Source organism: Camponotus vicinus, unplaced genomic scaffold (genome assembly GCF_025532165.1).
Source record: "Camponotus vicinus isolate PSW18456_S1 unplaced genomic scaffold, iyCamVici1.0 SCAF_8, whole genome shotgun sequence".
Lineage (NCBI taxonomy): Eukaryota > Metazoa > Arthropoda > Insecta > Hymenoptera > Formicidae > Camponotus > Camponotus vicinus.
Window position 1 is genome coordinate 3,620,113 of NW_028141980.1, and position 72,089 is coordinate 3,692,201.

Sequence of the window (72,089 nt, forward strand, 5' to 3'; positions counted from 1 at the left end):
ATATATATATATATATATATATATATATATATACAGGGTGAGCCATTTTAATTAACGCACGCAATTATTTCGGAAACAAAGCATTTTAGAGAAAAATGTTTCAGACAAAAGTTTTATGGTTTCGAGGGGGCCATAAGATGGTATCATTGGTTTGACCTTGAAGAGTTATTTGAAGGTCACATGAAGGTCACCTTTAATTTCTTAAATGGAACCTACTATTTGTCATTGCACATTCTTGTAGCTTATCTCGAGAGCTTTCCAAAACACTATAATTAAGTACTTTTTTGTTAAGTACTTTTTGAGTTATGAGGCTTGAAATAATTTCTTAATTTTACATAAACCGTAAAATATCTTGTAAAATATTCATTTTTCGATTATCTTACCTTAATACTTTTACGTACAAAATAATGAGAGGAATCAATTGGTGTAAAGAAAACACATAGTTGTTTTGAAGAAAAAATATGTAATTTGCAATTAACAATTCCATATTTTTTCTTAAAAACAACTATGTGTTTTTTTTACACCATTTGATTCCTCTCATTATTTTGTACATAAAAGTATTAAGGTAAGATAATCGAAAAGTGAATATTTTACAAGATATTTTACGGTTTATGTAAAATTAAGAAATTATTTCAACCCTCATAACTCAAAAAGTAGTTAACGAAAAGGTACTTAATTATAGTGTTTTGGAAAGCACTCGAGATAAACTACAAGAGTGTGCAAAAATATATAGGGTATTCCATTTAAAAAAATTGAAGTGATCTTCACGTGACCTTCAAATGACTCTTCAAGGTCAAACCAATGATACCATCTTATGGCCCCCTCGAAACCAAACAACTTTTGTCTGAAATATTTTTCTCTCCCGGGCTTGGTTTTCGAGATATTCGACTGGTCGGATTAAAATGAAACACCCTGTATATATATATATATATATATATATATATATATATAAAATATATATTATATATACTTATTCTATATATATTTTTATATAATTTGCTAATATATTTAAAAAATATACATACATATATATACATATATATATATATATATATATATATATATATATATATATATATATATATATACACACATATGTATGTATTAAAAAAAATATATATATATATATTTTTTTTTAATATAATATCTCTTAGCAAATTAGACTAAAAAAAGAAGTGATATAATCCCCAAAAACTTACCTTTTTAAAAAAAGGTAAAAAAAGGGCGCCAAGTTCATGCACTAATTGTATCCAACTGTCATATTGTCTACAAAAGTAGTGATATAAAAAAATTGCGCCAACTAAGAATAAAAATTTGTACAAGATAAATAGAAGTACAAGGAAGAAAACTTGTACAAGTTAAATAGAAATATTTTAATTGAAAACATTGTTATACAAAATAGTTGTTTTAATTTTTAAAAATAATAATATTAAAAAATTAAAAATTTATTTAAAAATTGAAAACTGAAAATTAATATAAAACAAAAAAGTAAAAAAAATTTTAATTAAAAAAACTTGACGCTGCCAATAAAATTGGCATATATTCCAATTAAATATATATTTAACAGCAAATATAATTGCTGGACATTTATTATTAACTCTCTTAAGATCTTCTGGATCTTCAATTAATAATTTAATTATTATAATTCTTATATTATTTTCACAAATTATACTTTTTACTTTAGAAATTTCTATGAGAATTATTCAAGCTTATGTTTTTTCTATTTTATCAACTTTATATAGTATGGAAATCTAAAAGATTGGAACATATTCCAATTATTAGTCTAACATTTAAATTTAATGACCTAATTTCTTTAATTAATTTATATTGATTTACATTTGAAAATTTAGACTTTTAAGCTGAACAATATATTAGTAAAATTGGCAGCGCCAAGTTTTTTTAATTAAATTTTTTTTTACTTTTTTGTTTTATATTAATTTTCAGTTTTCAATTTTTAAATAAATTTTTAATTTTTTAATATTATTATTTTTAAAAATTAAAACAACTATTTTGTATAACAATGTTTTCAATTAAAATATTTCTATTTAACTTGTACAAGTTTTCTTCCTTGTACTTCTATTTATCTTGTACAAATTTTTATTCTTAGCGCAATTTTTTTATATCACTACTTTTGTAGACAATATGACAGTTGGATACAATTAGTGCATGAACTTGGCGCCCTTTTTTTACCTTTTTTTAAAAAGGTAAGTTTTTGGGGATTTTAGACATTACAATATATTATTTTAAATAAAATCATTGGAAGAATAGTTTTTGATAGATGAATCTTGAAAGTTTATAAAAACATATAAAATAAAAAATCTTGATATAAATAAAAATTTGTAATGATTGTATTCAAGATAAGTTATTGTAAAGTCATATCTAAATATATATATTTAGATATAAAATCTAAATATACATATTTAGATATGACTTTACAATATATTATCTTGAATACAATCATTACAAACTTTTATTTATATCAAGATTTTTTTTATTTTATATGTTTTTTATAAACTTCCAAGATTCATGTATCAAGAATTATTTCGAAAAAATGTTTTATATGCAATATTGCTACATGATTACAGCAACATTGCATTTTTTCAAATATATTACATTGCAATATTGCTGCGACATTTCGTTGTAATATTACAAAAAGCGGACATCTTAACGTTGCCGCAACTTTACAGCAATGTTGCAACAAAGTTTCGCAACCGATTTGCAATATTGCAATGTTTCAATGAAATTATTCTGCAATATATTTGCAACCTTTCTGTGCTGTATGGGATAAGGATATCCATGAATATATGAAAAACAGTCATTAGAGATGCTGTAGATATCCAAATGTCCGCAATTCGAAGTTTCATAGATATCTACAGGATATGTAAACCAATATTCTGTAGATATCCGTACAACGTTCAATGGATATTTATATAGATATATTTATTAATATAGGTACATTTACTATTATGTTCCAGCAAACACAGAATATTGCAGCAATATTGCGGCAATATTACAACATTGCAGCAATGTTGCTGCAATATTTTGAGTTGGGTGGGGTATTAATATTTATTTTTGCATGGATATTTATTCTATCTTCTATGATACATCCCAGATAGCACAGGACGTCCTATGGACGCCCATTTTATGTCCATTTACATCCGCACGTCCATAGCCGGGAAAAAATGATAAGGTCTGTTTTGATCAAATTAGATTCGAGTTTGTCAGATATGATTAGATTTGGATTTTGTCTATATCTGATCAGAATCAATTGGATCTAGTTAGATATATACACTGTAGATCTGATAATTCGGATCTAATTTGATTTCAGTGGATTTAATTTTTTTATTCATTTAATTTGATTTGGATTTTATATTAATATTATTTTTAATAAATTTTTTAATATACTTGTAACAAAAATAATTTTATTTTTATTTGTATCAATATATTAGAATACACAAAAATAGTTTACAAACTAAAAACAATTGTACAATAAAGTCGTTGCAGTTCACTTAAAAATTAGAATACATAAAAATAGTTTATAAACTATAAAAACTAAATCAAGTACAAAAAAATAAAGTCACTGCAGTGTTCACAAAAGAATTAAACAGAAATGGTTTATAAACTAAAAACTAAAAACAAGTATAAAAAAATAAAGTCGTTGTTCATTAGTTTACTTAAGAAAAATTAAAAAAAAAACAAAAAATAAAATAAAAAATAATATAACATTAATGTAATTTTATTTTGTAACACATTGATATTACTAGTTATATATAACCCTTATTTATCCAACTTATTAATATCACTTTGAATATCACATTTTTATTAAGTAATGTTTGATATAAGCATTTTAAAATCTTTAAAAATCAACACAAATCTTTTCTTAAGTTGTCAAAAAAATATATGACTCATTGTCAGAGTAATCAATATAAATTTCTCTCCTTATAATTCATCTTTTTTTTTAATGATTTTATTTCTGATTTCGTTGTTCAAGTAATTGATTCTTCATTTCACCAATTTTTTGCGTCATGGTACGTTTGATTCTAGATTCCGATGGAATTGACTAATTTTTTGATTTTCCATATTCCACAGAAAATTCTAGAAAAGAAAATTAAATAAGACCATGTTATATATTACAGTAAATGAGAAATAATAACTACATCATATATTGATAATGGCTTTTTTATTATTTTTTATAAGTTACCTTGTATAGCCATCTTCGCTGTAAAATCTAAGCTGTCGAATTGCTTGTTTATTTTTTCCTTCCCTTGAGTCCGAGGAGATTGACCCGTCAAAGTACAGTCTAAAAGTTTTTCAATTTTAAAAACTCCCTCGATTAGGCGACGAATTAAATGCGTCACTTGACTTGCAACACTTAAAGCACTATCAAAAATTCTTTTGCGGCAATAAACATTGTATTTAAGATGTATCATCTGAAAACATTTCCGTTCTTTACAATTAGAAAATAAACTCAAAACTATTTGAAAAAAGCTCAAAATTAATATCACAATTACCTCATCATTAGGATAATGTTTTCCATATAATTGCTCACATTTTTGTATTGAAATTCTAAATTCTTCTTCTTTCAATTTCTTTAATTTTTTCTTGTGCTTTTCGTTATGATAAGAATCCTTCAAGTTGTCAGATTCATCGTTTGAACTGATGAAGTCACTATTACTATCACTAATGTTTCTTGATTTCATTGTATCTTGAAAGAGTCTCTTCTGTTTGTCCGCTTTTGATATAAGTGATTGAGAAGATGATTGACTCATCAATTGAACTTTCCCATCATATAAATTTGTCGATCTATTGTAATTTTCTTTACCCAAATTTCGATTTATATCTTTAAGATATATAATATCTTGACGCCGATAACGTACATTGTCCTTAAATAAATGCTTTTATTTAAAAAATATCATATTTTGTATTAATTATAATTATATATATTAATTATAATTTATTATAATTTATTGTATAAATATATTAATTATAATATAATTTTATATTGTAAATACCTTTTTCTTGGTAGGAGATGGTGAACTGCTTTGTTCATCACTCGAGTCGGAAATAGAAATGTCATAATTAGTACTTTTACTTTTTGCCATTAACTGTTATAATTTAAAGGTTTAACTCAGAGACGCATTACGTACTTGTTAAAAAGAAACTTTTATTTTCAGTAAAGTACATCTGCAAAAACTACTATCTTATGTCTCTCTCTATCCTCACTTACATCGATCAAAATTCGCTCGACTTCGATTTATTTATCGATTATCATTACAGAGAAAAATAAAAGCGCGAGATTCAATAAAAAAACTTAACACTCCCACTAATTGAGTGCTTTTTCTTTAATATAAAAACAAAATTTGCATATAATCATTCACATACATATTGCATGTTAATTACATTTAAATGCTTGTTATGCCGATCTCTGTACATAGGAATCGAAATTGATCACGAGGAATTGCCTTTGTTAGGATATCCGCAAGTTGATTTTTACTACAAACATAGTGAACGTCTATGTCGCCACAGTTTAATTTTTCGCGTATATAATGGTGACGGATGTCCATATATTTGGTACGCTTATGAAACTCAGCATTACGTATCAACTTGATGGCACTTTGATTGTCAATAAAGAGTCGTGTCGGTTCATTCAATGATTCCTTTACATCTCGTAGTAGTTGACGTATCCATACAGCTTCTCTTGCTGCACAGGAAGCAGCAATGTACTCTGCTTCTGTTGTCGACAGGGATACTATCGATTGACGTTGACTATTCCAAGTTACCGGTCCATTACTCAGTTTAAAGATGTAGCCTGTTGTTGATCTTGTATCCGTATCGCTAGCAAAATCAGAGTCCGAGTATCCTTTTAATATGTTATGTGCATTATTCTTTGTGTACATTATTCCATAATGTTCCGTTTCTTTAAGATATTTAAATATCCTTTTTATTGCATTCCAGTGAGTTTCATCATATTTATCAAGGTATCTGCTTGCAACTCCCACTGAAAATGCAATGTCTGGTCTGGATACAATTGCAGCGAACATCAAACTACCAACAGCTCCTCTATGGAACTTTCTGCTTTTCTCGGATTTTTGTTCCATTGTTGCTGTCCAAAGATAAATGCACATGAATATCAGCTGGTGTAGAAACCGTTTTTGCGTCTTCCATATTGAATTTCTTAATTATTCGTCTAATATAGTTTTTCTGATTGACAAATATAGAATCTTTGTTTTTGTCATGTATTATCTTCATACCAACAAAACAGCCTACGGTGCTTGCTGTGATTTCAAAGCTTGTCCTCAGTTTTGATATAATATTTTGAAGAATTTTCTTGTCACTTCCCATTATTAATCCATCATCGACGTACAGGGCGAGTAATATTATGGACTTATTGAAGGTTCCTTGGTAGACACATTTATCTGCATTACTCTGAATAAATCCAATGTCCTTTAGAAAAGCATCAAAACACTGATTCCAGCAGCGGGAAGCCTGTTTAAAACCATATAATGCCTTGTTAAGTTTGCATACCATGCCAGATTTAACTGCTATTCCTTCTGGCGATAGCATATATACATCTTCTTTTAGTTCGCTGTTAAGAATGCAGTTTTTACATCAAATTGCATGATTTCATATTCTCGTTGTACCGCAATTGCTAGCAGAATCCTAATCGAATCATATCTCACTGTCGGTGAAAAAGTGTCAGTGAAATCAATACCCTCTTTCTGAGCAAATCCTTTCGCACAGAGTCTTGCTTTAAAGCGAGTGATCTCCCCGTTAGGTTTTTGTTTTATATTGAAAACCCAACGAGAACTTATTGCTTCTTTTCCCTGTGGAAGATGAGTCTCTTCCCACGTCTTGTTTCTTGTAAGCGCATTAATTTCTTCTTGGATGGCTTCGCGCCATTCTTTATTTTTGCAACTAGTTATCGCTTCTTTATAACTCTCTGGAATCTGAATATCTGCATAATATGCCTCATAGCGCTATGGTCGCCTAATTTTATCCCTGGAACGCAGGTTATATTCCATGGTAGAATTCTCTTCATCGAGGACGTCTTGTTGCTGTGAATCTTCCAGTTGATTCTCTTCTTGAAAATGTACATTCCTGTCATGATTTCTTCCAGGTGGTTCACATTGAGCTTCGTCTGTACCATTCTCAAAAATTATCTTTGCAGTGTTCTTCCTTTCTTTTGATACTGTTGCATTTTCATTAAATATGACATTACGTGACATCTTTATTTTTTTGGTCTCAATGTCATATAGACGATAGTTTGTTGAATTCTTATTATAGCCGACCAGCACCAGCTTTTTGTTTTTAGCTGCAAGTTTGTTACGTTGTTCTTTGGGAATGTGTAAAAATGCTTCACATCCGAACGTCCTAATATGATCTAGAGCAGGTTTCTTCCCAGTCCAAAGCTCGTAGGGCGTAGAATTTGGCGCTTGTGATGTTGCAGTCCTGTTCAATATGTAGACAGCTGTGTTTACAGCTTCAGCCCATAAATATAACGGAACATCTTTTTGCATACAACATCGAACGGGCACTCTCTACAATCGTTCGCATTTCACGCTCTGCTCTTCCATTTTGTTCAGGAGTTGAGGGAGCAGTGGTCTCTAATATTATTCCACATTGTGAAAGATAAGCCCTAAAATCTTCGTTACAATATTCGCCGCCATTATCAACATGCAAAATTTTTACAGAATTACCGAACTTATTTTTTGCTAGTCTATTAAATTCCTTAAAACATTCTAGAGTATCATTTTTATATTTGATGAAGAAAACTACTTTGTATCCTGACAAATCATCTTTGAACAATACAAAATATTTTGCACCTTGCACAGATGGTACAGACATTGGCCCGCAGAGATCACTATAAATTAATTCTCCAGGTTTTGCTTTAATATGCTTAGATGGAGTAAAAGATAACTTATGCTGTTTTCCATACATACAGGATTCACAGAAAAATTTTTCTACATCTGTTAATTCTATGCCACTAATTAAACTCTTTGAAACCATATCTTTAATAGATTTTATATTCAAGTGACCCAATCTCTCATGCCATCTGCGCAGGTTTTCCTTTGTCACTACATTTGCTTTTTGCACAACAACTGTCTAAAACTGCATATGATATAAATTATTTTCTTTACGTATTGCAGAAGCAGTAAGCATATTATTTTCAAAGATGTTCGCATAAATACCTTTTTTAACAATTTTCATACCTCTCTTCGTAATTACTCCCTCTGAGAATAAATTCTTATTTAAATTTGGAACGTACAAAACATCAACAATGACCGCATCAATCCATTTATTGTTAACAAGCTTCTTTATTTTGACGATGCCTTTTCCTTTTATAGCTAATTCTTGGCCATTGCCTAGAACAACGAAAATATTATCATTTATTTCTTGAAAATCAAAGAGTAATTCACGCCGATATGTCATATGTGAGGTAGCACCGCTATCAAAAATCCATATCTCATTTTCTAAGATAGACGATGTCTTGTTTACATTAGTTTCTTGTACATTAAATGCAGAATAATTTCTCTGCTGAGAATTTTGATGCGGTTTATGCTGTGTGTTTTGTTGCTCCTGATTTCTAAACCTTCTTTCTCCACGACATTCTTTAGCAAAATGTCCTTTCTTTTGGCATTTATAACAAATTATTTTCGACTTATCTAATTTTGATCGCTGTTTATTCCCTTTTTGAGTAACGGATTTATCTACGTTTGATGAGATAGCAAGAGCGACTTCAGTACTATCAGATGTACTTAAACTTGTATCTTCATCTAATAAACGCGATGTTAAATTTTGAATTGTTTGTTTTGTCTCATCTAATGACAACCACGCTTGACGAAAACTTCTAAATTTTAGAGGCAAGCTACCTAATATTTTAGTCATTATCGCTATATCGCTTATACCTTCACCCGTATCTCTAATTTGTTGCGCGAGATTCTCAATCTTTACAATATGCTGTGCTATCGAATTTGAACTCATTTTATACTGAGAAAATTTTTCGTGCGCTATCATTTTATTCATTTCGGTCTTTTGTTCGTAAATCGCATCTAACTTATCCATAATTTGCTTAGACGATTGACAATTTTCGATAAGCGTAATCTGGGAGTAATCCATCGCCGAAGTCAACAGAAACATGGCATACGCATCGTCCTTTATCCATTTCTTCCGCACATCCCCTTCCTGGGGCGGTCTTGCTTCGATTCCTTTGACAATCTCGAAGAGGCCTTTTGCTCGTAAGGCACAGCACATCTGGAACTTCCACTGATGATAGTTCTTGCCATCGAACTTTCCAACCGATGCTATGTCGATCCTGGTATCCGTCATTGTGAATCCACACAATCTAACTGTCCACGCTTGACTTGATGCTCTCGTACGTACGTTAATTTTTTTTTAGGTTATGATAACCCTGTTTTCACCGCGTCAATTGTCTGTCTTTTTATGACTTCACGTTAACAATATTCACCTTTTTAATATGAGCAGACTGGGCCCATAACTTATTATAATTTAAAGATTTAACTCAGAGACGCATTACGTACTTAGACTTGATAAAAAGAAACTTTTATTTTCAATAAAGTACATCTGCAAAAACTACTATCTTATGTCTCCCTCTACCCTCACTTACATCGATCAAAATTCGCTCGACTTCGATTTATTTATCGATTATCATTACAGAGAAAAATAAAAGCGCGAGATTCAATAAAAAAACTTAACATTAACTTGTCACTTTTATCAATTAACTTAAAAATTATATTTTGTGAGATAGTACTTTCTGTTGATTTGTTTTTATTCTTTATACCTTTACTTTTATTTTTATTCTATAAATAAATGAAACACGAAGAATTATATGTAAAATAATCTTTCAATTTTTTTATTCTTTTTGTGATAAAGTTATTTTTACATCTAAACAGTTAAAAAGTACTTACATTGTAATTTATTTTACTTTTTTTTTATGAATGAGGATATCTTTCGTCTGGCGAATAGCTTCATTTTTCTTTTCTCTGTCTTTTCTCCTTTATCTCATCATCTTCTGGAGTTTTATTTGCTTTGTCGATCATTTGCAATTCTCTCAATTTCTTTTTCAAATCAGTCTAACTTTCTGAAAATTTTTATATGACTCATAAAACAAGAAGTATCTGTATTTAGGTTATGTACACGTACACAGATTACAGTAATGGCTTAACACACTAATTTATGCACATATCGAAACACATATGCATTTTTCATATACATACATGAAAAATGTATATGTTCGAAATACATATATGTTTCAATATGTATATAAATTCATATGTTAAGGCATTTTTGTGATCTATAGTGCACTTCTGTCTGAAGCACGAATGCTAATATCTATAGATTTCAATAAATATTACGAGAAATCGATGACACATATGTTATTCAACATTAAAAATGATAATACATGTGTGCACATATAAAAATTATATTTTTGCTTACCTGACTTCATTTTTACGACTCCTTCATGTGATCTACCATTCCAATCAAAGTGCACTACACTATGTTCTTCAATTTTTCCATCACCATAAACATATTCATCTTCTACAATGCAATAAGAATTATCGTCGATGCACTCAATGAGATACATTGATCACAGTTTACTTTATTAGACTTGAAAATAAATTTTATAAAGCTTAACATTAACACGTGCTCACGCAGCAAACACTGCCGGGTTTTTTCTATGTATATGCGGCGCGACGAACAAACAAACGTAAATCGAGCCTAAATCGACGTCACATCCATGTGCCACACGGACATGAAACGTCATTGGCCATCATTTGTACGCATTGATGCTATTGGCTGCTAAAGACCGAGAAATGGCATCATCGAGTGAAGTATTTTAGTCTTTATCCTTGTTATTTATCAAATATTAAACAAAGACAAATAATGCTTACAAGCGCTGTGAGCGCCAAAATGCACACAGCTAATAAATATGGCCAAATATTGCCAAACTTTTTGTTTGACAATAATAAAGAATTATATTTTATAAACTTAAATTATAAAATTTCAATTTGTTATACTTTTTGGTAAGTATATAAATTGAAACATTTTTACAATTTAAGGTTCACTATTTATATTTTTATTTATGGAAATCACATAGATCGAATAACCTCTCCAAAAATACTTTGTACTCATGTAATTATAATTTTATTTACTCTACTTATATTATTTCTAATGTCATAATTAATATTGTAATCGTTAAAGAAATCCTAAAAAGTATAATAATGTAAAGAATAATTAATAAATTAATGAAGATAGTAAAACTAATTAAGCAACTATAATATATTATATATACTAAAAAATCATGCACTTTTTTAATTATAGAGATCTAATAGCAGATACAAAAAAATTGAATTAAATATGTCATCAGAAGAAGACGAACAATACAATCATCACTCATCTATCATAAAAAACGGATATAAACTTTGGAAAAATGATTTAAATGTGCCAGTAAGTAAATTTTACTCATATAAAGTTTAAAGTTTGACTTGATATTTCATGACAACTATATATTATTAAATATATATTTATAATTTTTCTAAAAATTTTAGTCAGCCAGATTTAAAGTTTTAAATACATAATATTCATATCAATCTCTTACTGTAGTGAATTTCTTTTCAACAATTTATGATATCTGTATGTGTTTAAAAATTATAATATTTTTTAATTTATTCAATACAACATAATTATTTAAAAATGAGATATATTAAAATTGGAATTGTTTTTAGAGATTGGAATTTAAGATGGAAACTTTTGGATATAATTTCACTTTGCAAGATCTATTGAATGTATAATATAAATATAAAAAAATATTGAAGCTATACATTTTCGCATGTCTGAAAGTATACAAAAAGCCCTGAATTCATAGTTTTTTAAATGATTTCATGTTAGTTTTTTCTTTATTTAGATTCCGAAAAAAACATTACAACGATGGTCAAGAAATGTAAAAACTCCCGGAGGATTAAGTTCTAGCTGTAATCTATTACGAGAGGAATCAGACAATAATAATTGTGAGAACAGTTCTTGCGATGACAATGAATTTAATGATTCTATGACTAATAATGATAACAGTGATGGTCCTTTTGTTTGTGATTTAAATGATGAAGAGAGTAACTCTACTCCTGAAAGTGAAAATGAAACATATGAAGGAAGTGATTCCAGTGTTTATCACGAAAGGAATATTTACGAAGATGGTAATGATAAAAAAAATTTTGAAGTTGAAGATGAATTTGTAACGTCAGCAGTCAATCAACTCAGCAATGATTTGTTGTATGACAACAGTGAAATAACTGTAATTAAAAGCGTTTTAACACTTATGAATTTATACCTACAACACAAACTTACGAAAGCAGCTTTGAATGCCATATTAAAAATGCAGTTATTTCTTCCCAAGCCTAATAAATTGCCAACAACACAATTTCGCTTATTTCAATATATTGAAAATGCAGCTCCCTCTTGTAATATTATTAAACATTATTACTGTAAGGAATGTTTATTTTACAATGGTACTAATAGTATAATGAAAGTTTGCAAATCATGCACGAGCGCTAACGGTACTTCTTATTTTTATGAATTAGATATTCAGGATCAAATAAAGCACATGTTTGAAAACAGGGATCTTGGAAACAAGCTATGTATTGCTGCTCATAAAGATAATTTAATATCTGATATTACCGATGGATCAGAATATATCAGAGTTAACTCACGAAATGGAAGAAATGAGTACGATTTAACTTTAATCCTCAATACTGATGGTATATCTTTAGTAAAAAGTTCGAAAAGCCATTGTTGGCTTATGTTTATGATTGCGGAACTACCAGAACATCTTCGAGAATCGTACATTATTGTTATTGGTCTTTGGTATGATATTACTCGAAAACCATTGATGAATACATTTCTTCAGCCTTTTTGTAAAAAACTTTGCAAATATTTTCACAAAGGTATTAGTTGGATAAATCCAATGACAAATCAAGTTTGTACGTCAAAGATAGTTGCTCCTCTTATAATAGCAGATGCGCCAGCTCGTGCTCAAATACAGAATATTATTAACTACAATGGCAAGTACGGCTGCAATATTTGCGAAATAAAAACTCGGCAAAGTAGAAAAATTGAAAGCAAAAGAAGAATTCGAGTATATGCTTTTCAAAATCAAACAAGTAGACTACGAAGTAATGAAAGAATGCAAATACAAGGTGAGGAAGCCTTAAAAGACAAAAAAAATAAGTTAAAGGTGTTAAAAGCAAATCAATTGTTTCTTCATTACCTTTCCTTGACTTAGCAAAATGTGTTCTACCTGAATATATGCACTGTGCTCTTCTTGGAGTTAGAAAACAGTTCATAGACCTTTGGTTCAAGAAGAAAGGTAATTGGAATATGGAAAAATCTATCCTAGAAATCGATAATTTTTTAAAAAATATTCAGCCTCCACATTTCTTTAATAGAATGCCACGAAGCATAATTCTTTCTTCATTCTATAAGGCATCAGAATATCTTTATTTGATTTTGTATTATTCAATTCCAGCATTTGTTGATTATTTACCAGAAATTTATTTTCAACATTGGCTTCTCTTCGTAGTATCTTTATTTAATTTATTATAAAAACCTATACATATTTATCCAGAATTAGAACAAACAGAAATTTTATTAAGACTATTCGTAAGAGACGTTGGAATATTATACTCTGATAGACAATATACTTATAATGTTCATCAATTATTATATTTTGTAGAATGTATGAAACGGTAAGGTCCACTGTTTGCAATATCGGCTTTTCCATTTGAAAATTATAATGGTTTAATTGCAAATTGCGTACATGGATCGAACATCTCGGTCAAGAAATTATTAATAACATCAAAATAGCTCAGGGCGTGCAAGCTTTAAAAAGTAAATACAATGAAAAATTTAATAATTCTCATCAGGCAAACAATACTAATCAGCATCTTGGTAAAGCAAAAGCAATAAAGAATCTACATCAGTGCTGGGATTTACTTGCAACTTTCGGCCAGATTTCTTAGCTTACGCCTACTGTTCCCCTCTTACCGCTCGCGCCTTAGCGACCGCGCCACCGAACGCTCGTAACTAAGGAGCGCTCAGGAACGTGCGCGTCACAAATGTAATGTGGCAATCTATCTAAGTTCTCTTTATTGTTTATTAATAATAAAAATAATTATTCTATTATTAATTACGTATATGTTCTGTAACAATTTAAAATATTTGTGTTTTGAAACGTAATTACAATAAAGAGAACTTAGATAGATAGATTGCCACATTACATTTGTGACGCGCACATTCCTGAGTGCTCCTTAGTTACGAGTGGCGCGAGCAGTAAGAGGGGAACAGTAGGCGTAAGCTAAGAAATCTGGCCGAAAGTTGCAAGTAAATCTCAGCACTGATCTATATGATGCCGAAATTATGTTAATTGAAGCAGAAGGTCTATGTTTTGAAAATTTAAACTTCTACGCTCGAGCTAAAATTAATAATCAAGTCTATACTTCTCAGATATATAAAATTGTAAAAACCAATAGTTATACTGTTCAAATCGATACTAACAATAGCTCAATGTATGGATCCATTCGATTTTTTTTTAAACTTCTAGATGATTTGTGTTTTATTCTTCAAGGCTTCATTATTGAACACGCAAAGATATTTGTTCATCATGAGACTAACATAAAAGTAAAGCATATAATACCTATCAAGGAGGAAAATCAATACACATTAATTAAATTAAAAAATATTAAATGTATATCTCATGTTATTCGAGTTGGAAATTATATTTGCAAAAATCCTAATATGTTGAAAAAAACATATAAATGAAGTGAAAAAATCAAAGTTATTTTTCATATAAATTAAATTTTTGTTGGAAATATATTTTCAATCATTGCAAATGTAAAAAAGGATGTATTATCTTTTAAAGATGTTTTTGTAAACAAACATTTTGTAAGTATATTGGTACTTTTAGGTTTTTATAAATAAATACAATTGATACTTTTCCAAATAAATTTGCCTACATTTTATTAATTTTGTGAATACATCCACACCCACATCTCCAACCTACCTTCTCCATACACACACAATATGAGAATTTACTGTAAAGTAAAATAGATAATTATATATATATATATATATATATATATATATATATATATATAATGTACATATATATTTTATTTCACAGCAAATTCAATCAGATCTAATTAAATCTGACTATTTCTGTTTAGTTATGGTCTAGCGTACTCCAGCAAAATGTAAAAAAACATTAAGTTTTTGGTAGATTTTAATTAGGTCTGACCATATCTGCTTGGACATGGCATATATACTCCAGAGTAAAAATTAGAACATTTGAGTCAGCCGGATCTAATTAGATCCGTTCATATGTATTCTGATCACCGCAACCGAAAATGCTATATATAATAAATAGATCTAAATCCGACCAAATCTAAAATAGATCTGACCAGATATTGCCTAGATCTGTTAGAACTTACTCAATCAATTTGGTTAAAAATTTAGATCTAATCACATATAATTTGATCTAATTTGATCAAAACAGACCTTATCATTTTCTCCCGGGTAGACATGAAATGGACGTCCATCGTCTGATTCCAGACATCCGTTAACGGCCAATATTTGAATGCCCATATGATGTCCGGTCTTGGACGTCAAAGTTTCCCGTGAGCACACAAGGATGTGTTAGTTCGTTCTTTTACCGCTACGCGACGTGCGATGCGCTATCATTCTCATATTTAAGTTTTAGTTAGGAGAATTATATAAAGTTTGCAAAAAGTAACAAATAACATTAAAGATATACTGTTCAATTTAATTTCTGATCTCAATGCTTCAGATATTAAGTTGATTTTATAAGTCAGACAAGTAAATGTCCGAATAAACGAAAATAATTCATTATCTATTTACGATGTAAAGTGCAATATGCAAGTATAAGTATAAATAAAATTTTTATATAAAATTTTTATGTAAAATTTTATACGAAATAGATAAATTATATTATTATTTAATTTTGTTGGGCCAAATGTTTTATATATTATAAAGGATACATAATGCCATCCACTTATATATAATCAAAAATAATTTTATCTATATATATATATATATATATATATATATATATACAGGGTGTCCGATTCCTGAGTGACCAAACGAAAAGTAGTGGTAGATTGGATCAAATTGAGAAGAAAAGTTCTGTACCATTTTGCAAAATTCGCAATAATTATTAAGTTATAGGCAAAAATGTCTCAGCGCATGAGAAGCGATAGATCGCTCGCAGTGTCCGATTAATGAGTGATCAAACGAAAAGTGGTGGTAGATTGGGTCAAACTGGAAAGACAAGTCCTCTACCATTTTGCAAAATTCACAATAATTATTAAGTTATAGGCAAAAATGTCTCAGCGCATGAGAAGCGATCTGTCTACCGCTTCTTATACTCTGAGACATTTTTATATGACGGATGATATATGACGGAATTCGAAATAAAAAAAAATTAAGCGTTTGCGGTTAGAGCTCTGGGACTCCTCTCCCAAAAGATAGAAAAGATACGGCTATAACAATCTTCGAGCTAATGCGCTCTTTGATCGATAAGCCATGATTCGCGGACCTGTGTCGCGACCTTATACGCTGTCTTATATACTGTCTTAGATGAATTCCACTTCCGAGTTAGGCGTTTTTCTTTTCGCCACCTAGCGGCAAGGCGTGAAGCTCATAGAAGTATATGAATATTTTTATTTATCCATTGAATATCTTTGATAGCTACTTGGTGAATATACACTCACACGCATAAAAAACAGACTACTAAATTTTAGCAAAATATTTTAACATCTTTCAATGGCAACAAATCAGCAAAAAATCACCGTATTAATATGAAATAAAGCTCAAATTAAACAGTCTTCTTAAAAACTAAAAAAACCAAATTTAAGTTACAAAAAATGTTTTACAAAATGACAAATGCTAAAGATAGACTTTAAGAAATAGAAAACAAATTATTTTTTAACTGCTGCATTGCTCAGGAAAATCGGCTCCCTGGTGCACAAAAATGTTTTTAAGCTTATTTATTTCTTAACAAATCCATATTTTACTAAATTTTCTACGACCTGTTTTGATAAAGTTTACCGTTTTGAAGAAAATGTTACAAAATGAAACTTTTCTTGTACAATCTGCAATTCAAAAACAAATTATCATGGAAAACTTTTTCAAAAAAGAAATTAAAGTATAACTCGATCCAAGGTGCTTCATAGAAATAGACGGTCAGATTCAAATCTTTCCTCAAAACGATATAACTTTATCAAAAAAGATCGTAGAAAATTGATTAAAATATGAATTTATTAGGAAATAATTGAACTTAAAAACCCATACATTTTTGTACCAGGAAACAAAAATTTTTGTAAAATTTTGGTACCAGTTAAAAAAAATTTGTTTCTCGTTTCTCAAAGTCTATCTTCAACGTCCGTCATTTTAAAATATTTTTTGTAAAATATTTTTTGTAACTCAAATTTGTTTTTGCTTTTTAAAAGAAATGTTCAAGCTTTAATTTGAGTTTTGTTTCATCTTAATACGATGATTTTTCACTGATTTATTGTTATTGAAAGATGTTAAAAAATTGTGCTCAAATTTAGTGGCCCGTATTTTTTGTGTGTGAACGTAGATATGTGGCTAACATGTGTATATCTAGTGGATATTTCTGGTAGCTACTTAGGATTTAGATATGTGGATGTTATATATACATCTACTATAGTTATCTATAGAGGATATAGACCTCGTATAGACATTTAGACATTAATTAGATATCTATTAGATAAATTTTTCCGTGTGGGTAAGTTACGATCAGTACTTAATGTAATACAACATGTTATGAAAAAGTTTATGCGATAGCTCTTACAGTTTGGTAACTAGATAAATATCTTTATATAGTATCCTCCCAATCTCTTTTCAGAAAGTTTATTTTCAGTATTACTTAAAGATGGAAAAGAGTTTCATCCCGCTCTCTTCTAGACTTTCCACAAAATAACTGTCTATTCTCTTTATTAAGATTAATATATAATATGTCAAAATATATTATGTCTAAACAGAAATGAGAAAAATTTCACAATATTTACCTTTTGATGAATATTACAAAATTTACAGTTCACTTGGTTGTTGTTAAGTGTCACAAATCTGTGTTTTTATATAATACTAATAAATGTACTTGAAGGGTTTTTAAAAATTGTTAGTATACGGTAAATTAGTCTTTCCACAAGTTTTATCTAATGGCACAAGTTTGATATTTTTGTGGTACACCGTTTTCGAGATATTAGATTTCACTCCCAAGAGGTGGTTTTCGAAAATAATTATTATACGTTAAATTAGTCTTTCTACAAGTCTTATCGAACGGCACAGGTTTTATATTTTTGTGGTACAACATTTTCATATTAGATTTCATCCCCAAGGGATGGTTTTCAAAAATTATTACTATACGTTAAATTAGGTTTTTTACAAGTCTTATAGAACGGCACAGGTTTTATATTTTTGTGGTACACCGTTTTCGAGATATTATTTTGTGGTACACAGTTTTTGAGATATTAGATTTTATTTCCGAGGGAGATCATCTAATTTTTGGAAATTACCACTCTACGTTAATTTAGGCTTTGTAGAAACCTCAACTAATGACGTAAGTTCCATATTTCTGCGACGCATCATTTTCGGAATATTATTTTTCATCCTCAAAGGATGATTTTTGAAATTTGCTTTCATAAGGGATGGTTTTTGAAAATTGTTACTATATGACAAATTACTTTTTATTTTTAATGTTAACAGCAGAAGTTCCGTCCCATACAGCATCGAAAGATTGCAAAAACGTTGCATAGACCTAATATTGAAACATTGTAATATTACATAGAAGTTGCGAAATGTTTCTGCAACATTTGCAAGCTTGCAGCAACGTTGAAATGTCCGCCCTGAGAAATATTACAATGTAAGATTGTAGTAATGTTACGGTGCAACGTATTTGCAATATTAAAACGCGTTTTGCTCCAAATGCAGACCGTTTTAAATTTAATAAATAAACTTTGAAAATATAAAAAAATATTTAAGAAAGATAGGAAAAAAACATTTACCGCCTTTGAAAAAAATCATCTATTAGTGTTTTTTATCAAATGTGTCTTATTAAATATTTTTCTCAATAATATACATACAATTATATTTTACATACACTCGATACCAGAATATTTTAATACGTGCAATAAATGAATTATTTCCCATTTACCCATTCAATGGAGAAAAATCTGTTTAATATTCTGAATCTCAACGAGGGATCCAAATTATTAAACAAATTATTTGAAGGGATGGGTTTTGAAAATTGATCCCCGAAGGGATGGGTTTTGAAAATTGTTACTGTATGATAAATTTATCTTTCATACGTGCATACACACATACATAAACATATCACACGTATGCACGCATATGATTTTGTCTCTTAAAGCATTTTGCACATTGAAGCAATAATCGTATATGCACGGTGTGAACGCCGCTTGAGAGACAAACTCGCTTTGCGTGTTTGCGTGTGAGCATATGTACGTGAGTCTGAACCTGAAAAAAGAGGAAAGAAACAAAAATAATCTAGATCCCTTATTAGGATTCAGAATATTAAATAAATCAAGTCAGTTTATCAGAAATTTAACTGACACAAGACAAGAAATATAATTACTACATTAGTCCTTTGTAGGCCTTATATCCACTTTAGATGAAAATTCGAATACGAGTTAGTTAAGTTTGGTGTCGCCACATAGCGGCAAGTAAAGAAACACATCCCGGGAAAAAAAAGTCCATGTCTATTTATATAAAAAAAAGTAAAATTATATACAGTCTTATATGATTATATATAATATCACATATGATTTTATTAGAGCATACGTTTTTGTATATGCTTAGATATGATGTCCATCTCTGACCATTTCTGATCATAAAAAATGATATTAGATACCTCACGTCATTTTGTACAATCAGACATAGTCAGATATTAATATCATATCTAAGCATGTATAAAACCAAAGCAAAGGTTAGTTTCATGTATGCTTTGATATAAATCATATATGATATTATATATAATCATTTAAGATTATATATGATTTTACCTTTTTTTATATAGACAAATATAATTTTTCCTAAAAATTATATCTTGCATTATATATTTAAGTAATTATAAGTCCTCTTTATAAGTCCTCTTAATAAATATTCTTAATAAATAAGAATACATTCTTAATGAATAAGAATATATTCTTAATTTGCGACTTCTACGCCGCAACTCGATTTTCGTGTGCGACATGTTTCTTCATTTGCCGCTACGCGGCGACACCACTCTTAATTTTTCTCATATTCAATATTTATCATGAAATGTATATAAAGAACTTATATTAACGTAAGATTTAAAGTATATTTTTTTCCCTTAGCAGTGGTGCGAAAGAGACGCTGCTCACATACAGGTTCTCTGTGTGCACGTGAGCCGCATCCTCTTTCTGACATCACTGTTTATCAGTTTAATTTCAAACTGAATTTAAAATAATTTATTTAATAATCTGGATTCCTTGTTGAGATTCAGAATATTAAACAGATTATTTGAAATTAGGCGGAAAAAAACTTTTAGACCAATAATTAAATTTATTTGACTTCAACAAAATTTATTAAATCCAAAGAAATATTTTTCTCTGTATATTAAGAATATCTCTTTAGAAGATTTTCCTCTTAACTTAAGAAGATCCTCTTGGCGCCTATTTTAGTGGTATATATTCTAAAGATAAGTGACATATTCTTAAGTTAAGAATACAATTTTTTCGGTGTACTCTTAGTGGTACTTAATTTTCAGATCTGATAATATTTATTCATATATGATATCATATATGACTATATTTGGCAAAACATAATTAGATATTGATAAAATCCATATATGGCCAATTTTATATGGACTTTTTTTTCCCGGGATGTTATACATTTTCGCTATGTTAAAATGTTGCTACAACATTGCCAAAGTAATATTACAAAATAATGTCTCTGCAGTATTTCTGCAGCATTACACTGCTATGTGCAATGTTGTAACATTGCAGCAATGTTGATGCAAGCTTCTGTGCTGTATGGGATATTTTTACGGCTCCGTTTCTAAGTTATTAAATTCAATCCCGAAGGGATGGGTTTTGAAAATTGTTACTGTATGATAAATTTATCTTTCATACGTACATACACACATACATAAACATATCACACGTATGCACGCATATGATTTTGTCTCTTAAAGCATTTTGCACATTGAAGCAATAATCGTATATGCACGGTGTGAACGCCGCTTGAGAGACAAATTCGCCTTGCGTGTTTGCGTGTGAGCATATGTACGTGAGTCTGAGGGTGCGTCCCGATGGAGAAAGAAATAGCGGAACGGAATAGTAACGGAAAAGTAACTATATGATGGCTAATCAATCAGAATTATTCCGTTCCGCCTTTACGTGGCCGGGTCAATGACGTATATAACTAGACCAAGCTTTCATATAGTTTATAAGTGAGGGGAGTGAAGCCGGATATTGACAGTTTAAAACAGAGAGAGAACGTTGAATGGCCTCTATGCTTTCTCTTTCTATTCTATAGACTGTCAAAAGCAATATGGCGTGATATGACATAAACGCAAACTGGACATGCGAAACAGTATATGAGTAAAATTGGTAAAGCAAAATTAAGCAAATTGGTAAGCAAATTTAAGAAAATGTTATATATAATGTGTTACAATATTAATTAGCAAGATATATGATACGATACCATTTATTTAAAAAATAATGAACTAAATAAATATAACAATATTTGTATTATGATCATGTGTATACTGCATAAAATAGTATTAATATCAAGATATAATATAGTATTAATGTATCAAGATAAATGAAAATTTCGATTCCATTTTTATTTCTGTACCACCTTATATATAGCTCTTGACAGCTTTGGGACGGCCATTTGCTTCTTGTATGATAGAAAAGGAAAGCATAGATGCCGTTCAACGTTCTCACTCTGTCTTAAACTGCCAATTTCCGGCTTCACCCCTCTCTGAGAATGCTTGGTCTAGTTATATACGTCAGTGCTGGGATTTACTTGCAACTTTCGGCCAGATTTCTTAGCTTACGCCTACTGTTCCCTTCTTACCGCTCGCGCCTTAGCGACCGCGCCACCGAACGCTCGTAACTAAGGAGCGCTCAGGAACGTGCGCGTCACAAATGTAATGTGGCAATCTATCTAAGTTCTCTTTATTGTTTATTAATAATAAAAATAATTATTCTATTATTAATTACGTATATGTTATGTAACAATTTAAAATATTTGTGTTTTGAAACGTAATTACAATAAAGAGAACTTAGATAGATAGATTGCCACATTACATTTGTGACGCGCACGTTCCTGAGTGCTCCTTAGTTACGAGTGGCGCGAGCAGTAAGAGGGGAACAGTAGGCGTAAGCTAAGAAATCTGGCCGAAAGTTGCAAGTAAATCCCAGCACTGATATACGTCATTGGGCCGGGTTCCCCATGGCAGAGAGAAGAGAGGGGTCACGCTGCCGTTTTTCAGGGAACGCTTTTTCCCCGCCATAAAGTGGCGCTAACTGGATCCATTTTACGGCCGGCGGTACTACGTGGCCGGATCCACTTTTCGCTGCCACGGTAAAACGACCGATTGGTTCATGTCCGTGCTAGATCCACTTTTCTGACTATAGTGAAGCCATCATTTGATGCATGTCCATTTTTTATATATCCATAAATTATAAATGAATAAATTAAATATTAAAATATTAATAATTAAATTCTTGAATAATCGCTAGTATAAATTTTAACAGGAACAAAATAATCAAATCGACTAAACTAGCCAAAAAAGGCTAGTTTTGGCTAGTTTGGTCGACTTTATTTCTATTTAAAATAAATATTATTTTTGCGATATGTTTTTAATAAACTACATTCAATTTGAAACCATTATAAATGTGCAACGAAATTAATATTTTTCCATCCTTGAGATAAAATAAAGCAAAATAAAAAATAAATAGAAAAATATAGAAATCAAGTCTAAAATGTTTTTAATTTTTAAGAAAAAAACTACATAATTTAAGACAAATATACCATAAATACTGATAATGTTAAGGCATATTTCAGTTATACGCGGTAGCTTTGCGGGAAACGCTCGGTCTTTCGCGCTGAATATTCGAGTTCGATTCCATATTGTCCTACAACTTTTTTTATATATAAAAAATAATATTAAATATATTTAATTGAAGCAATTAACAAAACTTTAATTTAAAATTATTTAGAATGCTTTTTTTAATTGAGAAAGTATCGGTCGCATTTTTTTTTTTTTTTGCCTGATGCCGGAGGGGAAAATGCCTACGGCGCATACCTCGGGGTCGGCCCCGGGGTTATGTGGGGCTTGCACCCACTAAAAACCCCCCCCATGAATTATTTATATTGTAAAAATCTGAAACTGAATGTATTATGTATAACATTAATATATTAAAGAGAAAATATTTAACATATAAGAGGAACATTAACATATAAGAGGAATATCATAACATATATATATATATATATATATATATATATATATATATATATATTTTAATACATTTATAATTAAATTTTATCTTTTTCAATGTAGAATTCATTAAACGAATTCAGAATTTTATAAATAATAAGTTATTATGCTACATATAATTTTTGTTGGCATATTAATAAACATGATATAAAGATCGCAATCACAGTTGAAACAATTGCATAAATCTAAAACTAGCAGGTCTTATCACGAAAAAATCTATATAATATAGATTTTCTGTAAATAACTGAAAAAATCAGTTATATCTTATGATATCTCTTTTCCTATTTATTTATATATTGAGATATATCTGTTTAATAAGTGATTTATCAAAATCACTTGTGTATTATACATTTGACGATATTCGTATATGTACCTTGCCCTATAATATAATTGTAGAATACCGTATATGCCAACATATACATATAAAATATATATACAGGGTGACCCATTTTAACTTAGGCAGCCAAATAACTCGAAAAATAAGCAAGATAGAGAAAAATGTTTTAGACAAAAGTTGTATGGTTTCGAGGGGGCCATAAGATGGTATCATTGGTTTGACCTTGAAGAGTCATTTGAAGGTCACGTGAAGGTCACTTCAATTTTTTTAAATGGAACATCCTACATATTTTTGTACATTCTTGTAGCTTATCTCGAGAGCTTTCCAAAACACTATAATTAAGTACCTTTTCGTTAAGTACTTTTTGAGTTATGAGGCTTGAAATAATTTCTTAATTTTACATAAACCGTAAAATATCTTGTAAAATATTCATTTTTCGATTATCTTACCTTAATACTTTTACGTACAAAATAATGAGAGGAATCAACTGGTGTAAAGAAAACACATAGTTGTTTTGAAGAAAAAATATATAATTTGCAATTAACAATTCCATATTTTTTCTTAAAAACAACTATGTGTTTTATTTACACCAATTGATTCCTCTCATTATTTTGTACATAAAAGTATTAAGATAAGATAATCGAAAAATGAATATTTTACAAGATATTTTACGGTTTATGTAAAATTAAGAAATTATTTCAAGCCTCATAACTCAAAAAGTACTTAACGAAAAGATACTTAATTATAGTGTTTTGGAAAGCTCTCGAGATAAGCTACAAGAATATGCAATGACAAATAGTAGGTTCCATTTAAGAAATTGAAGTTGACCTTCATGTGACCTTCAAATAACTCTTCAAGGTCAAACCAATGATACCATCTTATGGCGCCCTCGAAACCATAAAACTTTTGTCTGAAACATTTTTCTCTAAAATGCTTTGTTTCCGAAATAATTGCGTGCGTTAATTAAAATGGCTCACCCTGTATATAAGTGTATAAAACGACCGTATGTTCGTGCTAGATTCATTAATTATTGTGAATCTCAAAATAAAGTACGAAACATTATTGCGTATGATCTTTTTTTCATTTTGGTAATATTTATTATTGGAGTAATATACACATATATATTTTATTAAAATACTTTTATTGAAATTATTAAAACATGAAATTTTATGTGAAATAAAATAAGCATTTTAATTTTATATATATTATACACGCATATACATATATATTACTTCATAATATATGCTAAAGTGAAAAAAGATCACGCGCAGTTAATAATATGTAATAAAAATTAATAAATGTATGATATGTTTCGTACTTTTGAGATCCACAATTATGGATCTAGCACGGACATGAACCAATCGGTCGTTTTACCGTGGCAGCGAAAAGTGGATCCGGCCACGTAGTACCGCCGGCCGTAAAATGGATCCAGTTAGCGCCACTTTATGGCGGGGAAAAAGCGTTCCCTGAAAAACGGCAGCGTGACCCCTCTCAGTCTTCTCTCTGGTATGGGTCCCCTTCCTCCCCCCTCTTCTCTGTCTCTCTCTCTCATCCACTCAGTCTAATTCATATATTTTTTTCTATTCCTAAAAACAATTTTAATGAAGTGCTAAAATGTAATAAAAATGTAAGCATCATCTCAGTCGAGTTTGACAAATGCGGTTCTCCGTTAAGGGGAATCTTCATCTAAACACTTGCAGGAGAATATCTTTTTTTTTTATGTATCATATTCAATGTGAAAAATACTTTAAATAAAATTATAAACATTTAAAATTTTCTTTTATATCTTTGGTATATCATGCACATACTAAGATTGCAACTCTTTTTGCTTCTATTATATGCAATTATTAAAATATTTTTTAAGAAATAATTTTTAAAAGGATATTTTTCTATTTGATAATTAAAAAGCTTCATAGATTATAACTAGACTTTTAACAATATTTTATCAATAAATATAAAGATATGGTTAAAGTATATTAAAAAAAAATATATATATATATATATACGTGTGTGTGTGTGTGCGCGTGTGTGTGCCTTTCAACATGTTTTTATTTTTTGTTTTTCTTAAATATTATTTAATAATAATAACAAATATTTAATAACTAATATTTGTTTAAAAAAAAATTTATTCGTCAAATTACATCTGCATCAATATATATATGTTTATATTAGGTATATTTGTAACTACAAACACACACATACATTTATACTTAATTAGATTATGTTTTCTTTATGATTTATTTATTTCAATTATAAAATGATAAAACTTCCTCTGTACATTTTTTCAAAATATTTAACGCAAAATTGATATCACTCTTATTTAAACTAGCAGATATACAAAGCCTAAGACTAGGTCTAGGTAAAACTTTTTCTACTTCCAAATAAGCGGGAAGTATAACTGCCAAGTTATTTTCTACACATTTAATAGATATTGCCGATAATAATTTCTCTTCAATAGCACGATCTTTTTTTTCCTTTAAATATACATGCTTCAAAGGTGATTCTGCAAAACTTGAGCATTCTAACATTGGTATTTCTTTAAGACCGCTGTCTATTGCTAAAGCATTATCTTTCAATAATTGAAATATTTGCAAGTTATTTTCCATGATATTCAAAGATGTAATAGCAGCAGATGCCAAAAGAGGTGGCTGAGATGCTGAAAAACAATAACCAAGGCCAGATAAACGTTGGTGATCGATAACAAATGATGTTCCTACACAGAAACCTCCAATAGTTCCTACAGCTGCTTCTAAAGATCCTAAAGAATATAAATATAATTATATATATATATATATATATATATATATATATATATACATATATATATATATATATATATACATATATAAAATTTAATCATTTATGATTTTATATCATTTTTTTCTCACCCATTATCATATCTATTTCACTTCTAGGAATATTAAAATATTCAGTAACACCTTTTCCATGTAGACCAATGGTACCAAACGATATTGATTCGTCAATAAAAACTCTCAACTTATATTTTTTGGAAAGATCTAATAATTCTGGCAAAGGACAAATATTTCCTGTATTCATATAGATGCCTTCAATGATCAGAAAACGTTTAGCTTTTGCAGCTTTCTTAGGATGTTGTTTATCTGCTTCCATTTGTTTCACTAATAAATTATGTAAATCTTGAACATTATTATGCTTAAAATATTTGATATTTCCACGAGATGCATCTAATCCTTTTTGAATTGCAAAATTTACTTGATCATCTACGAATATCAAGTCATTACGTTTACAGTAAGCTGGAATTGCAGATGCTATAGTAGCAAATCCATAGGAGTAAATAATAGCTTCCTCTGCATTCATAAAACTAGCTAAGCGTTCCTCTAATTCCAGATGTACATCGACCGTTCCATAAAAACCTCGTGGTCCACAAGAGCCAACACCATATTTCTTTATAGCTGTTACTGCGCTGTCCTCTATTTCTGCACTATCGCTTAAACCCAAATAATTATGTGTACCCAAATTGAGACAATCTTTACCATTAATTGTTATTCTCTTTCCAACTCTAGAAGTGATGTATTTAGGATTTAGCGAAGGATGTTGTTTCAATAGTTCTGGTACTAGAGATTCTGGTCGATATTCTGCTAATTTACGTTCTACTAATTCTTTTGATGGTATTGACTCATGATTGTTATTTCGCCTTTTAGAAATAAACCATGCTAGCCAAATCACTAAAAGCACTTCTATAAAGGTATGATAATGCGGTAAGGTACTCCGCAAAATTTCAACTGATTCAACAAATAGAAACTTTGTGCTCATTATTCTTGTCCAAACAATACCTTTGTGCTTATGATAAAAGTTAAGCCACAATGATATCTATGAGCACACTGATAACAACAATTTTGATAAATATTAGGTTATATAAATATATGTATATATATATATATATATATATATATATATATATATATATACATGTATCGTATATAAAACTTTATACATGCACACAGTTATACATACAATCTATGGTTACGATATAGGTTATGCTCACAGATATCTATACTATGCGTCGTCTACAATGGCTGCGTTCAGCAGGAAAAACTGCTTTGCAACTGTTGTAAAATTCGTGAGCCTGATTGGTGTATGCTCTTAATTTTGACTGGATCTAAGAGCATACACCAATAAGATTCACGAATTTTACACAGTTGCAAAGCAGTTTTTCCTGCTGAACGCAGCCAATGAGATTTTAAGGAGATTTTAAGGAGACTTAGGCCGGTATTCATAGTCCGTTCTTATATTTAAGATCGTCTTAAGTTCATCTTTAGATATTGTATGTATCATTTCATTGGCTATGGATTATCTGAAGATGAACTAAAGACAATCTTAAATATAAGACCGGACTATGAATACCGGCCTTAAACCCCTTGCACAATGCTAGGCAACAGGCAATAGAAATAAGGAATAGAAACTATTCACCAATAAATACGCAGAACAGAAAATATTCGCCAATAGAAGCAGAGAATAGATACTATTTCTGTTCTTATTGCCTGTTGCCTAGCATTGTGCAAGGAGCTTTAAAGGTGCCTTTTCATGGTGACGCTCGACGCTCATTTTCAGCGTCAAAAAGGTCACGTGATTACGATTGTCGCTAGCGACAGTTGAAATCCATGAAAAGGGGTATAGCGTCAAATTTTGAACGATTCTAACCTATTTTATAGTGACAATAACCGCAGCGTATACATAAAAATATCAAATATATTAAAAATTACGACAAAGTAACTTAAAATAAATAAATGTTATCTTTTTTTTTACAGCAAAAATGATCTTTTTACAAAAAAAAACTATTTTTATAATGTTGTATTCTTTTTCCAATACAGAACATTTGTATCAACATTAGAAATGTCGTTTGCGTACAAATATCATGCGTGGCTAAAGGAATGCATGACAATTATCAATAAAAAAAAGAAGGAAAATAAGCGAAGAAAAATACTTGCAGCACTAGCAATTTATGAATTAAATAAAAAAACAGAGAAAGTTTATAGTGATAAACGCTTTTGGAGTAAACCAATATTTCAAGAACGTCATACTCATGGATTTTACTCCGCAATTTTCCCGGTCATGTCATTACATGAAAGTCGATTTAGAAATTACTTTCGTATGACGGCAACGCAATTCGAAGAACTATTACTCATGGTTGCTCCTCAAATCACCAAACAAACGGTGATTCGAAAACCGATTTCTGCTGAAGAACGATTACCATTAACATTAAGGTTATTATTAACAATTATTATTGACAATAATTACATTATTTGTATGTGCCTTTGTTTTAAATGTATTAATAAATATTTAAAATTTTTGTTGATTCATAGATTCTTGGCATCTGGTGATTCCATGACTTCTATGTCTTACCAATACCTCGTTGGTTTGACAACTGTGAGCAATATTATTGACGAAACATGTAGTGCCATATGGAGTAATCTTCAAAAAAAAGTACTTCCTCCTTCTTTAACAAAGGAAGAGTGGTTAAACATTGTTCATGATTTTGAAGCTTTATGGAATTTTAAACATTGCATTGGAGCAATTGATGGAAAACACATCTTGATACAGGTATAAAAGTCCATATTAATTATAATAATTATTATAATCATCAAGGGCCATCCCACAATAGGTTGCAAACGCCCCAGAGTTGCCAGTTAACAGTTGCGTATTGATCAATCAGAGCAAAGCAACTTGTCAGCTGATTGATCAATTCGCAACTGTCAACTGGCAACCGAGGCATTTGCAACCTATTGCCCGACAAAAACAGTACGTGAAATCCACATTATTACCACGTAGATTAATATCGTTGAATCCACGTGGATATTCGAGTGAATAATCCGCTCAAAAACGGTACTAGAATCTACGTGGAATCTATGTGAAAATTTCATGAACTTTCGAGACATATTACTTTTTTCATTTTTGATAAGTGACTATCTTGGACATTTATAAAAGTATATAAATACACTCGGCCACATAAGAATAATTTTATTTTTATTTATATTTCATTTTTAATATACACAATAAATAGGCTATCTCCCATTTATCCGTTTAATTTCAAATAATCTGTTCCATATTCTGAATCCCAACAAGCGATCCAGATTATTAAACAAATTATTTTAAATTAAATCAGTTTATTAAATTAAACTGACTAAAGGACCGTCTACAATGAAAATAATATCGGTGGAGTGGACGGTGGAGTAAGGCGTAAGACTAGGAGTAAGGCCCGATCTACAATAAGAAGTTGGCCCGTCTACAATACATGGAGTAAGCATGGATTAAGGATTAAGAGCGGCGTAAGGAGTTGGAGTAAGAGAGTAAGCGAAATAAATTATTTCCATTTCGTCTTACTCCTGCTTTTCTTACGCCGAGCCAATCAGGGCACAGGAGGAAGAGTTGCGTCGAGTATGCGAGATTCGAAGTTGCGGGAAATGGCCTCATCATATATGTTAGTAGGTATACAAGGCGGGTTCTAATCCAGGGATCTCAGGGAGGTGAGGGGCGGGGGGAACGGGGGGGGTAATGACGTCGCGGAGAGGTAATGACGTCACGCGGGGGGGATGGCGTCACGCGGGGGGGATGGCGTCACGCGGGGGGTGATGACGTCACACGGGTGGGGGGTGACGTCACGCGGGGGAGGGATAATGACGTCACGCGGGGGGTAATGACGTCACGCGGGGGAGGGGGCAATGACGTCACGCGGGGGAGGGGTAATGACGTCACGCGGGGGGAGAGGGGTAATGACGTCACGCGGGGGGGGAGGGGTAATGACGTCACGCGGGGGGAGGGGACCTCCCCGGTACACCCCTCACCCCCCTCACCCCAATATAAGTAACAGCTCTCGCGGTACCCCACCCCCTCACCCCCTCACCCCAAATCGCAAGTAATATTATATTACATGCCCGGTTATCGCAATGATAAGTAATTTTATCGCAATGATAAGTAATATTACATGCCCGGTTATCGCAATGATAAGTAATATTATATTACCCGGTTATCGCAATGATAAGTAATTTTATCGCAATGATAAGTAATATTATATTACATACCCTAACGCACCAGAATCATCTTCAACGATTTTTTTCTCGGAAGGAATGCAACGCGTATCAGCGCCGATGTTCGGCTGCTTCGCGCCTTTGTTTCAAAGATAAGAAAGGATTAGATGAAATATATATATAAGGAGAATTGGATGTTTTATCGCAAGTATAAGTAATATTATATTACATGCCCGGTTATCGTAATGATAAGTAATATTATATTACCCGGTTATCGCAAGTATAAGTAATATTATATTACATACCCGGTTATCGCAATGATAAGTAATTTTATCGCAATGATAAGTAATATTATATTACATACCCTAACGCGCCAGAATCATCTTCAACGATTTTTTTCTCGGAAGGAATGCAACGCGTATCAGCGCCGATGTTCGGCTGCTTTACGCCTTTGTTTCAAAGATAAGAAAGGATTAGATGAAATATATATATAAGGAGAATTGGATGTTTTATCGCAAGTATAAGTAATATTATATTACATACCCGGTTATCACAATGATAAGTAATTTTATCGCAATGATAAGTAATATTATATTACATACCCTAACGCGTCGGGACATGTTTCTTCGTGGATATTACATTACGGTGAGCGCCGATGTTCGGCTGCTGGAATTTATAAACAATATAAAATAGATAGTGCCTGATTTCATTACTGTGATATTACTTCATGGAAGTTTTGAGAGGAATGGGGACTGAAACTTATGGAGAGGGTCTGTCTCCACGTCAAAAAGTCTTCAGCTTTCGTGCAGTTAACGTAAGAGTAAAGTGCATAAAATGAATATAGAAGAAGAGGTTATTATCGTCGAAGATAGTGATGAAAATGTGGAGGTTGTGGATGTTGAAGACTCATCTGATGATGAAAATATGGAAATAGATGTGGAAAATGTGGAGGTTGTGGATGTTGAAGACTCATCTGATGATGAAAATATCGAAATAAATGTTGAAAATGTGGAGGTTGTGGATGTTGAAGACTCATCTGATGATGAGATAGGACATTTGGAAGACTTTGGCTACGACAGCGAGTGCAATGAGAAACTAAGTGAGGAACTATGTGAGATACAGGTGCGAGCGTTAAAACGAGCTGACATTCGCGATATCGATTTAATTCAAAAAATGTGCTGCATCTCCTTTTATTATGAAACACTTAACAGTGAAACACTTAACAGTGAAAAATTTTGCACAGCGTGTTTTCTACGTAGCAGACTTGTTTTCATGTGCTCGTGCTGTGCGTAAACATGAGACTCAACGATACGTTTTCCTATTAGGAGAAAGATGCTGCGAATGCAAAGCCTCAGTGTCTCAAATAGTTTCATGCGGTCTGTGTCCTATTTGCATTCAATAAACTTTCAAAGATTGTGCTGGCACAGTGGACATTTATGAATGTGAAAATTCAGCAAGTGTTGTAAAAAAGGTAGCTAAAAAAAAATCAATGAACATGTCTTCGGTGTTGCAATATTTAAGAAATCGCGAACTTGGTGTAGGAAATTCTCCAACCGCAACCTCCAATCTACAATCTTATATACGGATTACAGAGAGGAATAGATTAGAGGCAGCCATTTGCAAAGATTGCTGTTTGCCAGGCGGGAATCGACAAGCGTGTTCTAAAAGGATGCAAGGAATCCATCAACATATCCATTGGTTGCTATATCTAGAATATACCATCGGTTATGATTCTGATTCTGATTCTGATTCTGATTCTAATACGGATGCTGATCATTAATTGGAGGTAGGTCGCATGTGTAGGTATTTATTTTCAAATTATTAAAATAATTAATAAATTTTTTTTATGTGCAGAAGGAGTAACCGACCATCACCCCGCGCCATCACCTCTCTTCCACCACCCAGCCGCCCCACCATCGCCTCTCATCGACACCACCACATCGCCGTTGTCGTTGCCCTCCTATTCATTTATATTTTTATATTTTAAATTCTTTTAAATTTTTCTTACATTATCTTTTACACACACACACACACACACACACTTTGTATAATACACATTTTATTTTTATTAAAAAAGTATTAATATAAAAAAATCTTATTTATTTTCAAAATTCCTCTCTCTTTCCTTTGCTCCATTTATTACTAAACTATAAAAAACTATTAAACAGAAAAATTATATTAAATTATCAAAAATAATTTTATTGCGCTATATCTCTCGCCGCGCTATCTCTTCTCTCGCGTGCGCCGTATCACTCCTTCGCGCTGTCTCTTTCTTTCTTTCCTAGTATTTGCTCTCTCATGATAACTCTCTCGCAAAGAGTTATGCATGAAAGCTGGGACGGGAGAGCGCGCCAAACGCAAAGAAAGTACACCATGACATAGACTTATAACTATTTATTCTGCTTATATTTAGTATACAAATATAATTTTTGTCTTACATATTAAGAATTAAAAGCTAAAGCTGCCAGCTCGCAATCGACGAGTTGATGCTTGTTGAAGGTGTCGCTAGCGCGTATTACATTCGATACTTCTTTCGGATCCGTTACAGTGGACGCGATATTGGAGAATAGCGTAAATTTGACATCAACTGTCTCGGTCATTCTAACCAATCGATCAAAAGTTACATCTATACATTGATCGAGATCGAACATACAGTGTAACGTCGATTCGATCATCATCATGCGTACGTCTGAAGATTCGAGACTTATGAGTTTAGCGTCGTTAATCGTATGAACTCGCACTGTTAGCGGTAACACTTATAAAATTGTAGATGTCTTGAGAGCCGTTCCGAAGGAGATTTAGAATGTTATGACGTTGCTCACAGAGTCCCTTCCACGTTTCGAGAGATAATATCAGTTCCTTTCCCCGATGATCTCCTATGGCAATCACCACGTAACTCGGCGGACCCACGTTGATACCAATTTCGAGGAATTTGAATTCCGTAGCTGTCAATGCGTATCGTCTACCTAGTATACGAACCGCACGACGCTCCAACGAAATGCTACGGGAAAAATTAAAATTAAATAATAGTAATAATAATAAAATTTGTAAAAACAGAAAAAATAGAAAGAAGTTAAACGAAACTTACTCGTCGCATTTCTTCTCAAACAATGTAGTTTTATCACGACTCGGCACGTAATTATTCACGTGTCTTCCGATGTCGCCGCCGCCGCTGCTGCTGCTGCTTCTTTCAACGTAGTACATTTCTCTGGGGGGTTATGAAAAGTGAACCACCAAGTGAACGGTTAACGCGACACTAATCGTACAGGAATTAACCGAGTATACGTGACGCTCATCTTCCAAAAGTATAATGTGGTGGGGGATCAATGCTTCTAACGCTTTGAAATTTAGGAGAAGGGGGAGACGGCGCTCAGACAAAAGAATTCTTAGAAACGCAAGGAAAGGATTAGGGTGGGGCAATAAGAGATAACACATATTAATGTTTACATATTTTATTTTTCTTGCAATTCTTTCTGGCGTTGCGACCACCAGTTAAATATTTTGAATACATTTTGTAATGCGCAATTCTTAACATGTTTTCCACATCGCATACTATTGGTAATATCTAATTTATTTAGAGAATCAATATCTTCGTAATCTGCATCCAAGGTTTCAATGATATAGCCGTTTCCCGCATCATCTAGTATATCGGTCAGCCATTCTCGCTTTTCAAGTCCTTTAACGTACACGACAGACGATTCTTCTTCTTCTTCTTCTTCGTGTATCGTACCAACGACAGCTGTTGTAATTACACGCTGAGCCAAGCCAACGTTTCCGTCTTCCCATTGTAATCCGTGATGATTTCTAATCAGCCATGAGACTTGACATCGCTCAGATTTTGTAAGCACTCTCCACGGTACGGGACTTGCGAAAAAGTAATGCGAGAGAACATATCCCTTTCTCAGGATTGCCGCTTCCTTCACGACAAAATTTCTCCCGACAATAAATCCTTGCAGATCCACAAACGTTGGTACGGACATGACGAGATCTCTCTCTCATCGCAAGGAATGACTACACTCTAAAACCAACGCCTCGCAACACTTTGATTTATATATCCTGCTCCTCTTCCCCTCTCTCTCTTGTGTCGCGAATACTTAGGTGATTTTGCGTACAACGTTGGTCAACGGATTGTACTGGATCACGCGATCGTGTATGATGAGACAGTACGCAGTGGTATTCGTCGGCACGTTCTCCTTACACTCGAATTCCAATCTCACATCCACGGTTGCGCTCTTGACCGATTCGTTTTGTCGAGAACAATCGAACGCCAACGAACGGGCCAGGAACGTCTATCGAACGTCTATCGAACGCCAACGGACGCCAACGAATGGTTCAAGAACGGCAGTGAACGACTATCAAACGTGTGAGGAACGTCTATCGAACGCCAACGAACGGGCCAGGAACGTCTATCGAACGTCTATCGAACGCCAACGAACGGGCCAGGAACGACTATCGAACGTCAACGATGGATCGGCGATTGGGAATAATCGGGGAAGCGAAGAAACAACATAGTTTAGAGAAACGGCAGTTGGTGAACGAACTGCACGCATCGGCGAGAAAAAATTTTCTCCGAAGACACGTCATAGTGCGGGGATACGATGACCTGTGGCAAGCTGACATCGTCGAGATGCGTCCGTACTCTCGTTTCAACAGAGGTTACCACTACATACTCACAGTCATCGATGCGTTGAGCAAGCACGCGTGGGCTGTACCATTCAAGAGTAAAGGCGGAAGCGAGACAGCTGACGCTATCGCCGAGATAATTCGAGATAGCAAGAGATGTCCGAAAAACATACAGACCGATAAGGGGAAGGAATTTTATAACGCCGACGTGCAACGGCTCGTGTGAAAACATAACATTAATCACTATTCTACGTATTCGGTATTGAAGGCATCGATCGTTGAGCGATTCAATCGCACGCTGAAAAACGACATGTGGAAGATGTTTACGCTGAGCGGATCTTACAAGTGGATCCACGCGTTGCTGCGACTCGTATCGGATTACAACGCGCGCAAGCATCGAACGATCGGTATGCGACCCGTCGACGTTATCCCTGCGATCGCTGAAAGACTCTTGACTACGGTGTACAACCGCGTAAATATCGCGGGTCCGGCGAAATTCAAAGTAGGTGACTCGGTACGCGTTAGCAAGTACAAGACAATTTTCGAGAAGGGTTACACGCCAAATTGGACAACCGAGGTGTTTAAAATTGCAAAAGTGCAGCATACTAATCCCGTAAGCTATTTACTCGAGGACTATCGCAAAACATCTATCGCCGGAGCGTTCTACGAGCACGAGTTGCATCGCGCGAATTATCCGGACGTATATCTCATGGAGAAAGTACTGCGCAGGAGGGGTGACGAGGTTTACGTGAAATGGCTGGGATTTGACAATTCGCACAACTCTTGGATACATAAGGACAATGTGATTAATTAATCATACAGTGTTTATTTTTCATTTTCAAGAAAAAATATGTACAACATATAAAAATATACATGAAATATATAAAATACAAAAATCTTTATTAATACATCCTTTCCAATAATCGTATATAATACAATATATGAAATATGAAATACATATATATATGAAAAAATACAAAAATCTTTATTAATATTTCTTCTAATAGTATGATACACACACATACACACACACACACACACACAATCGTGAAATATTGTAAGAGAGAAAGAGAGATGGATAGCGGGAGAGCGACGGATGATAATTAGAATAAACATATGAGAGTAAGCGCGTTTCAAGTATCACATTGGAATGAAAACAGTGGAAAGGGTCTATGGTAGAGATGAATGTGATGAGCGTTTAAGAAACAGAGCAACTGTCAGTATCGAATTAGATAGCGTCGAAAAGAGTGTCGAGCGAACGGTTGAAAAGAGTGTCGAGCGAACAGAAGGAAGTCTTATATATCGGATTAAATAGATTAAATAGATTATAAAAAAGAAAAGAAGGAAGGTAAGAAATAAAGAAAAAGAAAATAAGGAACAAGAAATAATACAAAGGATAATGATATTATTTATCTTTTTCACATTAGCATGTGCCCCCCAGTAACATATAGACCCGCCTCGCGGTTCGACCCGCTACTCCGCGGATTGCGTAATGCAATGTGTGTGAAGGTCTATGGTCGTGTTTTAAAGATGCCCCCACTGGTTATGGACATGAAATTTTGCCTAATTTGCTTTCCGGTAATTTTTCACCAGAGTAATCTCCTAAAACCTTTTTCGCAACATCAATTTTGCGACGGACCCTTCACTGTGGAGCGCTGTCGAAGATGCAAAAGGTCAATATCATTGGTGCAACCCATCTATGATTGCGATGAATGCTTCCCAATGTACATACGTGTGTACAACGTAATGAAAGAAGAAAATCTTAACATGAGCGAACTCCTGGTACTACATTATGATATTATTGCACGTCATGTGATCAAACTGCATTTTATAACATATCCTTTTATTGACGATGAAACCTTACCTAACCTAGTTGAAGATCGAGATAACATGTTAGAACCGTACATGTAATTATATTATATTATATTGTATTATATTATATTATATTATATATATTATTATATTATATTATTTTAAAATTTTTTTTATTAATATTTCTTTTATTAGTGTTACGTCCAGACCCTGGAATGGATGGGCCGTATGGAAAGACGCAACTTACTTACCCCGTGACACACTTTATTCGGGCGTGTGTATGGATCGGGTCGAACGAATGTGAAGGGCCTGACACAGGTCAGCGACCGAAGGTCTCTTTAACGCTGCGTTTTTAAGCCTATTCGTTCGGTGGTCCCTTTTCGGCAAAGGAATTTAATCCTTGTTACACGGGATGGGACCTAGTGCGATCTCAGGATTTAGGGAAGAGAACGGGTTAAATAATTAAATTATACATTAAATTAAAAATACATATATTATAAAAAAGAAATAATGAAAGAAAAATACATCTTAGCAGTTGTAGGTATGCGTGAGTGGGTATCTGTGTGTGTATGTTATATATCCTCGCGGGTGTTACAATCGTTCGGAGGTCATCAGTCAGAATACACAGGGAAGAATTTACGTTAAGAATTAAATTCTGACTGGTTAATACAATATACATATAATTAATATAATATAAGAAATAAAACAAAGTAAAAAGTGAATGTGTAATAAAAATATGAATAACGCTTACTCATTAAGGGAAGTATAGAATTCGTCGCTTACGCATATGTGTTATAGTTAGAATTAAAATTTTCTAAATTCGCTGAAACACAGGTGTAAATTAAAATACAATAATAAAATTAAGATAAGAGATTCGCCAAGTCTAAGTTCGAAAATTATTCATCTATTTCAACGGTTTCTCCCAAAAGTAATGATAATTCAAAGGAAAATAATATAAAGAGAAAATAAAAGATAATAATAAAAATAATAATATAAGGATGGGAAATTAAAAGAAAACGAAAGGGAATAAAGAAAAAGTAGAAATGAAAAGATATATATAAAGAAGGGCTGAAACGAGATATAAGGATAGAAAACAATATAAATTCTCGCTAAATAAATCAGAAAGAGCTAATAAAGAGAAATAAGGAATTGTTCGCGAATCGTCTTACGGAGATTCCCGGCGATTCCGCCAACGCTTTATGTTTGACCGCGAATTGTGAGGCGACACTAATAAAATTGAAGATACGCGATTTAGATACGGTAATTATTAATGAAGACAGATGATCGATCAGGTATATTAGGTCTCTATCAAGAAACGATCTTCAAGGTTTATTTATCGCTCAATCCTTTCACTTGAAATATATCCGATCACAATTTGAAGAAGTAATTATATATATATATATATATATATATATATTTATATATATATATTTATATCGAGAAGAAAATTAAAGGAAACTAATGGGATAGATTGCTGTGAAGAATCTTTGGAGAGTGGGGAAGTATTCGTGAATTCCAATTCTGAAATCCGCAACGAATAGATAGGAGGAATATTCGTGAATTCCAATTCTGAAATCCGCAACGAATAGATAAGAGGAATATTCGTGAATTCCAATTCTGAAATCCGCAACGAATAGATAGGAGGAATATTCGTGAATTCCAATTCTGAAATCCGCAACGAATAGATAAGAGTTATACGGAGAGGGGAATTGAACTGTTATCGATAAATTACTATTGATGGTTACTATGGAATTCTAACTGATCGAGAGTATTATTGATTAAACTCTTATTACTCTAAAGATCAGTAATTCAAACTCTTTAATTACCTAAAGATCGTTTCGCAATCGCCAATCGAATGGGAAGGAGAAATAAGGATTGATTGACTGATAGTGATTAGTAAAAATTTAATGGTTATTAAACCGTTTAAAATTATTTGTCAGACGTAGATTTTAGAGAAAAACTCAATTTTACTCACAACTCGTTGGGATCACAAAAATGAGTGCGTTGATAAAATTGCAATGGCTGAGGTCGGAGGCTTATAACATGAAGAGCTGGGTAATGGAGATGTTCATCAGAAAATTCAAACGATGCACAATTAAATGTTGACAAAATCATTTTCACTGTGATATAAAACAGATTAATAACTCAATTGCATAATGCAAAAAAAAAGGATCCCCGAGGCTATATAATTTTAAAATTGAATGACTGAATCTTGACTGGAACTGTGAACTGAACTGTCAACTGCACTGCTGCTCGTTGGAAGAATTAGCGTACTGAACTGTCAACTGGAGTGTTAATCGCCCGCGTCGCGCTTTGCGCTTGCATTTTAAAGTTATTACTCCTCCTCCTTACTGGATGGTGGGAATCTTTTGTAATAATTTTAATACTCCCTTCTTAAGGACAAGGAGGCTGATTTTTGGGAGGAGAGGCGTTTCTTAAGATTTTTATTGGTTAAGCCCTTTGGCTCGAGACTTAGCTCCATCCAGTAGAGAGTGGGAGTAAGTTGATTAGCTTATCGTTCTTGATGATTTAACGATTCGGAGAACGCTTGAGGGTGGCCTGTCGAACGAGCGCACGTGCACTATCAATTTCAAGAATATTGCTGTATGTTTAGATTTTGACAATCTTCCCGAGAACCAGATCTTTATTTTAAAAATTCTTTAGATAGAGAGCCTTCGAACATAAAGCCGTACCAATAGATACGGGACAATTGGAGTTTCTTATAACAATTTTTCATCTCATAATTCACGAATTTATTTAGAGTTTCGTTAACGCTCGACTGGCCATTCTCTGAATTAGATTTGTTAAAGTTAAATGACGATACACGCGGGTTAGGTTGCGTTCTTCTACGCGTTATCATTATTCCTAAGAAGAATCGATTTACATTCCAAATGCAAGTCGATCCTCGATTTCTTTCTTCCACGAAATCGTTTCGAGGAAAGAAAAGAATCGTGGAGTCCACCGGACGTAACATTAGTATAACACACACACACACACACAAATGTATTCATTAACACATTTATAATAAATTTATATTTTTTATTTGTAGAAAGAACCATTTATTTATACACCTTTCGTTGCGCACCCATCCTTTGACATCTCTCTCTCTCTCTCTCGCGCGCGCGCGCTAGTTGTGAGTCTCGCGATATCTTCGTTGCGCTCTCTCTCTCGCGCGTTAATCATAAGTCTCGCGATATCTTCGGCATGTGTTATTGTTCTTTCACGCTATCTCTTTCTCTCTCGCGCTTAGATAGAATAAGTATAGTAATCTCTCTCTCTCTCTCTCTCTCTCTCTCTCTCTCTCTCTCTCTCTCTCTCTCTCTCTCTCTCTCTCTCTCGCATGCGCTATGATACAAAAATGTACACGGTTAAATAATTTTATATTTTATAAAGTTATCCTATAATGTCCACACACACACACACACACACACACACACGCGCGCGCGCGCGCGCGCGGTAGAGTATCGGTGGTTTCGGGTACGATATACCGCTTGTCATCGTACGGGCTCAGAGCAATTTTCGTCTCGCGAATTGTGTATACTTCGTGCAATTTAGATCTTATACAGGACTGTTGTCGCGTCATTTCGATCTCATCGTGCAAACACCGCGTGTAATCGTCGAATGTTATCGTTCTCGCAACAACGCTGCTCTTGACGCCTTTTGCCTTTTTTGTATCCTTTTTCCCGTCCACTCTCACCGCGTACATTTTTGCTCTAAGCCCGACGAATTCGGTCATTATCGCACCGTTTTCATCCTTCATCAAGCCCGGCACTTTTTTATTCACGAGCGGTATACCGTACGCATTGTCCGCGGCATAATCGCTCGTATCGAATCTAGCGATATCGCGCTTCATGTTCTCGTACACATCGACGCACTCGACGTGATATATTAGACTATCTGTGTCGGTGTACATGATCTTACATTTGTCGCGATACAGGGGAGACATGTACTCGTGGTGAAATTCGTACAGACACACTTTCGATATGTCGAGTATGCACATACCGACATATATTGGTTTATAAAATTTTACTTCCAATTTGCGCAATTCTACGGCGATTAAATTTTCCGAAAAAACGCTTCGACTATGGAAATTTGGTTTGGCGATCATCGCTTCTGCGCCGTATCGTCCGTCCCACTTTGTTAATAATTTTACATCGACGCGATTACGCACATTTTCCATAGTTTTGCCAAATACCGCGTTATTCATCAGTTTATATAAATTTTTTCAAAATCATTTTTCGCGAGTGTTCTAAACTGTGTATTTAATTCGATATAACTGCGAAGCCACGGAGATTGTGTAAATTGTAATACGCGATGTATTTTTGTAACGCGAAGGCCGTGTCGCGTACATTGCTGTAGGTTACGGTAGTGTATCACGTAACGCTTCTTATCGTAGAGCGTTGCGAGGAGTTTGTCTTGCCGCTTGCCGGGCGGCTTGTCGCGTGTCGGACAAAACGGTAGGTCAGTGTGCGTATCGTGAAGATGTTGCGGGTACTCGAGATCGACTTCGAGGATATAACCAGTATGTGAATCTAACGCGATCGATGCTACGTTAAAATTCGACACGTCGTCGACCCATCGAAAATCGGCATAGGGCAACGGTTGACACATTGCCCATCCGTATAAATTATTAACGTCAAAATACATCAAGTACGACGATGATTTCGATGAGTCGTACGATTGCATGTACTTGTTATTAGCACGCGCGTATCTGTTGGAACATTGGCTCAGACCACCGCGTATACCGCGTTCGATAAACATGACCATGTCGATGTCGGTAAGCAATTCGAACGTAATCTTGGTATACTTTAACATGGCATCCCACGTGTATCCGGGGAGAGTATAGTAATACGCGGGGTCGAGTCCGTAACTTTTGATGCAACTATCGCGAAAGTTTTCAAAAATATCGGCTAATAACAAGACATCGATTTTCAGGTACAAATCGCTATATTCGCCTAGCGTTCGAATGGAGAATCGCGTCCAGATGTTCTCGGCGTGCACGTAATCGCTCTCGGATATAGTTTCACCGGTCAAGGAACTGTAGAATGATTCGCGCGGTGGTAAACATGTATCTTGCAACCTATCTACAGAGTCGACGTATTCGTACGGAAAGACACCTTTCCGTGTTAATAAACTGAAATTTTCTGCGGATAAATTTTGAAATTGTGAATGTAAAATTTTGAGTTTGTCTTTGTCTAGATAAGATGCCAATTTGTCGAGACTTGCCGTAAGAAATTTGTACGAATCGATGAAGCGTAATTTTACATGATTTTTCCATGATTTTCTTTTGTCTTCCTTAAGGTCAACATTTTTCGTAAACGAAATATATTTTTCCTTGGTTATCGGAAGTAATTCGATTTCCCCTTCGAACGCCGTGGCTATATCCTTGATAATGAAATGCGTGTCGTAACCGGATAAATTGTGAAAGACTATGGGAATGTAAAAAGATTCTTTGTAATTTAGATTGCAATTTGAGTGCGCGGGACCCCTATATCGGCCGGTCAAATGACAATGATCGCGTACACGCATATCGTCTTCTTGCGTAAACAATTTTTCACATATATGACAATGCGTTGCACTATGAAATTTTTCCCACTCTTCGGATGTTAAATCTACCATGGGGACATTTGTTGTTAAAATAGTCTTTACACGTAACGCTAAATTTTTAAGTTCTTCGGTGAACCACGAAACGCAATCGGCGCTACGATGAGAATTATAAACGGATAACGAGTTGTCGTACGAACAATGCATATAATACGCTATACTATATACCTTATGATGTTGGTATAAATTTTGCTGTTCTTCCTCCTCCTCCGTCTTGGTCAAAACGCATTCCAAATTGGCATAGATCACAAATGGAAGCCGCTCTTTCCTCGTTGTTGAACTCGAGCCACTTGTCATTGTCGCTCGGCAATCGGATAGCGCATTCGTTCATCTCCCCGCAGTCGATCATGTGTGACTGCAACTTGTCCTCCGATCCGAAATAGTGCAAGCATCTGTAAAAGAATATTTAAATTAAAGATTTATGCAATGCATTATATATTTTATAATTACATAAACTATTAAAATTATACGTACCGATCACAGATATATTTTTGATTCTTGTGTTTGCTCAACTGTGAACTGACAAGTCGGGAGAGATTCTTGATGCACGCGAAATGTCCGACGCTGTTACCGTCTTCCACGTACAACAAGTTGACGTGCTTATCTCGTTTCTGCTCCGAAAGACGTATCGGAACAATGCTGTTCTCTTTCTCGATGCTGTACATGTTGATGGAGATATTGTTTGCAAGTTCAAATTTTTTTAGTTGGTTCAATGTCATCGGAAACTCGATATTTTGTACATTTAACACCGTCGTATAGTGGGGATATGAAGATTCCCGTTCCGTATGATTTTCAGCGGGGTACAGAGCGGCGACTACTACCCACGCGAAACACGCATTGTCTCTGGATTGCATGTTAACCACCGCTTTCTTCGCCGTAATTTCTCGCGGCAATTTAATATAACATCCCGCGCGCATAGAATTATATTTATTTACATTAACAGTCAAATTCTGTATTCGCGACAATGCCCAGCCACTATCGCGTTCCTGAAATTCTTCCAACGATGCTAGGGTGGGCTCGATAACGCGACGCTCGTACCACTCGTGTAAATCGGACGTGCGAAAGAGTTCACAGTTTCTCGTATTGATACTTTTATTCGCACGCTTATCACCCGACACAAATTCACCGTTGAATATAGTGTTCACTTTTACACTGTTGTGTGTTTTTATAACGTCTTGCACTTGCTCGAGCACGATGTCTTTGGCATCCTCGAGAAATTGACGAGGTTCGATATAGTTTGCGTTAATCACAGCACCGGTCAGAATACGACTATCGAACGCGGTATCGATCTCTCGCCAAACGAGTCTTTCCGCGTTATTGTCGCCGCTGTAATCACCACCGCTGGGTATAAACTGTCTCTGCAATCGAGTCTTTGCACCTTCGAGTCGCGCGATTTTAGCCACCAGAGACTGTCTACTTCCGATCGAGAGTCGCGGACGCTTGACACGGCTGCGTTCTTCGAGCTGTTTGATAAATTCCTCGCAACGCTGCAGCCATGCAAAATACTCGCCCAAGGTGGCAATTTGGCGGGACTGCTCCACCAGGTCGCGTTCAGTCTGCTCGATGTTTTCCATTTTCTTCCTGTCTTTTTTTCACACTTTTAAAACACTACGTCACAGTTTTCTACGGAGCACTTGCACGTGACTTTTGCACACGATAAGCAATACCGTTCGGTATCTTGAACGATAGAGAGTATATTCATACGTTTATAACGTTGAAAGCATAGGTTTAAGACATCTCCATGAACACAATGCAAAACTTTCATATCATCATCATCGGCATTGTCACAATTTTTTCGGAACATTATTTCATATCTAGGATATTTCCAACGCCTATACTGCGAAGGACGCAAATTGTTCATTATCACCAATTCTACGCGCTTTCCAATATCTATACAAATACTAATGCCCAGAGCTTTGCCGAAACACAGAATCTTCCGTAGAATGCTCGTCGCATGGCAGTAATAGTTATTTCCATAGCTAAATTCTTCTTCTTTCTTGCACTCGTCAAACATTCGTCTGTATATTTTTTCTCGGAAGGAGTAAGACCAGTGATAAGCAGGTTCACGTTGGATACAGACCCTTTGTCCGACAACGTGGTTACTAGTTCGTGATACGCGTAAACCGAGTTCGCGATCGCGTAGAAAATGCACCGGTGATATTCGTTGCACATCAAGTTCGTTATACAAAAATTTTTTTTTACCCTCCAGAATATCGATGATATCCTCTTTACAATAATCAAAATATTCATTTTCAAAATAATCATCATCGACCTCATTATAATTAAAATTATCCATATTAAAATTAATTTTCCGTCTCGCGCACACTTTACACAGTCTTATTCAATGTTTTTTCACAGCGTGCATATTGGGCACATATTGCACGGAAATCTTATATACAAAGGCTTACTACAACTTGAACAGAATCGGCCATCCATCGCATTGAGTGTCTCATTTTTATGCTTTCGAACAGCATACATCATTTGGCTATTCATGCCTTGCAATGCAATTATACACGAAAGACATACAGCTAAAGCACCACCCGTGGAATAATAAAAGTATATGATACAAAATTTTGTACTATGTGCGTTTAGAGCATTAATTTCCGCAACAGACACTATTTTGTTGATATATTCCGTGAAGTTTGAACTGCAGTCACTAATGCAATCACTGTCAGCCGACAACGCGTGATCTTCTTCGTCTACTTCCATTTTTATACATTAATCACACAAATTCTTCCTAATAGAACACCGCTATACAACCGACGTGTCGATGGGCGTTCAAATCACGTACTATGATTTGATGCGCTTCAATCCTCCTTATATATTTCTAGTCCTTTCTTATCTTTGAAACAAAGGCGCGAAGCAGTTGAACATCGGCGCTGTTACGCGTTGCATTCCTTCCGAGAAAAAATCGTTGAAGATGATTCTGGGGGACGTCGTATGTTTATATTGTTTATAAATTCGCGCGACGAGTAATTCAATGCGAGAGAGAGATAAGGATACGTCCAACGGAAAAAAATCTAGAATTACTTATATTGGGGGTGAGGGGGGGGATACCGCGAGAGCTGTTACTTATATTGGGGGTGAGGGGGGGTGAGGGGTGAAGGATGAGGGGGTGTACCGGATAGAGCTATTTTGTTCGCGAAAACATGTCCCGACGCGTTAGGGTATGTAATATAATATTACTTATCATTGCGATAAAATTACTTATCATTGCGATAAAATTACTTATCATTGCGATAACCGGGTATGTAATATAATATTACTTATACTTGCGATAAAACATCCAATTCTCCTTATATATATATTTCATCTAATCCTTTCTTATCTTTGAAACAAAGGCGCGAAGCAGCCGAACATCGGCGCTGATACGCGTTGCATTCCTTCCGAGAAAAAAATCGTTGAAGATGATTCTGGCGCGTTAGGGTATGTAATATATTACTTATCATTGCGATAAAATTACTTATCATTGCGATAACCGGATATGTAATATAATATTACTGCGAGAGAGAGATAAGGATACGTCCAACGGAAAAAATCTAGAATTACTTATATTGGGGGTGAGGGGGTGAGGAGGGAGGTGAGGGGGTACCGCGAGAACTGTTACTTATATTGGGAGAAAAGGGGTCGAGGGGAGCCCCCCCGCGACCCCGTCATTACCCCGCGTGACGTCATTACCCCTCCCCGCGTGACGTCATTACCCCTCCCCGCGTGACGTCATTACCCCCCCCGCGTGGCGTCATTACCCCTCTCCCCCGCGTGGCGTCATTACCCCTCTCCCCCGCGTGACGTCGTTACCCCCTCCCCGCGTGACGTCATTACCCCGCGTGACGTCATTACCCCCCGCGTGACGGCATTACCCCCCCCCCCGCGTGACGGCATTACCCCTCTCCCCGCGTGACGTCATTACCCCCCCGCGTGACGTCATTACCCCTCTCCCCCGCGTGACGTCATTACTCCCCCCCGCGTGACGTCATTACCCCCGCGTGACATCATTATCCCTCCCCCCGGTTCCCCTCGCCCCTCACCCCCCTGAGATCCCTGCGTTAGAACCCGCCTTGTATACCTACTTATGTTGAAAGTGGAGACGCTTCATCTGCCACAAAAACGTATGGAAAGAGAACATCTATGCCAGGAAGTAGAGTAGGTGATGGTAAATCAGCTGTTCCCTCTTCAAGAGCCTTCATGAAATTTGTATTCCTCCAAATGCTACCATCGCTCAATGAACCTGCAAATAGAAACATGACATGTACTTTTATGTAGAATACAACTATATATTTAGATTATGAGATCTATTGCTATAGATACGTACCATACTGCCCAATATCCACCCATGTAAACTTATATTCCGCATCACAAGCAGCCATAAGCACAATACTAAAAAATCCTTTGTAATTGTAAAATTCGGATCCCGACATAGGAGGAGCTTTGATGCGAACGTGTTTCCCATCAATGGCACCGACGCAATTAGGGAATTGCCATTTATCCATGAAGCCCTCTGCTACTCTATTCCATAAATTTGTATCCAAAGTTGGGAGGAAAATTGATTGTAGTGCCTCCCAAATTGCTTGACAGGTCTCAGGAATTATTTTGTATACTGTTGATCTTCCTATGCGAAACTCTGTGTGTTTACTTAAAACAGAATCTCCTTGCGCTAAATATCTGCAAAAATAACATAATGATATACACACACAACTAATGTTACATATTGCATTATAAAATAATTTCAGACTTTGCGTACTTACAAGAGTGTCACCTGCAAACGCAATTTGGGATCCAATGGAGTTCTTCTGCTTCGCTTCTGTAATTTAGCTTGCACTTGACTAAGCAACCAGTTAAAATGCTCTGGCCACATCCGAAAATTATTAAAAAATTCTTCATGGTCTTGCGTCTCCATTTCCTTCAGAAGATTTGTCTGATAACCTTGTTGAACTTTAGGTCTATTTATGGGACGAATCCACCACCTTCTTCTTTTACAATTCCTTTGTCTTTGTTTTTGTCGTTTCCATTCTAATATTAATTGATGGTGCCATGCAATGACTAATATACTTGCCAATATTAATTCATTAAACTTCATTTCATAATATAACCTTTTTATTCATTACAGTGTCAAGGTAAATAATCTCGAATCTCTCACACACTCGATGCAATTTTCCTCTTGCGTTCTGATTGGCTCTTAATTCTTTCTACTCCATCGTATTGTAGACGGGACCAGCGTAAGCATCTTCACGCCAAAACTCTTACTTCTACTCTTACTCCTTACTCCGTCTATTGTAGATCGGGCCTAGTGCGAAATGGAAAAGAACCATTCGCTTACGTCTTACTCCACCGTCCACTCCACCAATATTACTTCCATCGTAGACGGTCCTTAAAAGAAAAAATAAATTTCGGACCGTGTTAGTATCAGTTCTTTATATACACTTTATGACGAAAAGTTGAATACGAGTTAGCTAATTTGATGCAGCGCCGCATAGCGGCAAAGCGAGGAAGCACATTCTATATACATATGTACTATTACATATTTAGAAACATACAGATATAATCTTTTTTTTAGCAAACTTTTTTATCTTTCTGAAAGATTTCAGAAATATTGCAAATACAATATTATATAAAATATAAATATAAATATAAATATTATAATATTATAATATAAATATTATAAATATTATAAAAAACATGATGCAGGTATATTTCTGAAATATTTCAGATACAAAATTACAATTGAAAAATTTTAATAAAATATCTATTAACATTACAATATTACCGAGTCGTTGAATGATTAATCATAATTTCAATAGAAATATCCACATGAAACCCTAATAGCACAAAACATTGGCAAAATATTGGTATGCCATGGCTCAATATTGGTTATATTGGAAATGTCTTGGCCAACATTTCCCAATGCAAACTAATATTGGTTGTTAACAAAATGCAAGTGTTCTGCCAATATTGCAGTGCTCATGATGACCAATATTGGCTACTAAATAAATATAAATGTGTTGCCAATATGGTTGCATCCATTATAATACCAATATTAGTTATGAAGTAAATGTAAATGTGTGCCAATATTGCACGTTCACATATTATATGTGAGCTTCGCGCGTCGCCACTAGGTGACGAAAAGGAAAACATCTAACCCGAGAGTGGGACTCCATCTAAAGCAGTATATAAGGCCGCGGCACAGGTCCCACGAGCAGGGATGCAAGATTGTCTCCGCAAGCAACATGCCACGCGTAGTGGAGAGGGTAACGGAGATGTGAGCGTAAGCGTACGTGTGAGCTCGGCGCTTCGGCGAGCTTCGGATAAAAAGAGGACAGAATACAGTTTTCTGTCTCCTTCTTACCAAGCAGGCAACGAAAGCGACGCGCAATGCGGGACGCTGCTCGCTCTTCGATATCTCAATATGTTTCTCTCTCACAGCTTTTCTTTATGTTTTATATTTTTGTTATAAATATATATAAATATGTACATAAACGTAGGGAGATCGGCCGCGAACGTGTATTGAGGTGACAGGTGTGGAGGTGTGGGCCGATAGGAGAAGGAAAAAAGAATGATTGGAGGAAGAGTTGAGAGCTGGGAGCGGGGGAAGAGGAGGAGGTAGACCGGGGGAGCGGATGGAGGTGGAGGCGGAGTTGGAGAAAGAAGGGTTAAAGAGTTTTTTGAGTGAGAAGATATATGGAAAAGTGCTGAGTTGGGAAACGGAAGATGGAGGGAGAGGCGTGAAGAGTGATGGAGAAGGAAGTGAAGATGGCGCGGGAGGCAGAAGGAAGGAGAGAGAGATACAGTAAGGTGGAGAGTGGAGATGGCGCCAGAGGCTGGAGTAAGGAGGCAAGTGACAGATGGATGGCGCCAGGGGTGCGTTGAAGGAAGCGAGGGATAGAGAGACGGGGAATCGATGCACAGATCGATTGTGGTGACGAAGAATTTTGGGAGTGCCGGCAGGGAAGGAAAAGTAAAGAACGGACAGCAGAATGGAGTGCGGAGAACTGGTGGAAGAGGTCAAGGAGCTGAAGAAGGTGATGGTGGAGTTGGTTCTGGTGATGAGGAGATTGGTAAGGGGATTAGAGAAGAGAGGGGAGGTCGATAGGGAAAGTGAAGGAGCGGAGGTTAGGAAGGAGAAGGAAGGCGCAGGAGAAGAGGGCAAAGAAGAGGATGAAAGGAGAGAAAAGGAAGATGGGGGTAGAAAAGAAGGTTGGAAGGTGAAGGGGTTAAAGTTAAAGAAGGGGAATGCAATAGTGGGGAGGAAGGAGACGAGAGAGAAGAAGGAGGAAGGGGAAAGGGTGGAGGGTGGAGAGAGGAAGAGCAAGTGGAGTAAGGGCGAGGAAGGCAGAAGAGGAGTAGATGAGGAGGAAGAAAAGGAGAAGGCAGGGGATGGAGAAGGGAGAGAAAGGAAGCAGGGGGTGAAGAAGCGGATGGAGGAGATAGGCGGGAAAGTGGAAGGACGGGGGGAGGATAGGAAGGTGGAGGAGATAGGGGAAGGAAAGGGAAATAAAACAGAAGGGAGGAAGGGGACAAGAGAGAAGAAGGAGGAAGGAAGGGGGGAGATAGATGGGGAGAGGAGGGGCAGGTGGAGTGGTAGAGTGGACGACAGTGGAGTAGAGGTGGTGGAGGAAAAGAAGAAGGTGAAGGAGGAAGAGGGGAAAGAAGGGAAGCGGGGGGAAGAGGTAGGTAGGGAAAAGAAGGGACGGGGGGTAGAGAGGGAAAGGGAGAGTGGAGGAGAAGAGAGTATAGAAGATGAGGAAAGGGAAGAGGAGTGGTGAAGGATGGTGGAAGAGGAACGGGAGGAAAGAAGGAAGAAGAGGAAGGATGAGGGGGGAGAAGGACAGAGGAAAGGAGAGGATTTAGGAGAGGAGGGCAGGGGTACAACAGGAGGGGAAATGTGGAGAAAGTTTGAGGAGAGGAGGGAGAGAGTGAGAAAGGAGAGAGAGAGAAGGGAGTTGGAGAGGAGGGAGAGAATGAGAGAAGGAGAGAAGGAGAAGAGGAGAGAAAGAAGGAGGAATGGAAGAGGGTGATAGAAGGGATCATGATGGAGGAATTGGGGAGAAGGGTGGAAATTGGGGAAATTAGTGAGAGGAGGGGGAACGTAGGTATAGTATTAATTGTGAGGATGAGGAGGACGGAAGAGAAGAAGGAATTGCTAGAAAGGGGATGGGAGATAAGGAGGAATTGGGGGTGGGGGGTAGACGAGGACTTGACGTTGGAGGAGAGGAGGGTAAGGTGGAAGCTGGTGGAGAGGGCAAGGACAGAGAGGGCGAGGGGGAGGATGGTGGTAGTCACAAATAGAAGGATATGGATAGATGGGAAGACTTGGGGATGGGATGTGGAGAAAGATAGGTGGCATGAGGAGATGGAGGAAACAGAGGATGAAAGCGATGAGTAGAAAGAAGGGGGGAAGGGAAAGAGGGTGAGGAAGGTAGGAAATGGAGAAAGGGAAGGGTAGGAGGAGGAAGGGGGGATGAATAGGGATAGGGAGAAGAGTATAGGGACGGAAGAAGAAGGGTAGGAAGGGATAGGAGGGAAGGCTGAAGGGAAAGGGTGGAAAGGGAGGGTGTAGAGGGGAGGAGTTGATAGCCTCTGTTTTTTGTTTTTTGTATGTTGGATTAATTTTGGTTCGGTCTAGTCTGTACAGCCATTTCTGATGCCGGAAGGAAAAGGAAGGAGAGGATAAGAGCGAAAGGAAAAGTACGAGGGAGGAAGAGAGGCTGGACGGAGGAAACAAGGGACAGGAGAAAAGAGAGAAGAGGGAGAGGTGCAGAGGAAGCAGTCAACCACAAGAAGGAAACAAAGGCGGGAGAAGGAGGGTCTGGAGCCAGGCGGGTGATAGGGGGGACGAGGGAGGGAGGTCAAGGAGGGGGAGGATGCGTAGGGTGGGTGAGGGTATTGTAGTCTGTAATGGTCGCAAAATGGCCAGGTCGAGGGGAAGAAGTGGTATAGTTTTGTTAAAGGTTCGGGAACGCTCCTTGTAAAAGCGCCTTGTAATCCCCAAGGGGCGACAATAAACTATCAATCAATATGTACATAAACGTATAATATATCTATAATATATATATTACATATATATACACACACATACACACACGTTTTGTAATATATTAAATATAATTAATTTTTTTATATATTTAAAATATGAAATTAAGAAAAATAATGAGTGCCGATTTTCCACACCACCCATGAGGTATCACCAATGGCGCGTTAGGTTTTTTATGTGGACCTTCGCCTGGAGCCCTATTATACCACATTGCATTGTATTATATTTTACAAGTATGGTGTCTGTTAGACAGACAGACAGACAGACAGACAGACATACAGATACACACACACACACACACACAAGATGTTTTTCATATTCTTGCTTTCTTCAAGTGTGGTGTCTGTTATACAGGACAAGATATTTTTTATATTCTTGCTTCTTACAAGTATGGTGTCTGTTAGACAGACAAGATGCTTTTTACAAGCGTATATAATGTCTTTAATAAATTTACTATTTATGAGATGAGAGGCCAGCTACGTCAGTATCTGCAGCATGTAACCTTAAACTATTTTTATTTTTCTTAGTAGCGGTAGCATATAATTTATCCGCTGACATAAGAGATAAATGCTTTTTGTCAATTTTCATTTTTATAGCTGTTTCGCCCCTCGTTTTTAATGCCGATTTAAATACACAAATAGCATTAACAGTAGTTGACGAAAACTTGTTATGGTTTTTCGTTTTTAAATTATTTAAGAGAAAACATTCTTTCTGGATCGGCATTTGAATTTGGAAGAGATCTTATAGTACTTATAACATTTGTTAAATTAGGATATTTAGTAAAATTATTGTGTCGATTTTGTAAAATTTTTTTCCACATGCTGTCGAAATTTAATTTAGAAAAGCTTTGTTTTTCTTCCATTGTAAAATCTAATGGTAAAGCAATCCATTCTTTTTTTAAACCATTTTCATCAAAACCGCCAATCGTTTTAGCTATAAAAGAAACATCATTGAATGATGTTTCTCTATTATTATCAAATAAAGTTATGTATGGTCGAAAAACTTGTAACTTTGATAAAAACATGTTATTTATAAGTAATCTTTTACGAATTTCTTCCGCAGCAGTCACATGAAATGTTAAACAGTTCTCTTGAACAATTCTAACTATGTTTATGTGACCTTTAAGTGTTAATTCGTTTAGATATTCTTCACATTCTGATCCCAAAATAATTTCACTTATAACTTTTTGATTTTCTTTTGGAGTGAGAATATAATATTTGTAGAAAATGGTTTTAAATATTCTTCTTTTAAAAAATTTCGACAGATTTGGAAAAGAGTTTCTAGATTTTGGATGTAATAAATGTAATGTTGACGTTCAGTCCAAATCCGTTTATCGCCGTCCTTTCATGTACTGAGAATGAGGCACACTCGGCATTTGTTCATTTGTTTATATACGTGCCTTGTGAAACCTTGGTGTTCAAGAAACTATCACGATCCCGATTGTGAGTTATTATTTAAAATTTCTATATATCTTTATCCTTTTGACTCTTTGGTCCATATTCTGAATCCTCTTTTATCGATAAAAGTGCCTCTAAAAGTGGCTCACAGCCAATCAGAAGGCTTATAAGCCACTTTTAAAGGCACTTTTATCAATAAAAGAGGATTCAGAATATGGACCTTTATCTTCTTTTATTCACTCTTCTTTAATTCTTTGTTTCTGCCTATTTTTTATTTCATAAAAATGTGCGATGAATTAAAAAAAATCTAAGCGAAACTTTACAGAGTATTGGCTCAATGATGAGCGAATTAAATGTTGGATACGCAAAGTATCTTTTGATGAGAGCTTGTATTATTGTACAATATGTAATAAAAATATTTCGTGCAATACACATGTTTTGAGACATGCGAATTCTGCGACATAAAAATAATATTAAAGAAAATACTTCATCTTTAAATACTGATAATAAAAATTCAGATAAAAAAACATCAGAAAAATGTAAATTTCAAGAACAATGGCTAGATATTGAATTATTTAAGTCATGGATACGCAAAGTGTCACATGACATAAATTTATTCTTTTGTTCATTTTGTGATAAATCCATGGTTGCTGATTTATCGAAAATTTATCGTCACGCAGAATCCAAAGCACATATAGAAATATGTAAAATTAAAACAAAGAATATAACGAACGAAAATATAAACGTAGTAGATGATTAATTTTTGTCGTTTAAAGAGCGAAAGAAAATAGCAGAAATTCGGTATGCTGCATTAATTGCTGATAAAAATATTTCGCATCAAACGGCAAAAGAAATCCTCAGTTTTTTTCAATATAGGAGAAGATCCTAATGTGTTAAAAAGCATAAGCATGAGCCGAACAAAATGTAAATACATTATTACAAATGTTTTGTGCCCGGTTGAAACAGATCGAGTCGTCAATAAGCTTCAAAATACAAAATTTACAATTTTTATTGACGAAACATCTGATGTAACAAATAATAAATGGATGACTTTTCTTGTTCGATACGTTGATCCAGAGACATTAGATATTCGCTCACAATTAGTTAAATTAATCGATATTGATGCCAAAGATTCAAGCGCAGAAAAGTTGTTTGAGACATTTAAATGTGAAATGTGGAAATTACAGATACTGTTTTTAAATATCGTAGCCTTATCATGCGATAATGCATCTGTTATGACAGGAAAACATTTATCGTTTAAAAAAAAATTGGAAGAAATATGTCCACATTTATTAACATTTTCATGCCCATGCCATTCTTCTGCATTAGCAGCGCATGCTGCTTGTTCTAAAATGCCTGCATATTGCGAGGAATTTCTAAAAAAAATTGCTACTTATCTCAATAGCAGTCCAAAACGTACGGCTATTTTTCGAGAATTTTGTGAGTGTTTCCAAGAAACAAATCGCAAAATATTGAAATTATGTGATACACGCTGGTTTTCGCACTATTTATGCATCGAAAGGCTTCTTGAATCTTGAGATACAATTAAATACTTTCTTACTGAAATGGTTGTAAGTGAAAAAACAAATTCTGGAGAATATCTATTGTCTATGATGGACAACGTAGAGATGAAAGCTTATTCCCTGTTTTTAAAATACGTTTTAAATTTCTTTAATGCATTTAATGTATTCTTTCAAGCATTAGAAACAAGGATTCATTTATTACATCCAAAATCTAGAAACTTTCTTTTCCAAATCTGTCGAAATTTTTTAAAAGAAGAATATTTAAAACCATTTTCTACAAATATTACATTCTCACTAAAAGAAAATCAAAAAGTTATAAATGAAATTATTTTGGGATCAGAATGTGAAGAATATCTAAACGAATTAACACTTAAAGGTCACATAAACATAGTTAGAATTGTTCAAGAGAACTGTTTAACATTTCATGTGACTGCTGCGGAAGAAATTCGTAAAAGATTACTTATAAATAACATGTTTTTATCAAAGTTACAAGTTTTTCGACCATACATAACTTTATTTGATAATAATAGAGAAACATCATTCAATGATGTTTCTTTTATAGCTAAAACTATTGGCGGTTTTGATGAAAATGGTTTAAAAAAAGAATGGATTGCTTTACCATTAGATTTTACAATGGAAGAAAAACAAAGCTTTTCTAAATTAAATTTCGACAGCATGTGGAAAAAAATTTTACAAAATCGACACAATAATTTTACTAAATATCCTAATTTAACAAATGTTATAAGTACTATAAGATCTCTTCCAAATTCAAATGCCGATCCAGAAAGAATGTTTTCTCTTAAATAATTTAAAAACGAAAAACCGTAACAAGTTTTCGTCAACTACTGTTAATGCTATTTGTGTATTTAAATCGGCATTAAAAACGAGGGGCGAAACAGCTATAAAAATGAAAATTGACAAAAAGCATTTATCTCTTATGTCAGCGGATAAATTATATGCTACCGCTACTAAGAAAAATAAAAGTAGTTTAAGGTTACATGCTGCAGATACTGACGTAGCTGGCCCCTCATCTCATAAATAGTAAATTTATTAAAGACATTACGCTTGTAAAAAGCATCTTGTCTGTCTAACAGACACCATACTTGTAAGAAGCAAGAATATGAAAAACATCTTGTGTGTGTGTGTGTGTGTGTGTGTGTGTGTGTGTGTGTCTGCCTGTCTGTCTGTCTGTCTGTCTGTCTAACAGACACCATACTTGTAAAATATAATACAATGCAATGTGGTATAATAGGGCTCCAGGCGAAGGTCCACATAAAAAAACCTAACGCGCCATTGGTGATACCTCATGGGTGGTGTGGAAAATCGGCACTCATTATTTTTCTTAATTTCATATTTTAGATATATAAAAAAATTAATTATATTTAATATATTACAAAACGTGTGTATATGTGTGTGTATATATATTATTGATATATTATACGTTTATGTATGTACATATTTATATATATTTGTAACAAAAATATAAAACATAAAGAAAAGCTGTGAGAGAGAAACATATTGAGATTATCTCAATGAGATATCGAAGAGCGAACAGCGTCCCGCGTCGCGCGTCGCCCGTCGCTTTCGTTGCCTGCTTGGTAAGAAAGAGACAGAAAACTGTATTCTGTCCTCTTCTTCTATCCGAAGCTCGCCGAAGCGCCGAGCTCACACGTACGCTTACGCTCACATCTCCGTTACCCTCTGCACTACGCGTGGCATGTTGCTTGCGGAGACAATCTTGCATCCCTGCCCGGATGCACTGGTCGTGCCGGTTTATATACTCGGCCGGGGATTCCCTTACCTGGCGGGTCGCTCAGGTGGGATACGACTGCGAGAGAGATGCAAATAGTCGGGCAAACGAGTGAGCGAGGCAGCATGCGCAAGCGGTAAGAGCAAGCTAGAGACCCTCTAATAAGAGTCGCGAAATAAGGAATCCAATTTTGATTGGTGGCGACATTTTTCAGCAAAAACCAGAAGTAGCCATGGCGCGAAATTTAATTTCTAAAGTATTGTATTGAATTGTTACAGTCTGGCGCAAAACAACCAGTCATTTTATAAATTTTGAAGTACGTTAATAATATAATCTTCCTGTACAGACAACTGTTTAGATGCACATGTGTTTCTAGGTTAATGTGTCATGTCAAACATGACACATAATAATGATGTAATGGTGTTCACAGTTGTATTATATTAGCCATGGTTCCGGTTTTTGCTGAAAAATGGCGTTGTCGACCTAACTTTACCGTGTCATTTCGCGACTCTTATTAGAGGGTCTCTAGAGCAAGCGAGAAAGCGAGCGTGCGAGCGAAACAGCAAGCGAGCGTATACGGTTGCAAGCGAGATAGATAGTGCGTATCAGGAAGATAGCGGGTGAGAAAGATAAGCAAAGCGAGTAAGGTCAAATATAGATATATTTATTTTACAAAAGACAAAAACCGAATTAGTAACGGTGCGTAAACGCATTGTTACATCATTATTATCACATAATGCATTTGCAATTCGTTCTATTGCGCTGGTACACGTGTTACAATCGTTCCTTTCTTTTCTTTTTTTTCGAGATTCATGATCTAAAAAAAACATATGTTATAAACACTAATTACTTTCTTTTAATACTTGCATGTACAATGCCATGGAATATTTTATTATTAATATACATACTTGGTCCAATGTTTTCTACGTTTTCGCCGTTATCTTCAAGATCATTATTCATTTGGTCTTCGATGTTACTTACTGTGCTATAAAAATTTAAAAAAAATTATCATTCTAAATTATACTTAAATATATAATACCTGTAAAGCCGGGAGCACACATTTTTCCATAACACATTATGAATAATGAATAAGGAAATGAGCCAATTAGAATCTTTTATTTTTATCTCGGGGTAAAAATAAAAGATTCTAATATTAGTTCATTTCCTCTTTACGCATTATGAATTATGCGGTATGAAAAAGTGTGTGCTCCCGATTTAATATTTATATAAAACAATTTTTACGTTTTCAGCAAGCAAGAATCTCGCATAAATTCCATTGAATCATAATGAGCCCATTTCTTTCCACTCTCTTTTCTGGCAGATCCACTAGCACAACTTTCCGATTTGATTATTCGTCGGTACGTGTCATAAAGACTTTTAAATTTTGCTTTTGCTTCATCGGCCGTAATCTTTCCATTCAAGGCATTCGCCACTTCCTGCCACAAATTTTTTACAATTCTTATGTTTCGTTGTGGTAGCGGAAGTTTATAGTTCCAAAGAGGTTCTCGTAACTGAACTTCTAAAATAAGAGTTTCTTCATCGTCGTGATTCAGTTTGGCCCTTATGTCTTCATTTGAATTTCTTTGGGATTTCTTTGAAGTATTTTGCACCTCAGATAATACTCCTTTCCGCATTGACGTAATGGAATCTATTGTATACTACAAAATTTAAATACATTATAAACAATAAAAAAATTGTTTTACATTATTATCATGGACGAGTTTCTTAATTCATTGATTGATCAATCGCAAGATGCGCAAATACAGCAAAATGTTTTATTTGCAACATTTGCGTATCATGCGATTGATCAATTGATGAATTAAAAAACTCGCCCCATATATGCATATAATTCTCATATTAATTACTTGTCTTCTTTTCCTGCAATCGCGTCGCTACTACTTGTTTTTCGTTGTTCGGCATTATGCTTTTTCTAATTATGGTCACTCCATCATCTGCAAAATATAATTTAAAAACATTTAGCTTTATTTTAAATATAATAATAGTAATAAATTATATAGTATATAGTAATAAATATAATAATAATAATAAATTTACCTAATAAAGGATAAAAATAAAACGTCTGAGGATCGGTTGTGTATTGTGTATATTCTTCGAGGCAAGAATGATTTGTGATTTCTGATTGATCGCAGATCGTTTCACATATTCCACATGTTTGTACTAAGGATACATCCTGAAAAATACGAAATTTAATTAATATTACAAATAATTATATTTATATTTTATTTTATATTTATATTTTATTATTATATTTATATTTATATTATACAAATATTTCTATTTATTTATTTCAACATTTATATTTTATTTATTTTATTTATTTTTTATAAATATATTGTTTTAATTATATAATCATAATTTTTTAAATATTTCTAACCTCAAAATCTTTAGCGAATAAAAATCATCAGAAATTACACATCTTCAGAATTTATATTTCTTATATATATCTGTAAAATATTACTGCTAAAGATATTACTTGAAAATATTTTACGTACTTCATCAAAATCCATTTTTGTATTGGGATGCTCAACGACGATTCAGCGACGACGCTAGATATTGAACAAATCCAACTTTATTTCTTTGACGCTAGCATCATAGGGAAATCACGTGATACCCCTTGACCAATGATGCCAGAACGTATACGCTGGCAACCGGCAACAGTGAGTGGAGGGAGTAACAGACATGTATGCGTAAGCGTACGTGTGAGCTCGGCGCTTCGGCTAGCTTCGAATAGTAGAAAAGGACAGAATACAGTTTTCTGTCTCCTTCCTACTAAGCTGGCAACGGACGGGCGACGCTGCCCGCTTCTCGCTATCTCGATACGTGCGGCAGCGTTAAATGTTTTCCCTTACAGCTTTTTATATCATATATTTTTTATAACTGATAAATATATTATACATTTATCAGTTGTAAGAAAATATCGATATATTTTTTTCATATAAAAAATTAAATCGTATAATTCTTATAAACGAATATTGAATGCGTATACTATATATATTAATATAAACGAATTGTGAACATACACACACACACACACACACACACACACACACACACACACACACACATACACACACACACACACACACATATATATATATATATATATATATATATATATATATATATGTTCTATATGTATATACAGGCTGATTCTAAATAACTTTATGCTTTTGCAAAAACATAATCTTGACCGAATTCTAAGACGATTTTTCCTTTGGCAAAATTTCGTTCGAAGCTTAGTTTTTGAATTATTAAAGAAAGTAGTTAACGTATGACAGGTCGAATACAAGAGGCAGGCAAGGGTGGCGCGATTCACCGTCAGACGCGGGTGCTTACGCGGGGCGCCTGCTGCGATCAGCTGGTCGCTATACACATACAGACACACATGCGAACACATACATTCTCTCTCTGTCTGTCTGTCTGTCTGTCTCTCTCTCTCTCTCTCTCTCTCTCATTCGCTCACTCACCTGTAATTTTTTTTCTTTTTTTTTTACGAGAGAGGGGAAAATGCATTTTATGCATACCCACCGGCCGATCCAGTGAGTTATGTGGGACTCGAGTACCAAGTCGAATTACCAACTCGGTACTCCCTACCCACTAAAAACCCCTCTCTTTTCACGAATTTCCTTTGACACACTGTCCCTCTGACTTCCCGAGATCTGTTTTCACATAACGTCAAAAAATAGTTATTATTATCTTGTTCGATGACTTTTGATGTATTGCTGTAATTGCTTGAAGGAGAAATGAATTTTTCGATAGATCTAATTAATTTTCTAATTAATAATCTTAAATAAATATTTAATATTAATATTTTATATGATAATAGTGAAAGTAATAAATATTTTAAAAACACTTATTTAATCTAATTAATTTTTAAATAGATATCATACGATGTATGGATATCACACACATTTATGATAATAATAATATTAATATGTTAAATGTTTATTATGTTTACCGCATTCTTCAATCGAACACATGATCGCGTTCGATAGCGCCAGTAGTACCTTAACCTACCGCAACCTACCATGACAAAAAACTGCTTGCAGTCGCCGAGTAATTATCGTCGCATTGTCGCGTCGTCGCGTAGTAACGTGTCCGCGCGTGTTTCTTTCATTGAATGATTTTTAATCGCCAACAGTTATTATTCGACAGTGATTAATAGTGATTAGTGATAGAGTCATTAGTAAATTTCTCGTCTCATCGAGTGAGTAAATAAATGTGATTACGTTAAAGTTTATAAAAGAATACAGTTCATGAAAGAAGAAAAACTTTCGGTTAATAATTTAGTGTGGATTTCTTGTCTTTTGCAACGTGATATCTACGTTAAATTTGAGAACGTACGATCTATTGGAAAATTCATTTCTCCTTCAAGCAATTACAGCAATACATCAAAAGTCATCGAACAAGGTAATAATAACTATTTTTTGACGTTATGTGAAAACAGATCTCGGGAAGTCAGAGGGACAGTGTGTCAAAGGAAATTCGCGAAAAGAGAGGGGTTTTTAGTGGGTAGAGAGTACCGAGTTGGTAATTCGACTTGGTACTCGAGTCCCACATAACTCACTGGATCGACCGGTGGGTATGCATAAAATGCATTTTCCCCTCTCTCGTAAAAAAAAAAAAGAAAAAAAATTACAGGTGAGTGAGCGAATGAGAGAGAGAGAGAGAGAGAGACAGACAGACAGACAGACAGAGAGAGAATGTATGTGTTCGCATGTGTGTCTGTATGTGTATAGCGACCAGCTGATCGCAGCAGGCGCCCCGCGTAAGCACCCGCGTCCACGGTCTTACATACAGGTCTGGAAACTCCGGTGGTGGGGGAGGTCTCACTTAGTGTGTCCGTTTTTCGGGAGTTCACAGTTTGCCTGCTAGGTTCGCTGCGATCTAGAAGTCGCATTTAGACGTATGTTAGAGAGAGAACGACTACTGCCGTCTATCTCTGTCTCTCTCGCTCGTATTGCGACTTCTAATCGAAAAACGGACACACTAAGTGAGACCTCCCCCACCACTAAAAAAGGCCTGAGTTTCCAGACCTGTATGTAAGACCGTGCCCGCGTCTGACGGTGAATCGCGCCACCCTTGCCTGCCTCTTGTATTCGACCCGTCATACGTTAACTACTTCCTTTAATAATTCAAAAACTAAGCTTCGGACGAAATTTTGCCAAAGGAAAAATCGTCTTAGAATTCGGTCAAGATTATGTTTTTGCAAAAGCATAAAGTTATTTAGAATCACCCTGTATATATATATTAATACAAACGAATGTTACGAACACATGTGTTGAGCACGTTTGTCGAAAATGGTTTTACTTTTCCTATTTTTATGAATTAAATTAAATTTCATTATAAAATTTGTATTATATAATAAAATGTAATTTATGATGTTATAATGTTATATGCAAAATGATAAATATTAATTTGAAAATTCATTAATTTTTTAATTCCTCTTTTTCATATACATATATATATATATATATATATATATATATATATATATATATATATAATTCAATATATATATTATATTTATATTTATATACATACACACACACACACACACACACACACACACACACATATATATATATATATATATATACACATTCAATATTCGTTTATAAGAATTGTATGATTTAATTTTTTATATAAAACAATGTGGAGGATATTTTCTTACAACTAGTAAGTACATAGTATATTTATCAGTTATAAAAAATATCTAATATAAAAAAGTGTAAGAGAAAAATGTTTAATACCGCCCGTATCGAGATATCGAGAAGCGAGCACCGTTATCCGTCACCACGACGGGCGACGTGACAGCATTAAATATTTATTTACAGTCTTTTTATATTAAATATAATGTATAACTATTTATGTATTATATTTTATATTATATTATAGATAGTAAATATATATAATATATAATATTATATTTATATAGTCTGCGTATATAATCGAAATTATTAAAAGATTTTTTGTTTACGTAGAAATATATTGATGACTAAAAAGATTATCCGTTTAGAAACAATAAGAGAAAAGTATCGTAAATATATAATAAGCTAATATAATTAGAATTAATCAATCCCTAATAAGAATATAGAGAAAAAAGGTAACAATTTCATACAAGTATCTTAATATTACAAAGCAATATAATAATGAATGGTGATTTTCCACACCACCCATGAGGTACCACCAATGGTGCGTTAGGTTTTTTAAAGTGAACCTTCGCCTTGAGCCATATCTTACCACTCTTATATTATATATTATTTTATATTGTATTTGTCACATTAGAAGTTTTTTAAAAATATTTTTACAAACATATCCTTTGCAAGTAATGTCAAATGGTGACAGGGCATTTTTTACACACTTTTGCAAGTGTGATGTCAAATGGTGACAGGGCATTTTTTACACACTTTTGCAAGTGTGATGTCAAATAGTGACAAGGCATTTTTTACACACTTTTGCAAGTGTGATGTCAAATGGTGACAGGGCATTTTTTACACACTTTTGCAAGTGTGATGTCAAATGGTGACAGGGCATTTTTTACACACTTTTGCAAGTGTGATGTCAAATAGTGACAGGGAATTTTTTACACACTTTTGCAAGTGTGATGTCAAATAGTGACAAGGCATTTTTTACACACTTTTACAAGTGTGATGTCAAATGGTGACAGGGCATTTTTTACACACTTTTGCAAGTGTGATGTCAAATAGTGACAGGGCATTTTTTACACACTTTTGCAAGTGTGATGTCAAATAGTGACAAGGCATTTTTTACACACTTTTGCAAGTGTGATGTCAAATGGTGACAGGGCATTTTTGCACACTTTTGCAAGTGTGATGTCAAATAGTGACAAGGCATTTTTTACAAACATATTATAAAATCAATATATTAATGGATAATAATGCTTATGAAATACAATTTATTTTATTTTGATCATTATTATTACATATCATTATTCGATGAAGTACTGGGAATATCAGCAGCATATAGCGTTAAACTGCTCTTTTTTTTAGGACAAATAGAATATAATTTATCCGATGACATGAGAGACAAATGCTTTGCATTAATCTCCATGTCTAGAACAGTTTCTTTTCTTGCTTTTAATGCTGATTTTAACACACAACTTGCATTTATACATGCGGACGAAAGTTTATTTCGTTTTTTTGTTTTTAGATCTGTTAACAAAGAAAACATTCTTTCTGGGTCGGCATTTGAATTTGGAAGTGATCTAACAGCATTCAAAAGAGACTTCATATTGGGATATTTACATTTAAAAATTTTTTTCCACATCTCATCAAAGTTTAATTTTAAAAAATGTTCTTTTTCTGCTACTGTAAAATCTAGATGTAAAGTGTTCCATTCTTTTTTTAAAGCATTCTCGTCAAAACCACCGAGGATTTGAGCGACAAAAGAAACATCATTAAATGATGCTTCTCTGTCAATACTATATAATGCTATGTTTGATTGAAAAACCTTTAATTTTGATAAAAATTTATCTTTAATGAGCAATCTTTTACTAATTTCCTCGGCAGCGGTTACATAGAATTGCAGACAATTCTCTCGAATATTTGCAATTATGTCTGCGTGCCCTTCTTTCATTAATTCTTCTAGATATTCTTCACACTCAATTCCTAAATTAATATTACTCAAAGGTTTTTGATTTTCTTTTTCAGAAAATTGAAAATTATTACATATATTTTTTATAAGCTCTGGTTTTAAAAAATTTTTAGAAATTATTATTAAAAGTTGTAATGACTTTGGTTGTAAAAAGTGAACTCTTGTTTCCAGAGCTTGGAAAAATGCATTAAAAGAATTAAAAAAATTTAAAATATGCTTCAAAAATAGCAAATATGCTTTTACATCAAGACTTTGCATTATTGATAATAAATATTCTCCCGTCTTTGATTTTTCACTTATGATCATTTCGGTCAAAAAAAGCTTTATAGTATCCCAAAAATCGAGAAGTCTTACAACACATGAATGATAAGATAACCACCGTGTATTAGATAATTTTAAAATTTTACGGTTTGTTTCCTGAAAATATTCGCTAAATTCTTGATAAATAGCAGCACGCTTAGGACTACTGTTAACATAATTTGCCATCTTTTTTAAAAATTCTTCGCAATACTCTGGTATTTTAGCACATGCAGCATGTGCAGCCAATACCGCGGAATGGCATGGACATGGAAATGTTAATAAATTTTTATTAAATTCTTCTAACTTTTTTTGAATGAAACATGTTTACCTGTCATGACAGACGCATTGTCACATGACAAGGCAACAATATTCCCAAATGGAATATTTAATTTCCACATTTCGCATTTCAATGCATTAAACAATTTTTCCGCGCTGCTATTTTTTGCATCAATATTAATTAATTTAATTAATTGCGTGCGAATGTCTAATGTTTCAGGATCAACAAACCGCACAAGAAACGTCATCCATTTTTCATTGCAGACGTTTCGTCAATAAAAATGGAAAATCTGGTATTTTGAATACTATCGACTACGCGATCCGTCTCAACCGGACATAATACATTAGAAATTATATTTTTACATTTTGTTCGACCCATACTCATATTTTCCAACACTTTAGGATCTTTTCCTATTTGTTGAAAAAAATTGAGAATATCTTTTGCCGTTTGATGCGAAATATTCTTATCAGCAATTAATGCGGCATACCGAATTTCTGCTGCTTTTTTTCGCTCTTCAAATGGCAAAAGTGAATCGTCCATTGCGTTTATATCTTTGTCCGTGTTCTTTGTTTCTGTTTTATTTTTATTAGATATTGTTATATGTCCTTCGGATTCTGCGTGACGATAAACGTGCGATATACCACCAATTATAGATTTATTACAAAATGAGCAAAAAAACGAATATACGTCATCTGACACTTCACGTAACCATGGTTTAAATAAATCAATTTCTAGCCATTGTTGTTGAAATTTATATTTTTTACATATATTTTTATGTGAATTTCCATTATCATTATTTGATAAAGATAGAGTATTTTTATTTTCTTTATTATTTTCTTTATTATTTTCTTTAATATTATTTTGGTGACACGCAGAATTCGCATGTTTTAAAACATATGTGTTGCACGAAATATTTTTATTACATATGATACAATGATAAAAGCTATCATCAGAAGATACTTTACGTATCCAAGACTTAATTCTATCATCACTAAGCCAAGCTTCTTGAAAGCTTCGCTTAGGTTTCTTCCTTAATTCATCATTCATTTTTATGTACAAAAAAAATTAAGCAGAAACAAAAAATTAAAGAAGAATGTGTGAAATGAATAAAAGAAGTAAAGGATTAAAATATAGAAATTTGAAACAATCAACAAGGACTCACTCGGGATTGTTTCAGCTTCTTAAATCAAGATTTCACAAAGCACGTAAAAAAATACGTTTACTTGCAAGCACAGGGCGACAAGATTATCTGATAGAAATCCCGAAAAAAGAGAATGACATAAAACAAATAAAACGGGATGAAACAAATGAAACGGTATGAAACAAATGAACAAACAGTTCATTAAAGCATCGAGCACGGCATAAGACACACGTCAACATAAGATCGTCAACATAATGTCTCGTAAGTAAATAAAGTCATTATTTGTAGAAAAGTATTAAATAATTATAAATTAATATAAAAAAATTTAACCTCTCTCTTTAATTGTCTATATAATAATTTATTTTTTACAGGAGAAATAAATGAAGAAATGGGCGCGCTGCATCTGAATGAAAATGTGCAGCTGCAAGATGCTGCAAATATGCAGCAACTGTTGCAACAAGTGCAACAGCTGCAGCAGCAGATGCAGGCGCAGCAGCAGCAGCAGCAGCCGCAGCCGCAGCCGCAGCCGCAGCCGCAGCCGCAGCCGCAGCCGCAACCGCAATCGCAGCAGCAGCAGCCATCGGCGCCTCAAGGTATATTATTTATATTATTTATTTATTTTATTAAAATATTATTAATATGTGCATAGTTATATCTATATATTTCCATTTTTTCAGTCAGAAGAAGAGGAGGTGGAAAATCCCGCGCTCGATGGTACGCTCAGCGGGGCGGCAGGGGCGGGGGAAGAGCAGGCCCGACCAGCGCCAGCGCCAGCGCCGGCCGAGGCAGCGTCAATGCTTCCGTCATGACAGGGAAACATTTATCGTTTAAAAAAAAATTGGAAGAAATATGCCCACATGTTTTAACATTTTCATGCGCGTGCCATTCCTCCGCATTAGCAGCGCATGCTGCTTGTTCCAAAATGCCTGCATATTGCGATGAATTTAAAAAAAAAATTGCAAAATATTTAAATAGCAGTCCAAAACGAACAGCTATTTTTCGCGAATTTTGTGAATGTTTCCAAGAAACAAATCACAAAATATTAAAATTATGTGACACACGCTGGCTTTCTCATTATTTATGCATCGAACGACTTCTTGAATCTTGGGATACAATTAAATATTTTCTTACTGAAATGGTTGCGAGTGAAAAAACAAATTCTGGAAAATATTTATTATCTATGATGAACAACATAGAGATAAAAGCTTATTTTCTTTTTTAAAATATGTTTTAAATTTTTTTAACGCATTTAATGCATTATTTCAAGCGTCAGAAACGAGAATCCATTTATTGCAGCCAAAATCTAAAAACTTTCTTTTCCAAATCTGTGGAAATTTTATAAAAGAAGAATATTTAAAACCATTTTCTTCAAATATTATATTCTCATTAAAAGAAAATCAAAAACCTATTAATGAAATTATTTTGGGATCAGAATGTGAGGAATATCTGAACGAATTAACGTTGAAAGATCACATAAACATAGTTAAAATTGTTCGAGAGAACTGTTTAACATTTTATGTGACTGCTGCAGAAGAAATTTGTAAAAGGTTACCTATAAATAATGAATTTTTATTAAAGTTACAAGTTTTTCAACCATCTGTAAGTTTATTCGATAATAATAGACAAACATCATTTGATGATGTTTCTTTCGTAGCTAAAACTCTCGGCGGTTTTGATGAAGATGCTTTAAAAAAAGAATGGATTGCATTAGCATCAGACAGTGGAAGAAAAACAAAATTTTTTTAAATTAAATTTTGACAATATGTGGAAAGCAATTTTACAACGTCGGCACACGAATAATGTTTCTAAATATTCCAATTTAACGAATATTATAAATACTATTCGGACGCTTCCGAATTCTAATGCCGATCCTGAGAGAATGTTTTCTCTTTTGAACAATTTAAAAACGAAAACACGTAATAGCTTTACAACGGTTTCCGTTAATGCTATTTGTGTGTTTAAGTCCGCATTAAAAACTAGAGGAGAAACAGCTTTAAATATGCTCATTAATGAAGAGCATTTATCTCTTATGTCGGCGGATAAATTATATGCCGCTAATAAAAACAATTTAAAAGTCCATGCGGATGCTGACGTAGCAGGCCCTTCCTGCGATAAATAATTTTAAAACAAATTTTTATATATATCACTTAAAAAATAAGTGTGTAAAGATATATATATATATATATATATATATATATATATATATATATATATATATATGTATGTATGTAAGGAAATGTGAAATAATATTTTGATCCTTTTATCAATTAGAAAATTGATTATATTTTATTATTTTATTATAATTTTATTTTTTATTTTTATTTATTATTTATCATTATTTTATTATTTTATTTTAATTTTATTTTTATTATTATTCATTTATTAAATTTTTTACATTTCCTTTTTAACGGAAGAGACCATCACCTTCTCGCGGTTTCCGTTGAGCAACAAGATGTACGTCATACATTAATACAAAATAATAATAAAAAATACAATTCTATTAAAATAAATTTAAATATTTTATTACAATTATTTTTTTAAAGAAATTTTTTTTAATAAAAAAGCGTACATATTGGCCGAGTGGAAAAATTTAGATAAAAATTGAGATAAAAATATGTTAGATAAAAATTTAGATAAAAATATGTAAAATTTGTTTTTGTATATGTTATATTCTCTTTTTTAAACAACATATAAACTTTTATAAAAAAGAAATCAATAGGGAAATATTATGTGTGATAATAAGTATCGCTGCGATACTTGCAACGATGCAACTTGCATCGCCAACTCGCCAGCTCGAGATTTCGAGGATCACATAGCTATTGTATTCAGAGAGATAGGTAAGATACACTAGACCTCTCAGGAGAGAAGGGGATAGAAGCTAATCTATCCGTCTTCCTCTGTAAACCGAAGATGACCGAATGTCGAGCGTACACGGATGAGAGCTTATGCCTTAGTGTGCGAAAGTGGTGGGGATACAAATCGTGCCGCCGCTGGACGCAGCGTGTGCAATCTGGTAGCCTTGAGCGGCGGCCGAGGCAGCGGCGGCCGAGGCAGAGGCGGCCGAGGCCAAACAATAAAAAAAAATATTACCATTTTAAATAATGTAATATATATTAAAATAAATACATAATTTTATTCAAGAAATCAAGTAATATTATTTATTTATATATTAAGTTTTCCAGTCATCCTTCCAGTCATCCTTCTTTCCTTATACATACATAAAATATAAAATAATACCCTAACAACACTCATGTCCAAAATATGTTCAAAGGTCATCGAGAGGACATCCAGAGGACATAAAATATCCTTTGGCTGTCCTCTAGATATTCTATGGACATCTTTTGGACATGTGTGTTGTTAGGGTATATAATATAAAATATAACAAAATATAAAATAATATATAATATAAAATATAACAAAAAATATAAAATAATATATAATATAAGAGTGGTAAGATATGGTTCAAGGCGAAGGTCCACTTTAAAAAACCTAACGCGCCATTGGTGGTACCTCATGGGTGGTGTGGAAAATTACCATTCATTATTATATTGCTTTGTAATATTAAGATACTTGTATGAAATTGTTACCTTTTCCCTCTATATTCTTATTAGGGACTAATTAATTCTAATCATATTAGCTTATTATATATTTATCGATACTTTTCTCTTATTGTTTCTAAACGGATAATCTTTTTAGTCATCAATATATTTCTACGTAAACAAAAAATCTTTTAATAATTTCGATTATACAGGGTGTCCTAGACCACCCGTACACCCCTTTTCTTTCAAAAACTAAGCATTTTAGACAAAAACGTTTTCGACAAAAATTGTATGGTTTTGAGGGGAACATAAGTTGGTGTCATTGGTTTGACCTTGGATGGCATCGTTAAGGTGAGGTCAAGGACACTTTTAATTTCTTAAATGGAACCACCTATTTTTTATTGCATATTCTTACAGCTCATCTCGAGAGCTTTCCAAAACACTATAATTAAGTTAGTTTTCATTAAGTACTTTCCGAGTTATGAGGCTTGAAATAATTTCTCAATTTTACATGAACCGTAAAATATCTTGTAAAATATTCATTTTTCGATTATCTTACTTTAATACTTTTATGCACAAAATAATGAGAGGAATCAATTAGTATAAAGAAAAAACAATTGTTTCGAAGAAAAAATATATAAATTGCAATTAACAATTACATATTTTTTTTTAGAAACAACTATGTTTTTCCTTTACACCAATTGATTCCTCTCATTATTTTGTGCATAAAAGTATTAAGGTAAGATAATCGAAAAATGAATATTTTACTAGATATTTTATGGTTTATGTAAAATTGAGAAATTATTTCAAGCCTCATAACTCGGAAAGTACTTAATGAAAACTAACTTAATTATAGTGTTTTGGAAAGCTCTCGAGATGAGCTGTAAGAATATGCAATAAAAAATAGATGGTTCCATTTAAGAAATTAAAGGTGTCCTTGACCTCACCTTAACGATGCCATCCAAGGTCAAACCAATGACACCATCTTATATTCCCCTCAAAACCATACAATTTTTGTCGAAAACGTTTTTCTCTAAAATGCTTAGTTTTTGAAAGAAAAGGGGTGTACGGGTGGTCTAGGACACCCTGTATACACAGACTATATAAATATAATATTATATATTATATATTTACTATCTATAATATAATATAAAATATAATACATAAATAGTTATACATTATATTTAATATAAAAAGACTGTAAATAAATATTTAATGCTGTCACGTCGCCCGTCGTGGTGACGGATAACGGTGCTCGCTTCTCGATATCTCGTGCGGCAGAATTAAACATTTTTCTCTTACACTTTTTTATATTAGATATTTTTTATAACTGATAAATATACTATATACTTACTAGTTGTAAGAAAATATCCTCCACATTTTTTTATATAAAAAATTAAATCATACAATTCTTATAAACGAATATTGAATGTGTGTGTGTGTGTGTGTGTGTGTGTGTGTGTGTGTGTGTGTGTATACAGGGTGAGCCATTTTAATTAACGCACGCAATTATTTTGGAAACAAAGCATTTTAGAGAAAAATGTTTCAGACAAAAGTTTTATGGTTTCGAGGGGGCCATAAGATGGTATCATTGGTTTGACCTTGAAGAGTTATTTGAAGGTCACATGAAGGTCACCTTCAATTTCTTAAATGGAACCTACTATTTGTCATTGCACATTCTTGTAGCTTATCTCGAGAGCTTTTCAAAACACTATAATTAAGTACCTTTTCGTTAAGTACTTTTTGAGTTATGAGGCTTGAAATCATTTCTTAATTTTACATGAACCGTAAAATATATGTTATAACGTATTTCACACATTTGTATTTTAATTGAATGTAAAACACTTTCTTGTTTCTCTTCTTCTACTCTCTCATTCTCTCTTTCTGATTCATGCTGAGACGGACCGAGTAGCTGAGGTATGGTCAGATGATTTGAGAGAGAAAAGGTTTAGTTTCAAGATTATGTCTGTTTGTGAAATAAATATTTTTAACGAAATACAACTGTTTATAAATAAATATATATTATTAACAAATATATATTTCTTGTTTTTTTATTCATTTTGCTCATAAATATATATATTTTATATAATAAAATTTAAGTGATTGTAGTCTTAATTTAAATGTTTTTTTTTAATTTTAAGTTTTTGAATATATATATAGAATATACGTATGTACAATTAATATATAAATATATTAAAAATTATATATGTAAGTATTAATATGTAAATATATTATAAATTATATGTGAGTATTATGAGTATATATCTTTTCTGCTATCAGTTATATATGACATAAAATGGTTAATTAATATTCACATCATGTCATATGTACTATTTTTTATATATATTTGCATTATATATTTTGTATTATATTTTTCACAATTTCTTTATGTACATATATTCAAGTTTTATTGAATTTAATTTATATTACATATTATAATGTGTTAGAAAGAGAACGAAAACCAAAGGAGAGAATGAGAGGAAAGTACAGATGGCAGTACTAGTATACTCGCTG

General features: G+C 33.7%; 4 protein-coding genes across 5 annotated transcripts; 2 read left to right on the top strand and 2 right to left on the bottom strand.

Annotated features, from left to right (window-relative positions):
• The first annotated feature begins 12,158 nt into the window (after positions 1–12,158).
• On the top strand, positions 12,159–13,761 carry LOC145976303 (uncharacterized). The gene is made up of 4 exons (XM_083107369.1): positions 12,159–12,178; positions 12,274–13,208; positions 13,295–13,378; positions 13,745–13,761. The coding sequence occupies exons 1-4, from the start codon at positions 12,159–12,161 to the stop codon at positions 13,759–13,761; spliced, it is 1,056 nt and encodes a 351-aa protein (XP_082963495.1).
• A 12,286-nt stretch (positions 13,762–26,047) lies between these two features.
• On the bottom strand, positions 26,048–27,847 carry Spt-i (serine palmitoyltransferase subunit I). 2 transcript variants are annotated; one of them, XM_083106468.1, is made up of 3 exons: positions 27,200–27,847; positions 26,828–27,076; positions 26,048–26,697 (listed from the first exon to the last, which is right to left on the bottom strand). In XM_083106468.1, the coding sequence occupies exons 1-3, from the start codon at positions 27,729–27,731 to the stop codon at positions 26,186–26,188; spliced, it is 1,293 nt and encodes a 430-aa protein (XP_082962594.1). In that variant the 5' UTR covers positions 27,732–27,847; the 3' UTR covers positions 26,048–26,185. The 2 variants fall into 2 exon arrangements, with proteins under 2 accessions (XP_082962594.1, XP_082962593.1); XM_083106467.1 differs by having other exon boundaries at positions 26,828–27,847.
• Positions 27,848–28,613: 766 nt separating this feature from the next.
• On the top strand, positions 28,614–30,432 carry LOC145975746 (uncharacterized). The gene is made up of 4 exons (XM_083106434.1): positions 28,614–28,687; positions 28,790–29,182; positions 29,282–29,519; positions 29,980–30,432. The coding sequence occupies exons 2-4, from the start codon at positions 28,812–28,814 to the stop codon at positions 30,001–30,003; spliced, it is 633 nt and encodes a 210-aa protein (XP_082962560.1). The 5' UTR covers positions 28,614–28,687; positions 28,790–28,811; the 3' UTR covers positions 30,004–30,432.
• Positions 30,433–43,275: 12,843 nt separating this feature from the next.
• Positions 43,276–44,571, bottom strand: LOC145976304 (uncharacterized; the record flags this gene model as incomplete). The annotated part of the gene is made up of 2 exons (XM_083107370.1): positions 43,276–43,374; positions 43,507–44,571. Coding segments are annotated over 2 exons (1,164 nt in total), but the record flags the coding sequence as incomplete, so codon positions are not given.
• Positions 44,572–72,089: the final 27,518 nt, after the last annotated feature.

Excerpts from the sequence above, each read along its gene's own strand:
- LOC145976303 (XM_083107369.1), top strand. The coding sequence starts at position 12,159 with ATGAAGGAAGTGATTCCAGT. Across the intron at positions 12,179-12,273 it reads ATGAAGGAAGTGATTCCAGT|CAATGATTTGTTGTATGACA; the intron begins GTTTATCACGAA and ends CAATCAACTCAG. Across the intron at positions 13,209-13,294 it reads TGAAAGAATGCAAATACAAG|CAAAATGTGTTCTACCTGAA; the intron begins GTGAGGAAGCCT and ends TCCTTGACTTAG.
- Spt-i (XM_083106467.1), bottom strand. The coding sequence starts at position 27,731 with ATGAGCACAAAGTTTCTATTTGTTGAATCAGTTGAAATTTTGCGGAGT. Across the intron at positions 26,698-26,827 it reads TGAAATAGATATGATAATGG|GATCTTTAGAAGCAGCTGTA; the intron begins GTGAGAAAAAAA and ends TATATTCTTTAG.
- LOC145975746 (XM_083106434.1), top strand. The coding sequence starts at position 28,812 with ATGTCGTTTGCGTACAAATATCATGCGTGGCTAAAGGAATGCATGACA. Across the intron at positions 29,183-29,281 it reads CGATTACCATTAACATTAAG|ATTCTTGGCATCTGGTGATT; the intron begins GTTATTATTAAC and ends GTTGATTCATAG. Across the intron at positions 29,520-29,979 it reads GAAAACACATCTTGATACAG|GCTATCTCCCATTTATCCGT; the intron begins GTATAAAAGTCC and ends CACAATAAATAG.